This window comes from Mustela erminea, chromosome 8 (assembly GCF_009829155.1).
Source record: "Mustela erminea isolate mMusErm1 chromosome 8, mMusErm1.Pri, whole genome shotgun sequence".
In the NCBI taxonomy this organism is placed as follows: domain Eukaryota; kingdom Metazoa; phylum Chordata; class Mammalia; order Carnivora; family Mustelidae; genus Mustela; species Mustela erminea.
This window is the reverse complement of record NC_045621.1, coordinates 53,373,778-53,434,725: the sequence shown is the minus strand read 5'-3', so window position 1 is coordinate 53,434,725 and position 60,948 is coordinate 53,373,778. Positions and strand designations below refer to the sequence as shown.

At 40.6% G+C, this 60,948-nt stretch overlaps 2 protein-coding genes across 8 annotated transcripts; one reads left to right on the top strand and one right to left on the bottom strand.

Moving 5' to 3' along the window:
* Positions 1-11,751: 11,751 nt before the first annotated feature.
* Positions 11,752-16,388, bottom strand: LOC116597062 (basic proline-rich protein-like). Its single transcript, XM_032354328.1, has 3 exons — positions 16,278-16,388; positions 14,854-16,105; positions 11,752-11,805 (listed from the first exon to the last, which is right to left on the bottom strand). Exons 1-2 carry the CDS (start codon positions 16,386-16,388, stop codon positions 14,939-14,941), a joined length of 1,278 nt encoding a protein of 425 aa, XP_032210219.1. The 3' UTR covers positions 11,752-11,805; positions 14,854-14,938.
* On the top strand, positions 15,587-32,864 carry NR4A2 (nuclear receptor subfamily 4 group A member 2). Of its 7 annotated transcripts, none has more exons than XM_032355621.1 (8): positions 15,587-15,677; positions 27,120-27,242; positions 27,740-28,588; positions 29,376-29,505; positions 29,934-30,097; positions 30,989-31,191; positions 31,585-31,763; positions 31,911-32,864. In XM_032355621.1, exons 3-8 carry the CDS (start codon positions 27,854-27,856, stop codon positions 32,165-32,167), a joined length of 1,668 nt encoding a protein of 555 aa, XP_032211512.1. In that variant the 5' UTR covers positions 15,587-15,677; positions 27,120-27,242; positions 27,740-27,853; the 3' UTR covers positions 32,168-32,864. The 7 variants fall into 7 exon arrangements, 6 of the variants coding, with proteins under 6 accessions (XP_032211512.1, XP_032211513.1, XP_032211511.1 ...); XR_004288706.1 differs by lacking the exon at positions 15,587-15,677 and adding an exon at positions 25,043-25,395 and having other exon boundaries at positions 27,723-28,588; positions 31,706-31,763; positions 31,911-31,945; XM_032355622.1 differs by lacking the exon at positions 15,587-15,677 and adding an exon at positions 25,043-25,395 and having other exon boundaries at positions 27,901-28,588.
* The last annotated feature ends 28,084 nt before the right edge of the window (positions 32,865-60,948 follow it).

Here is a 60,948-nt window from a genome sequence, read left to right as displayed (position 1 = left end):
ATTTATATTGTAATCAAAGACATCTGATGGTGGATTGAATAAAATTTAGTATTTATGTGCCAATTATTTATTATATGCAGAGTCCTGGGGAAATAAAGTTGAACAAGGCCTGATGCCTTATATATTTGACATATACATATCCTTTGTATAGGATTATATGTAGAGATATCTACATATAGATACATATCCTATATTTGAGACTAAGAAAAGCCAGTAATTGGACTATTTGAATTTTACAACATCAATTACATAAAAAATAATAGCAGTTCATGATTATTGAACCCTTACTTTACTCAACGTTATAGTAATGTTTTCATGCATTAATTCATTTACTTCTCACAGCACTAGAAGGTAGGTACTGGTATCACATCTTAAAGATAAGTAAAATGGGACTAACAGCTAGTTAGTGCAGAGTTGAGTTTCAGAACTAGATCCATTTGACTCCTTTGATCTTAATCTCGATCTCATTATGCTTCGGAAACACACATTTTAAGCTGGGTAAAATCAATAAGTAAAAGCCAGTTATTATAGAATATGGATTTTTGCCATCCTTGACAGACAGAAAAATGTGACATTTCAACTTCTGGCAATAGGTCTTCAAGAGTTCTTCTTAAAATGCAAATCTGTACTCCTAGAAGGATAACACATCTAAAAAAATAAGTATTTTTCAAGCTCTTAACACATGTATCCTTGCAAAATCTTAAGTGGATGGGACAAAAGACAGGTAAGTTATGATAAGGTTAAGGAGTGATAGGTGTGGAATAAGAAAGGGGCAAAACAGAGTAAGGGGTAGGAAGCACCATTTCCAGGAAACAGGTATCGTGAAAGAATCAGCTGTGTGGTCAGGGCTCCTAAATGGGGCCAAGACAAAAGAACATCCAAGATGAGATGTTACATCTACATGACTTTACACAGAGCCATAACTGCTGCCTCTTCAAAAAAAAATTCAGTGGTACACCACTGGCAAGTATGATAAAATGATTTGCATGAACTCAAAAAAATATAGTAGCTTCTTTAAGGACGGATGGAAATACAATTCTGTTGTCAAAGTGCTTATAATCAAGGAAGCATTTCCCCCCCCTTTTCGCACCTGTTTGCTCCAGCATTCTTTACTTAATGTTGGAAGCTTTTACTCATGATCAGTTGCAACATATGGTTGTGAAATAGCCTTATCCCCAAACAGGGATGCTAAGGATGCTAAAGATGCTAATAGAATTGATTGCTAATTAGTTCTGTTGCTCCTTTCATTGCAGTCACATCCTTAAGTTAGTATAAGACTTGTCGATATATGACTCATTCACAAAACTTCCCTGCAATTTTAGTTAAATACTTAGTTACCATCATCATAATGCTAATAATTATAAGGATGATGATGATTATAATAATAATAAACTGAAGTGGTTTTAGGGGGAGAAATGTGAGTCTAAAAATGATATCTTCATGATCTGCGTTTATCCTACATCAATAATTTTGCATCAAATTTGCTCAATTTACAAATCAAAAATAGATTTTTCTGTCAGCAAAGATCAGTCCTGTATCTGAAAATCAAGCACAGCTTGTACATCATCATTAACCATAAAGGCTCTGAAATCAGAACTTAGCTGCCAATTTTGTTGATGATGCATAAGACGAAATCGAGTACAGCTGGCTCTTCTGTCCTATGCTAGCTCTGCAGTACTGACATTAGTGAAAAATCTGTTTGTTTTTTGCTTCAGGAAATTAAATAGCTATGACTAAAACGAAGCAGAGGGAACAGATATATCTGGGTAATAAACAGGTGCCATTTTTATTTTTAAGGTTTTTTTTTTCTTGCAGATTCATTTGAATTATTGCAACACTACTTTAATTTGACCAATTGCCATGACCTCAAAGAAAATATTATTAAACTTCTTCTAAAAGACCACCAAGAGGAGCCCATTTTCTTGATAAATGAGGACCAAATAACACAACTCATTTATAATTTTAAACCCACTGTAATTTAAATACAATTTTCTTAATGATTATTCCTTCTAATAGAGTGTCTATAGGCAAGTTGCACCTTAAAATAAATAGAGTTATTTGCTGATGCTTTTTCAGAATGGAAACGTCATGTGACTTAGACCCAAACTTTAATGCCTTAGTTGTGGAAAAATAAACCAATTTCTATTATCTTGAAATAAGGTAATGTGAGAATTTTCAATAAGGTAGCATTAAGTTAATGGCATAAAGTTAAATTTGTTTAGAGGGGACCTATAGGGGCAGAGGGAGAATCCCAAGCAGGCTCCACACCCAGCACGTAGCCCCAGGCAGGCTCGATCACAGGACCCTGAGTTCATGACCTGCGCTGAAACGAAGAGTCATATGCTTAACCAACTGAACCAGCCAGGCACCCCTGGCATAAAATTAAATTTTAAAACCCTAAATCATTTGGAAGTTTGGTGAATCAAGGAGATCCTTACTATCTTTTCCAGGCAAGCATTAAATATGGGGGGGCGAGTTCATGGTTAAATTAAGAACTGAACACACACATATTAACAGTTACCACTTCAGGAAATCCTGTGAAAGCAATCTGAGGCATTTTTTTAAAGACACAAAAAAGATGGGGAGGAAGAGATGAGGTAACAGCAACATACTTTTGAAAATTAGAAAATAGGTGGATGAAGTTTGACTGATTTAGCCGACCTCATAGAGTGGAAACTAAGCTGTAAAAGGGAAAGCTGAGAATTCCCATTAACACTGCAGAATCCTCAGAAGGTTCAAGAAATGGAAGCACTAGGTAATTGTGGAACTGAAAATGAAAGAGGCAAGGTCAGTGCTGAAGGACTGGGTAAAAGCTGATGGAGAAGCAATCGTCTCGTTAGATTCCCAACTCCATACCAGTGGGGGACTGACTCTCTCAACCTTGGATAAGTCCATGGTTCTATTTTGGACCGAGAGAGACCAAGTGCTGTTGAATACTTATCAAAAATACCCCCTCAACCCCTTTCCACAGTTGTTTCCCAGGCACTGGCAACCAGATATCAACACTCCAGGAAAGAGATAGATGGACTTTTCTCTGGAAACCTGTCTATCCCAACTGGAAAGACCTAAAATTAAGGCTGTCCAATACACAGCCTTCCCAGACTACCTTGCTGTAAAGTTCAAGGTCAGTAAGCCCCATATACATATATGCATTCAGAGCTCCCTATTGGCTTTTAGACTTTCATTCTTAATCAAGAGTTGAAAATCAAAGATTATAAGAAATCTGGGGGAAAAAAAGACTTTAACATGGAAAACATACCAAAATAAACAAGCAGACAAATTCAACTTGAATACCATGCAGGGAGATAAAAATTTATATATACACAATATATCTATACTTATATCTATATCTATCTACATACACATACAAACACACACACAATAACATTCATGTCTTCAGAGAATTAAGATTTCACAGCCTTAAAAAACATAATACAAGTAGAACATTCAGAAAACTCCTGAAAAATATATAATTGTATAAATAAAAAATATGATACATCAATGTTTATAGAAGAATTATTTACAATAGCAATATGGAAACACCTTAAGCATTCACTGACAGATGAATGGATAAACAATGTGATATATGCATACAATGGAAAATGATTCAGCCTTAAAAAGGAACAAAATTCTGATATACACTATAACAAGGATGAAAACTGAAGACATTATCTTAAGTGAAATAAGCCAGACACAAATGGACAAATATTGTATGATTCTACTTAAGTGAGGTACTTATAGTTATCAAAGTCATAAAGACAGAAAATAGAACTGTGGTTACCAGGAGACTTGGGGAAAGGAGGAATGGAGGATTATTTAATGGGTATAGAATTACAGCTTTGGAAGATGAAGAAGTTGTGGAGATGGATGATACTAATGATTGTACAACAATGTGAATGTAAATAACACTAAAAATTGGTTAAAATGGTAAAGTTTATGTTATAAAAGTACTGACAACATAAAAATAAACAAAAAATTTATAGTACATAAGAATGTCAGTTAGGGAGTGCCTAGCTTGCTTACTGGAGCATTCGACTCTTGATCTTGGTATCATGAATTGACACCCTACCTTGGATGCAGAGATTAATTTAAAAAAAAAAGAAAGAAATAAAGAAAGAAAAGAACTTCAGTTGTGAAATAAAGCTGAGAAATTTTCTCAAAAAATATAGCAAATTCAAATATGTATATACTTGTATACACACAGACACAGACACACACACACACACATATACAATGACTCGAAAAGGAACAAAGGAGAAAAAAGAACATTCAAGAGGCAATCATTGGTGAAATAATAATAATTAGTGAAATAATTCAGGAAAATTCTCCACAACAATAAGACCTTAATTTCCAGATTGAAAGGCCTACCTAGCCATTGCTCAATATAATAGATGAAAATAAAATCACATCAAGGCATATCATTAGAAAATTTTTAAATACTGGAGATAAAGAGATCACCACAGTTTCCAAAGAGGAAAAAATTGTGTTAGAAATCACAATGGCATTGTATTTTTTTTTAAGGTTTTATTTTTTATTTGTCAGAAAGAGCATAATCAGGGAGAGCAGCAGGCAGAGGGAGAAGCAGGCTCCCTATTGAGCAAAGAGCCTGATGTGGGACTCAATCCCAGGACCCTGGGATCATGACCTGAGCAGAAGGCAGTTAACGGAATGAGCCATCCAAGCCCCTGGCATTATATTTCTTAGCAGTAAGACTGGAGGAATGCCTACAAATTTCTGGGGGAGGGATAGAGTATTTCCCATCTAAAACTCCATTGTCAACCAATGAGAGGGAAGAATAAAGAATTTTTTTTTTTTTTTAATGCAAGATCTCAAAAAATTTACCTCCTACACACTCATGCTCTCTGGCTATTGGAAGACATATTTTGAGGGAGAGAGAGAATGTGTGGTTCTGTGTGTGTGTGTCTGTCTGTGTGTGTGCGTGTCAGAGAGAGAGAAGAAAGAGAGGGAGAACACTAAGAGAAAGAGGATTACGTGGGCTACAGGAAACAGGGGATCCAGCCTAAGAGAAAGAGGAAGAGAAGGCCTTGACAAGGAGGGTAGGATTACAGAGTGCTGCTCTTTACCAGGCATACAGAGCAAACTCAAGAATGGATCTCATCAGACAATTTTTGGCTGAGGACAGTGCAGGGTTCTTTTTAGCTTTCTTTCCCTTTACACAGAACAGATGTGCATAGAGAAAATCAGTGGAATTATCACTTTCAATGATGATGGTATAGGAGGCAATAAGAGTATGTTCCTAACTTAAATGGTTACACTGAATCCTTTCAGCCATTTTTGTAAGAGCCTTCTGTTCCTTGTAGACTACAGTACATAATAAAATACAAATCTAACTCAACAAATTAAATTCTCCTATAGATACATTCTTGCCCATAGAGATACGTATGTGCCTGTGCTTGTGTGTATAAAATCAAGGAAAGGTTTTTATACAGGAAACTGGAGACCCACCTGCTTCTGGGGAAAGGAAATGTGTGGTTAGGCAAAGGAGTATGAGGAAGACTTATTTTTCAAAATGCACTCATTTGTTCCTTTTGACTTTTTTTTTATCACAATAGAAATAGGAATAAATTACATTCCTTAAACTATTATCACATATACTTTTAACAAAGAAATTCAACTTCTAGGAGTTTATGCTAAAGTAGTACCTGTCCATAGGCAAAATGATGTAACTATAGGGATATCTTATGGAATATCTAGCAAAAGATTGGAAACCAATTAAATATCCATTCATGTGGCACTGGTAAAATAATATATATATATATATATATTCCTACAATGGAATAGTATGCAACCAGAAAAAAATATTTAAATATCTTATTTAAATACATCTCCAAAGTAAGCTGTTAAGGGAAAATAAACAATATATATACTTAAACAGATATGTGTGTTCACACTTGTTTGTATATACGTAGACTATCTCTGGAAGAAAATACAAACATTTTATAATATCAGTTTAGCCTGGAGGAACTGGATGGCAGAACAGGGACACACAGAAATTATTGTCTGTATACAATTTTGTACCTTTTGGATTTTGATCCATGTGAATATGCTACCTTTGAAAACCAAACTGAATTACAATTTTGAAAATGTGGGGCATTTTTAAATAGTCTAGATTATTTTCACCTCAGTTCTTCCTTTTTTCTCTATCGCAAAGCCAGTATGAGATCTTTCATCTAATAATAACACTCTGGTTGTAGTTCTGCAATGCTTAAGAAATAAAATCTGTTACTCCTGCTGGGATCAGAACAGTTGTCAGCGTATGTGGGCAGCAGTGGGTGAAGAGCTTTTGAATTTAAGGCATATAAACTAAATACCAAAGTTGAATGTATTATAACATCATTGTTGATATAGGAGAAATTTTATATTAATGACACGTATAAAGACGTCAGCGGTGTACTTTTCTGCAATACCGATGAAGACAAGACTATATATCAGCTTTATGCTATCCAGTCAATCACGACAGACAAGGCATAGGAAAAGAGAGGGATAATTGGAACTCCAGACTGGATTTCAAAGCTGAGTCTGGGCCCCTTTTCAATGGCATGACTTACTGGGATGCATAAAGGGGCATATTTTCTGGCTCTTCCTCCCTCTTCCATGTGTTTACAAAATCATTATGCACATTAAAAAATTCAGGCATGGAATTAACTTCACAGAAGACTTTTTAAAATGCTATAAATAACTAATTTTCAGGAAATTAAATGGGCCGTGTGTGCTATGAAGCCCCTGATGTAACATGGTAAAGATGGAGGGGAAAGTTGAAGAGCCGTGCCCCCAAATCAATCCATTTGTATACAAAATCTGTTTACTGACCCCACCACTCTCTCCATCGTACTACCATCTCTCTCCACCCAGATACCTCTATGACCAGAAATTTTGATGATGGAATTACAGAATTGTTAAAGAAGTGTATCTCACAAGCCTTTTGATCATGATGTGAACATTTACTTTCCTCAACAAAATAGACTTTCAAGGACATCACTGCTCCTACTGTGGTGCCATCTGTCTCAATACTGAAAATTTGCGTAATCTTTAAATGGGTAAAATCTTTAAATGGAATCTGTTTAGCATGATTCCATTAATATGACTCTAATGGCACCTCTTAACCAAACAAGGATCTATTAACTTTGAATACCTCGGTTGCCAAAGGAAAGGTGCAACTTTTCCAAAAAAAATCCTGAGGACAAGAAGCAGGTGGAAAGAAGGAAAGAAGGATTTTTTAAGGAGATCCTGGCAGAGCTGGTCATGGGCCAGCACCCTTTAGAAAGATGGCCATGGTGGCACTAGGGATGAGAACCAGACCAGAGCTAAGAAGCAACTGGTAACAGGAGCCAATGCAGGTGGCTGTCGCCAAAATCCAGGTTAAAAATGATGAAAGCTAAAGCAAGAGGGAAGAAAGAGCGAGATCTGAGGGGAGCACAGGAGGCCTTGGCAATGCAGTATTTGAAATTCAAATGGACAGGAAGTTCTGATTCTTTTGACAAAGAAGTTTTTGACCCCAGCCTTCAATACCCTGCCCCCCTTTCTCCACCCCCATGTCTGCTCCTGAGTCATTTGCTCTTCCATAGCCCTTTCAGAAGCCTTGTTCTCCATGCTCTTTCTCAGACCATTACTCATTTCCCCTGCTACTGCCAAAAGTTGGGACCACAACACAATGGCCTTTGGGAGGTGCAATGTACAATAGGTTATTACTTGCTGATGTTGGTCTTCTCCTTGATTGATCCACACCCCACTACCCTGGTCTGTGCAGGTGTTAATAACAGCTAAAAGTTAGAAGCAAATGAAGAAAATTACAACATAAAGATTAAAAACTGTTCACAAAATAAAACTTCCCAATAGTCCAAAAGATAAGAGCAACAACAGCCTTAAGGTAGAATATTTACATAGAGATCCTTAAGAGCATAACCTCATTCCTAGCCTGGCTCCTTGTCTCAAGGTCCACCATTGTTTACTTTCATCTTGAACAGCACCTTCCTTCATTGCTCTACAGTTATATATCTTCACTGCCTTATACACCACTCATGGTAATTAAATCTCATGGATGGTTCATCCCTCTTTCCCAACCAGGGCAACCCACAGGATATTATTTGCAGCAATACTTTTCCCAAAGGCCGAGTCAAGCAACACAGGTCTCTAACAGCACGGTTTCTGGAGCATTTGCATTTCAGTTTTCACCTGTTGGTAGCGGTGAAGATTGGCTCACCACCTCGTTCTTCTAGATCATCTGTTGGATTCTACACAAACATATCCACCAAGGGCGAGTAATAATTATCAACGACAATTCACATTTTAAAAAAAGAAACATTTCTCCAAATATAATCTATACTGAGTGTACCCCAAATGGAGATAACTGGCTACATTTTTATGCAGAGTTATGTCGATTCCCACTTTGTTCATCGTCCTGCTTCTAACCATGCCCAGATCTCTATAGGCCTATAAGAAACAGGAGGCATTACTGTAACCTTTTCAAGTGACAGCAACCCCCTCCTACACAAAGATGTTGAAATCATGGAATTATTAAAGAGTATGGAAATGAATGTGTGTGTGTGTGTGCGTGTGTATTTGTATAAAGTGGGTAGAGGGTCTTTTTCCAACGATAATTCACTTGGTTCTGTTAGGTATCTGATTTCATGTGCTATTTGAACTGATGTTTTCATTCTTGGCTATAATAAAATATTCTCTAATCACAAATATTATGTAAGCTGGAGGAGCAAACAGACAATGCATAAGAAGTAAAATACTTGAAGAGAATAGAAAAATCTTAAAAGAGAAAAGAAAGGTAGCTAAATTCAAAGAACAAGAATTCTTAAACTTTGCAAAAATACTGCTATATTCATGCAAAAATAAAATAAAAAGTGCTATCATACAATGAGTTCTAATGAAATTTAACATTCCACTCTCTTAGAATTTATAACTTTGCAATTCCTATTACTGTGACAAATATTTTGATCACAAAGATTAAGTAAACTTTGGGCGCCTGGGTGGCTCAGTAGGTTAAAGCCTCTCCCTTCGGCTCAGGTTGTGATCCCAGGGTCCTGGGATCGAGCCCCGCATTGGGCTCTCTGCTCAGCGAGGAACCTGCTTCCTCCTCTCTCTCTGCCTGCTTATCTGCCTACTTGTGATCTCAGTCTCTCAAATAAATAAATAAAATGTTTTTAAAAACTAAAAGATTAAGTAAACTTTAAGGTCCCAGCTATAAAAATGTATACCTCTTTTTATTTCTACATTCCTTTATTCAATTATTTCCACTAATCACAAAGAATTGTCGATAGCTAATGGTCAGGTCCCTAAAATTTCAAGAATTGGAGAGAATGCCTGCCTTCACGGAGCTCAGTCCAGTAGGGGAGGGAGAGAAATAAGCAACTGCATATAGTCACAATAGAAGGTACAGAGGGTGACACAGTAAGTGATCAATTTTAGAGTGTGGGGGTGGAAAGTGTGAGGAGTAGGGCATGTGGGTATCAGGTGAAATTTCACAGAGGCTAGGGCATACAAGCTAAGTCTTGAAGGGTAGGTGGTATGTGAGGTCCCTTTCAGCCTGGGAAAAGAACTTGTACAAAGTTACTAAGAAATGAAGTAGCGTGGACAATTTGGGAAACTATTTTAGTTGGCTAGGACTAGATGCTAGAGGTAGCATGTAGCAATAAAGAGATGGGAGATATACAGGGACCAAAGGCTGCTATGTTTCATGTCTTCTGCTTTGACCATTGAATTCTATGTTGTGCTGATCAAAAGGTTTACTCTATCTGGGGCAAGAAGAGTTTCATCCTTCCTGGAAATTCAGCCAACAATGGGCACTCCCACTTGATTCTGACATGCCACTTCCTATTGATAATGAAAAGTCCCCCCTTGCCCTGCCCAATAGAAGTAGTAGAATAAATTGGTATCATATGGCATGGAGCCACTATTAGTCATCGGGTAAGTTCTGTACTATGTCCCAGCACTAAGGCCTTGAAAGGATATTAGGGCAAGTGTATCAGTTACAACTCTTTCCAATGCAGTTGACAGAAAATTCAATCCTAACTGACTTTGGCTAAATGAGAACTGATTTACTCACATAACTTGAGAATCTGATGATAGGTTTAGCTCCAAGAATAGCTTGATCCAGGCTCAAATGTCTTCAGCACCCAATTTCTCCTTCTCCATCTCTTGGATCCACTTTGTCTGTGTTGGCTCTATCTTCCAGCAGAATCTTGATGTGTGGTGGCAGTTTACATCTCTCCATGTTGAAGTGCAGAGAACAGAAAAAGAGAGAGATGTTTCCTGGTGGCTCCTATACTCACTGTGGCCACCTAGGTGTTAATGATCAATGGAAAGAAGAACCAGTATAATTCCTGGGACAGATGAGTGAGGTCCAGGGGGCATTTGTGCAATGATTCATCTCCCATGATACACCTGAATGCTAGAGGCATGACCTCATAGACTCCTCTGCCAACTCCTGGCTCTCTTTTTGGGCAAATCCTGCAGTACCGGCTCCCAGCTCCGTGTTTCTTCTCAGGAAATGCTGATCACTCTCTGTTTCTCTCTCCTCTTGTATGTGCCCAGGAAAATCCTTCTTCCAGTTTCAAGGAAATCCTTTTCTTTTTGAAGCTTTTTCAAGATACTTAGGCAGAGTCCTGGATTTTTTTTTTCCCCCTTGAAATTTCAGATTTTATAAAAGAAAGCCAAAAATACTTACAGATCATTTTTGTTTGCCCTTCATTTTGCCTCATCCTGGCTATGAACAATGAACACCCAGAAGGAGATCTACTTACAGGGGTGGTGAGGGAGGGGAGAAGCAGGAGCAGAAAATAGAGGGAGGAAAAAAATATAGAGGTAATTTAGATCTTGAAATATCATCCCAAGGATCCACATGCATGATATTTCAAATCAATAATACAGAAAGTTTTTTTCTTTCTCTTTTTCTTTTCTCTCTCTCTCTCTAAGATACAAGGGGACAGAGAAACCCCTAACAAATAAGCTGGTGAATTAGTGGGTTTTATAGACGTTGTGTGATGTAAATTAAACCTTGACAGATTTTAAATGCTACTCTTCTTTTTAGCATGGAGTTTATGTATCAGGCTCAGCTAATGAAGAAGTTCTGGGTAATGAACAGTAAAAAATTTTAAAAACAAAATTATAAGAAATTTTTAAGATTTTTTCCTGAGGACTGAACGCTTTATGAGTCCTTCTATATAGCACAATAAAAAAAATAATTCCTAGGGGCGCCTGGGTGGCTCAGTCGGTTAAGTGTCCGCTTTCAGCTTAGCTCATGATCCAGGCTCCTGGAACCCAGCCCCATATCAGACCCCCTGCTCAGTAGGGAGTCTGCTTCTCCCTCTCCCTCTGCCTCTCCCCATCCCCACTCCTGTTCTCTCTTCTCAATTAAAAATAATAATAATAATAATAATAAATAAACAAACAAATAAAAACATTTTTAGCAAAAAAAAAAAAAAAATCAAGGAGCAATTGATTTTCCATGTGTATCAGCTAATAGTGCCCTTCAGTAGGATGTACGGAGTCAGGCTCCAACCTGGAAAACGGGAACTGCTTTAAGTATTCAACACAGGGAAAATTTAATTCAAGGAATTAGTAAAACAGGTGACAGAAGGGCTGAGAAACAAAAAAAGAAGACAGGATGAAGTGACTCCAACCCCAATGTTGGGGGAATAAAAGGAAAAGGCAATGTTACTGCAGTCCAGAGTTAGAGGTCCTGAGGCATTTGGCAGGAATTAGAGTTTGGGGAGCGGGGTAGGACATTCTCCTGCTCTTGCTTTCCATTGGTTACACCCAGCTGGCAGGCAGTTCCTAAAAAAGGAAGGGAAACCACAGCTGGTTATATCAGCCTCCCTGTGTGAAAGTCCAGAGAAAGGGGAAAAAACCCAGGAAGGAATCAAAGGGCAATAAGGCCAAGGACCCTGACCCCTCACAAGGAATTTGTTAAAATTCACTGTCCACAAATCCTGGTTTGTTGTTGTAATTTATACTGGCAGAAAAATGTTGTTTGCAAGGGATCCCCATCAATGAGTTACCAAAGTCTGTGCACTCTGGGCAGAACCATTAAAATCAGGACAACCTGAGCACTTAGGTGGCTCACTTGGTTAAGCATCTGACTCTCGATTTCACCTCAGGTCATTATCTCAGGGTTGTGCGACAGAGCCCTGCTCCATGCTCAGTGTGGAGCCTGCTTAAGCTTCTCTCTCTCCCTCTCTCTCTGCCCCTCCCCCCTTCCTCTGTGTAGGAAAATGAAAAATAAAATCAGGACAACCTTATCGGAAGGGCTGGTTATGTCTGTATGTGCGTATATTGAGCTATGTTGGGATTCCTGTTAATTTTGCTCAAGTTTTGGGTGGCTTTTGTTTTGTTTTTGTTTTTTAAATTTTATAAGAACACTGCCTGCCATGATTTCTTGGTCTTTTAAATGCAGAAAACTCCCAGGTCTATAACCTTGGTTGTTTCTTTCCTGATACTGAGAATCCCTCATCACTTTTCTTGCTAACCTTCTATTTATCCATTTGAAAGTTGCTGAGATTTGCTTATACTATAACTTCAATGATATTTTCTGAAATGAATTCTATCACCAAAACTATACTGCATAGGATATGGCAAATATTTGTGCTCATTCCTTTGAAGCCTCAACCTGGCTGGCACTGCTCTCTAAATAGAGAGCAGGATTAACTGAGTAATAAGGCAAGAGTGCACAGTAGTTTCTTTAATAAGTTCTTCAATACTGTTACTGTGAGGAGTCTTTTAAAAGGATTTAACCTCAGGTAGACAGAAACGTCAGAAATATTGAGAAATGTCCATATTCTAAGACATCTGCTATGTTTAAAAAATTGTAACAAGCTTTATGCTATCAAGGAGATCCAATGAAAGATTTTTCACATTTTCAGCCTCCTATTTCACAAATTTCAACATGGTTGTTTTGAGTTTTTTCCTTTTGTTTTTCCTTTTGTTTTAAGGAAACTGGTTGTTTCACTGTATTTCTCCTGGGTTCCAGGGCTAAGCTCCCATACCTCTCCACCTCATAAAATTTGGACATGTTTCAGTTGTAACCTAATTCTCATCCTGTTAAATTTTTAAGGATAAGGATAATGGAGGATGGAATTTATCACATTAAAAAAGGATAAGAAGGAAGCAAAAGAGTTTTAATTTAAAACTATGTGAGAAGCTGGAAGTTTCAGGAAAGTAGTAGTGAAAGAAAAATATCTTTTTGTAAGCTGCAGAAGAAAGAACTTTAAAATGAAATTAAAGTAGAGATTTGAAACATTTTATGGGAAAGAGAGACAGATGTGCTTTTGGAACCGGGAAAATACTGGTTAACTTTTAGTTGTGATCACACTTCGGTGGTATCTACGTGAAGCAAATGTTTTGGCTCTAAACTTGTTTCTGCCTTTTTTATGTTTCCTGTCTTCACCAACCTGGAGATAGAAGATTAAAGCAGATTCTGACAATGATGAGGGTCAATCAGAAGCAGACTCTGCCTTTCTCTTAGACACCACCCACTGATAAACAATTCCCTGTCTTTCAACTGGAAACCTCTTCCTAAAAACTATATAAGCTAGATTTGGGGGCAAAATTGGAGGAAAGTGATCCTAGTACATTTTGCTACTCATAATTCATTCACTTGTGTGAGAGAACATGGTGTTGGAAAAATCCTAAGACATCAGACTGAAATTATGTCTGTTATCATGTAAGTGAAGGATAGAGTGACAACTATTATTTCTTCCTAATATAGTTTTAATGATATAGTTGAATTCATTTTTTTTCTGAAGGGGCCCTAACATATTTTCTTTTTGAAATGTACAAAGTAAAAAATTGTCAGACCAAATTATTATATATTTGGTTATACTTTTCCCATGAGACACAGCTATTCATATTCATAACTTTAGGTATCTGAAAACAATTTTGTCCTTTATTATCCCAGAATTTAGTGTTGAAAGAAGCTTAGAAGCCATGCTTTCTCCATTTGAAGACAAGGAAACTGAGGCAGAGTGCGAGGCTGTAATTTCTGCAAGGTGGCACAAACAGGACTTAATTAAAACCCGTATTTCCTAGTCTTCCAAATTCCCGCAGAGTGCACCCTTCACTACCACATTTTGTCTTGATTGTGAATCAACAAACATTTCCTCACCCTTTTAACACTCTCTCTAGGCCTGGATCCCTTAAAAACCTTTTCCATCTGTAAATTATATATCGGCATCCCAGGAAATTTGGGAGTTCATATATCTGAGACATTTTGCTCAGGAGGAGAAATTGTCTCACTGGTCCATTAATCGATGGTTACAAGAAAACAGACTACCTCCAGTTATATATGAACATCTTAGTGGGTAGGAGGAGGGTTGGGGTATAGGAAAACCGGCCTAAGTAGGAAAGCGTGAACAGGATGTCTCCACAAAAAAGTTACCTATCGAGAAAGCCCTCTTTTAAGTGTAAGCCCTGATGAAACTCCAAAACGTTGAAGGATGGCAGAGTTTTGGAAAATTCAAATGTGCTCTGTGCAAGGCCTGGTGCTACGTTCAAGGCCAAAGGCCAAAAAGATTTGCAAAGTGCTCTGAGACTGAGAACAGGGGTCCGGAAAGCCAGGCGCACGCTGTTTCTTACCGGGCACCCTATATACAACTTCTCAAATTCAAACAGTAATATGGCCCTGGCTCCACAAAAACCTAAATAAATAATCGTGGTGGAGTCTGAAGAAAGGAAGGATATGATCTATATAGAGAGAGGGATGTAGGCGGAACTCCAGGAGATGGGAACACGCGCATATACTTTAAAATATGCTCCATCCGAACACTTAAGATGGAAGGTTTTTGTCTGGTTTTGAACTGAGGATCTGCCACCACAAACACACCCTACCTGTCCTAGAGCGGGTGTGGGAGAGCCGAGAAAGCCTCCAGAGGCAGAACTCGAGCCGGGAGTAAGTAACACAGCGAGCCCTTTACTACACTCGTGGGCTGGGCTCCCTCGGCCCTTCCCACCCGCGAGCCGCGCTCAGAACAGGGCGGGCCGGGGCGGGGAAAGCCGAGCGCGGCGGGAAGGGCCCGGGGCGGCGGGGGGAGGGCGGAGGGAGGCCGGGGAGGCGGGCGGGCGGCTTTATTGTTTCCTCTCGCCCTCCTCCTCCCGCGCCTTGCCCCGGCGTCACTGGAAAGCCGCCCGAGCCGCCCGGCGGCGGGTTATTTATAGAGCTGGCTGCGCTCGCGTCACGGAGCCCGGCCCGGCTGACGGGGCCGCTGACGCGCTTGGCCGCGGGGCCGAGTCCGCGGGGCTGCGCGCCGGGCGCCGGTGACAATGGGCTTCTGTGTGTGCAGCTGCCGCCGCCGCTGGGGGTCGGGGGAGGGGGGCGGGCGGCCGCTCCCTGACCCCCCCTCCCTCCCGCCCTCGACCCTCCGAAAGGTAACCGGCCTCTTCTTGCCCCTGGCCGGGACACCCCCCTCCACCCCCCGAAACCAGCGGCTTCTACCTTTTTTTTTTTTTTTTTTTTTTTTAATTTTACCAGTAAGTTTCCCTGGGCCCAGCCTCCCCGCTTCCACTTCCCCCGTCTCCCCCTCTCCCCCCAACATGACGGGAGAGGGGGATTTAGCCGGCCGGGGGCGGCCACTTTGTGCGTCCCGGGGAGCGGGACCCGCACAAGGCGCGCCAGCAGGGGATGCGGTGACCGAGGGGCCGGGAGCGCCGGGCAGGTAACGTATCCTGGACCTGGAGCGGGGCTTTGTTTGGGTGGGGGGAGGGGGGAGGGGAGCAGGGGTGGGTGCGAGCGCCGGGCAGCCCTGCCGGGGTTCGGGTCTCCCGGCTTCTCCGCCCCGCTGGCCCGCGCGCACGAAGCCGATCTGGGGTGTAACGCCAAGAGCGAAAGAGAAACTTCTGCGTGACTGACTAGATGAGGCTCCTCCCGAGAGACCAAGATAATAGAGGACTCCCCCCGCCCCTCCCTGCGGGTTCTAGCCCGGTACGCCCCCACCCTGCGGAAGGAGGGGCTGGTGGGGATTTTAGGGACTTCCTGGGCTGCGGAGACCGGCTCTGAACCAGCCCCTCTCAGCTGCCGGGAGCTGGAAAGCTTGCTCTGGAGCCTCTCGCACGTGGCAGGCAGGCAGAGAACTTGCTGTGCCTTCTAGGAAATTGCAATCGATTTGTAATGCAGTTTCGCTAATTGGGAGTTCAAAATTAAACTTTAATAAAGCATTTGTGTTGTCTCGTGTAATTGTGAAAGCTTCCATCCGTCCTGGTAGATAGACTCTAAGTCTCAAGTTAATGGCGCTAAGCTAGATTTCCCCCCCAAGTACAATTCCGTCAGCCGTCGTCGGCGCAGCTGGATTTCCGTAAGGTACAGATGTTGCTAATGGCAGCTTAAGCACGGATGGGCAGATAGCATACGGAATGCAACATGTTGCCATATGGTTCCTTTAGCCTTTCACCTCCAGGGATATCAATCACATATATTCTGGGAGGAACTTAATGACTCTCCGAACGGCAAAATGAATTACCTGGTACAATTTATATCCCTTGACCTGATACGTTATAACAACAGGGAGATAGCATCTCACAGTTTCTGTGGTATAAACTCAGCTGCAGAGCTACATTTCAAATTCTATAACATCTATCTGTGGTTTGAGGGGCCTTGTCAAATCATTCTGGCTGTAAAAGAGGGTTTCTGTATTGTCTTCCTCCTCCCCCCTCCCTCTTCTGAAGGATACAAAGTTTATAAAGTTTGGCAAAACTGTTGTCTTAGAAATTGCCAGCCAACCAAATACTAATTGATGAGAATATGGAGAAATGGAAAAGAGGATTTCCAATGCTAGTTACTTAATTAGTAATGTTTAGGAACACCATACTTTTGGAATCCAGAAAATTAAAGAACTACAAGAAATGTGTGTTCTGTGAGTTGTTTCTATGTAACTCCTCAACCTATTAATTAACTATTTAAAATTCTTTTTTTTAGAAAATAATCTTTATTCTTAAACATAAGAAAATATCTTACAGGAAACAGTCCTCGGAAACATGAAATATAAGAAATTTAAGAAGCCGAACAATTCTATACACAACCCCCCTCCCCATACACATATACTCTGTGTGTACTTGGATCATCCATGGGTAGTACTGGTCGTTTGTTTTTCTCCCACCAACATGCCAGTGACAGCATACTGAAGTCGCTGTTTAGATCCTAGTGGAATGTTTCTGTAATATTTCACAGGTCTTATTTTAAATATTCCAGTGACTAATAAAATGGTTGATTGTCTCTAATTTCAGGTTATAAACATGGTTGTCTCTTAGTGTAACCCTCCATTTTCTTCCACTAAAGCAGAGAGGCAATCCTAGAAAACAAGAAATAAGGGTACAAAGAAAATAAATAACTTGTGAAACATTTTTTTTAACTTTTACCTATTAAGTGATATCTGAAAGCAACAAATGTACTATCTTTTAAAAGATTTTGCTTCTGACAGTGTGTAAACCACATTAATTCATGTGAATTGATAGACTAACAAAACACAAAATAGACCTAAGCGATCTAAACAAGTACATATTTTCAGTCACGTCACGTTTCAGAAAGTTAACATTCTGGAAGTTTATCTGTACCTCATGTCCTTTCTGAATCCTTTTGAAATGACAAGATAATATTTCTCCTTTTCTTCTTACTTTTTGAAATGGATGATGATGTGTTACTTAGTATTTGAGTTAGTGCAGTATGTTGGTAATTATTATCAAACAATATAAGACGTCTCTGTATTTTTATAGCAGAAAATCTTATACAGAACACAATAAGATATATATCTGACTTATGGCAACGGTTGCTGGGGGCTGTTTTTGGTAATCTTTTAATGGCTAAGTTTTTCTCTCACCAGTACTCAGTGTGTTTTAACCCTGATCAGAAGTAAGCTTGTCAATAATGATTCCATCTCCATGACTTCTGAATAGGCAGTGAGTGTGTCCTTTAATCAGCTACACAGAACTCGCCTTATAAAGCTGTTCTTGTCGTGAGCAGCTATTGCGGCCTTTTGTTAGGCCCCATGATTATTAACGTGTTCCACCTTCAAAAGCCAGGCTGAAAGTCCTGCTGTGCTTCATTTCAGAATTCAAGTCCATTAGTAAATAAAACCCTAAGCAGCACTATTTGCTTTTTCTCAAGTTACAACATTACATGGAGTTCACGAATGATTTTAGGCCCTTTTGTAGACATGAACGATGTATATTTTGGGTATGCATACACAGTAATAAAAACAAGATGTGTATCTTGCATCATGACTTTTATTTTAAACGAAGATTTGATGGATGTCCATTGTTACTCTAAACGAGGTGGCTGGCTGCCAGGGGGATCCCTATAGCTGGAAAGTACTAGCATTGTTAATGTGTACCAGGGAATCACTTTCTATTTTTTGAACTCTCAACTTCACCTCCCTCTTTAAATAGTGCCCTTCCGTATTGCTAATCTGAGAATTAGTTTGGAAATGAAAACTTTTGAAAATGTGTTTGTATTGCCGAGATCTTCACCACTGTTTCTGGTTGCCTGCTGGTTTACAGCCTTTATCTTGGGCTGGCACGTTTATTTTAACTGAAAATGAAGAAATACTCTTAGGACAGGGTATATTCTCCATGCTCTATGTAATTTTAATTTGATATAATCCTAGCTGCTTTCTTATTTTTTTACTCATGAACGTATTTTAGAATATGTAGGATAGGGAGGATTTGTGTGTTTCTCATGGTAACATGGGACAAGTTATGGATAGACATTAGGCCTCTAATAGAACTCTGCATTCAAGTGAGTGGGGGTGGGGAGGAGAGCCATCCAGAAAGAGTATATGGGCCCAGTGCACTGGCCCTGTTTGCTTTTCAAATTTAAAATCTACATCGCTGCATTGGAAACTTGTTTCTCTCTTTTATCGCGTTTCATTTTTAAAGAATTCTTTAAAAACTGTCAATCTGTAAATATTTAACCAGCCAAGCAAGAAACAGTCTTTTATTCTCGGCTATATGCAGCTTTGTTTTTATCTGGGTTAGTGTGAGTGCCATGTAAATACCACATAAAAATTTGACTTGGTTTTCCTTACTTTGACTGAAGATTGACAGGGACTTCTTTAATTAATCTTGTTCTCTTTCATGTTCTGTATTCAGATATTGAAATACAGTATTTTTATACATTTATAAGATTGTGTTTGCATTTATTTAATTTATGTTTCTTTTTTTAAAGCATGTAGACTTGAATGTTTGTTCTACTATTTTTTTTTTTTCTTCACATCATTACTCTGGTACTGCTTGATGTAACTTGATTAGCTCCCTCCCCAGTCATGATTGGTAATTAAAATAGGCATTAAAATTAGTCACTTAGCAATTTTGCTGTTCAATTGGCAATTAAATTACTTAATTGCAATTAAAGTCCTAATTTTAATTGGCAAAATGATAGATGTAGATTTAAGATAATATGTATAAATACTTTAATAAGTGTCTATATAAGGATTACTTAATTACTCAACTTCAAGTTTATGCTGTTAACTTTAGAACTTTTAAGTGAGCAATGAAATTTATATTACATCTATTCAAAGGATATGGTAATTAGATTTATTACTTATCACTATAAGGGTCCTTGCTATAAGTTACTTTTGTAGTGTTAAAATTGTAGGCTTGATAATTGCAGAATTATGATGAGGAAAAGGGCATATATATCTTTGTCGTAATATATCCGTACAGGATCTTCATTTTTTATTAAATCGAGAGGTTCCTATCCCCCAGTTAGGCTGAGGAAAAAATCAGAAGTGGTTATTTTATCATTAAAGGTAGAACAAAAACTCACAGCTATGATATGAATACAAGAACTATTGCCAAGTGTATGTATTTTATCTACTTAAAATGCTATGTAATACTGTATTAGTTACTAATGTTATTAGCTACTTTTAGAATTTCAAGTGTCCTTGTCCTTCACATATAGCAACTTATTTTCAGAATCTTTAAAAAGTCTTCTAGGACTTCGTACAATTTAATCACCCACATGTTTACTGAAATTAGCAATGAAATCGAAAAGCAAAGTTACCCTTACCTGCTTGATCAAAAAGAATTCTTACATAGAAAATATTAGTGGTTGCTAGAGACTGGGAGAAAGGGAGAATGGACAGTTATTGTTTAATGGGTATAGGGTTTCAATTTTAGAAGATGAAGAGATGGAGATGGATAGTGGTGATAGGTACACAACAATGTGAATGTATCTACCATCACTGAACAGTACACTTAAAAATGGTTAAGATGATGAATTTTATGTTATGTGTATTTTACCACACACACAGGAAGAAAATAGTAGGTTACTTTAAAAGCTAATGTTTAGGAGATGGTTACTGAGAGTCAAGCATTAGAGCTTAAAAGATGAAGGATTTTTATTATGCAAAATACTTTTTGAGTGGCATGAGGCTTTACCATATGTTCAATTTTATAATTTTAATTTGCAAGTAGATGCTTCTAGAAAAAAAGAGTGCTGTTTTCTTCTGCACATCTTTACACATTTCTAGAACTGAGTTCTGAATTGAAGTCAGAAATAATTTTGCGTTTAGTGTTTTTTGGTTAAAAAAAAAATAATGGGCTGAATAAAACTGAGGAAAAAATCACAACTACCCAAAATGTGAATATCAGGTAAGCAATTGACTTGTTTTGTAAACATCCTATAGGAAAGGAACAAATGATTCATCAATTAATATCCTATTAATGCAAATCAAATCGCAGAAAGGAAAAAAAAAAAACCTTCAGTATTAAAAGCTGATTTTGTAGTTCCACAACTGAGTTTTTATTTCAAAGTGAAAATTTCTCTCTTCTATCACTAATGTAAAATTTCCTGCTGAATAGCAACAAATGCCACGAATGTAAATTTGTCCAAATATAACTTAAAACATATATCTCATTTTAATGTTTAAGATAGTTTCCATTAAGTAATTTTGTTATGAAATATCTTAGAGTTTCTTCAGCTCTTGCAATAAAACAGTTATGTCTGTGCACTATATCTGAACTGGAAGGGCTACTCTGAGTTCATTTTGGGAGAATCCTGAAAGAAATCCCCAAAGACCCCTTTCCCATGCATTAAGATAGAAAATCCTATGGGATTACATCCATGTTTGCTTTCTAAATTATACCAAAAGCTCAATTTTATTAAGTATAATCTGTCTAGCCATGCATAAAATAAAATACTTTGGTTTAGATGTGAGTGTATTATTTATATTGATTTTTTATAAAAATATTTTTTACATATGTGTCACATTCTGCTTAATATTGGTTAATATCATAAAAGATAATGTAGTAACACGACTTTTCTAAATGCTTTTATGAGGTCATCTAATGGTATATATTGAAAGAATTAATTTTTTGTCACTTAATTTAGTTTTCAAAAGAAGGAGCTCTTTATGTATAAGACCAATTTTTACTCCTATTTATTTTAGCTTCTTAAGAAAATAGAACTTCATTGGGGATAACTTTACACATTAATACATGGCAGTAATTAAAGTTGTATCTGGATCTGGGCCTTGAAAAAAACTAGAATTGTCATTTTAATTGAGTTATAAAGTAGTTTATATTTAGGAATCTATGTTTCTCAAAAAATCTTGAAAGGTTCTAGTCATATAAATGCATATACAAGTCAGTTTCTTGTAGCCTATAGCATCATTTTAACATTTTCTAAAAGGTTGTTCAGTTCTACATTTTGATTCCATTATATGTGTAATTAAACCTCTGTGCACAAAAGCATTCTCTTATGTACTAGCAAATACACCCACAGGAATCCTCTTCTAAACTATAATTTATTTAAACATGTAATCATAGGATTTTCAAACATGCTTTCATTTTTCCAAACTATATGCCAATTTGAGCTACTTGGTGATAAAATGAGAGATTTCATTACTATTTTGGTTTTTTCCCCCTGTGACCTAACAGTGAGTTAATCATGGGAAGGAGGAAAAAAAATCTGTTGTGAACCTAATTCCATGTGTTAAACTGTTTCCCCTTTAAAGAAAAATAGAAAAAGTATAGAAGACTTGTAGTTATTTATGAATTCCAGCACAGTATGAATATTTGGGCCTCCAGCTTGCTCTCCTAGGGTTTGGCCTAAGTAGTAAATAGCTAGCTGGTACGTGTGTGTGTGTGTGTGTGTGTGTGTGATCTTCCTGAACGTTGTGGAGTCAGGCCCCCTACTGACAGCATCAGTCAATTACAGACATTGGCGGTTCCATTGAGATTCGTTCTATCACAATCTGATGGGGACACAGGAGTCTGGAGTTCTGAGCAGGGTCCTTTCTTCCACTTTCTGGTGCCTATGTTGCGTCCTTTCCACCCCGAGCACATCTGAGCCCTACCAAAAATGCTAACACAAGAAGCAGCTTATCCAGTAATCGATTTAAATGAGTTTATCAGTCTTTCATCCAGTGTGTCTTCGTAAGAAGTAACACTCCCCAGGAGCTAGAATAGGAATTTGAAGAAAAGAGAGAACTCATACAGGTTATAGGATGCAAGGGGGAAAAGTTCACCTTTTCTCTGTTGTTAATGTTATACCTAATGTCTCCATTTCCACTTACTAATAATTATAATAGCTGCTGTGAAAACTGCCTCTCAGTCTTGGGTGCAGTAAGACTCGGGTAAGGGCTCTGTTAAGCCCGACTCCACAGGTTGCTGTTGTAGAATAACGCACCGCACTACAGTGTTTGTCTCCTTCAGAGCTCACTTTAAGAGCTCCAGAACACTCTCCACTCTCGAAGAGAGAATTCTCCAGTTGTCCGCAGACTCAACCCAGGCTAAAGCCAAGTGTTTTTAAGGGCCCTACGGGAGGAGGAACTTGTGCAGGGAATGTATCCACTCACTTGTGCGTATTTGTGTAGGGAGGGTGATAGTTACAACCTTAAAGTTCTCCTGGCCCCCGCTTCCCTAGGAGTATATTAAAAAATAATAACCGCCACCCCAGCGTGGCTGCGCCTGAGTTTCCGACTGCCTGAAAATAGCTGCCGGGAGCCTGGCCCACCGCTGGGATCAAGGAAAGCTCCTCCTGGCAGAGCCCTGCTCCCTCGCGGAAGGGGAAGGGAACCCGGGAGGGCGCCACCGAGCTAGAGCCGCTGCTATTTTGGGCCCAGCCCCGCGGGTGCGTCAATGCCTGCGCCCCTGCGTCACCGCCACCCCCACCCCTTTCCTTCTCCCCTGCTCTCCAAACTCTCACTTTTTCCCTTTCGTTCGCGTGGAATCGTTCCTGCCCACGGGGCGCTGACGCTACTGAGCTCATGCTAATAGGCTACTCTTCGCCCTCCTCCCCTCTTCCCCCTACTCACACACCCTCACTCGCCACAACAGCCCCCCCTACACACAACACACACACACACACACACACACACACACACACACACACACACACTCACACACACTTCCTGGTTTTATTTGTACTCCGGGCCGCTGGGGCACCGCTGAGCCGCAGAGGCGGCGGCGGCGGCAGCGGCAGCCGCAACATCTGGGGGAAACTTAAGGTGGTCACGCAGGTTTTCCAGAGGCTGCGGCGCAGAGGAGCCCGAGACTTCCCGGGACACCTGATGGCTACGCCTCTCCAGCCGCTGGGGAGCGAGCAAAGGCAGGGGGTGCAGATTGAGCTGAGCGGCTTCAGAACGCGGATAGTTCCGCGGCGCGTTTGGCCCATCCAGAGAACACCAGGATTGGGGGCGGGGAGTGGGGAGTCGCCAAGGGGCTCCTGCAGTCTGGAAGCGAGCCACGCCGAGGGAGGTGGGGCGGTTGGAACTCTTCGCGGCCAGAGAGGGGGAACCCTCCCTCCCCTCGTCCCAGCCTCTTCCAGCCCCCTGGGAGAGGCCCTGAGAGGCCGGAGGAAAGCGAAGGGAGCCCGCTTTCTGTAGAAGCGGCGTCTCCTTTGCTAGAAAGCTCCTCACGCCCTCAGCCGGGCGGGTGGACAGGCGTGCAAAGTGGAGTCAGCGGCGACTGTGGCGGCCGCGGGGGGTGCGGCGAGCTACCACAGTGCTCCGGGTCCCTCTCCTGGAAGGGCTGGGCACACAACTTACGCTTGCGGAGATACCCCACCCCGCCCTCTCCCCTTGTTTTGTCTTTCCCTCTTGGCTCTGAGACTGAGGTTTGAGAGCCCTTGTGCTTCAGAGGAAGGTTGAGTTATTTCTCTACAGCTCGTGTTAGGGTATGAGTTGGTGGGCACTGAGGAGTGTCGAAAGTATAAGAGTTGGCCCAAGGTGAGGTTAGAGCACCTTTCTGTTGAAGGCGCACCTGTTGCCCACTGCTTGGCTGTATTGTCTGCGATAGGAAAGTGGGCGATGCCTCACTCTGACTTTCGGGATCCCTAAAGGGTTGGGTCACTGTCTACCTGTCCCCCCTCTCTTCCCCTTTCCACGCACCACGTATTCCCTTGCACGTGGGCACTGCAAGGGAAGAAGGGAACATGGAGAATAGGCCCTTCCCAGTCCCTTCCACCTTGGACTGTGTGTGTGTGTGTGTGTGTGTGTGTGCGCGCGCGCGCGCGCGCGTGTGTGTGTGTGAAGAGGGAAGGGGAGACAGAGAGAGAGAGAATGCTAGCGCCAAAGGAGGCGGCCCTGGACAGGAAAAGGGAGAAAGGGGTATGCATCGGGCTAGGGAAATCCCACCCTAACTGCCTGAGGCCTTTGAGCTTCTCGGGTCTTGGGACATCTGTCCGCGCTTCCGCTAATGGGGGAGACATTTGTGAGTGGATGAGGTTAGAACACTGCCAGGCACACCCCATCCCTCACTAGTCCAGGTGCCGGCTACCTGGCCCATACCAGCGTTCCCTTCCGCCGGGGCTTTTGTTGCACCCTCCCCCACATGTGAGCAGCCGGGCGGCAGCGGTGGCTCTTGGTTTAGGGGAAGGCGAGGTGAGATGTCGCGGTGCTGCGGGCTGCGCGGACCTGTGTGGAGAGGTCACACCTCTTTCGGAAAAAAAAGAGAGAGAGAGAGAGAGAGAGAGAGAGAAGAAAGAAAGAAAAAAAAAAAAACCCAAGCTGGCGACCAAGGTGAACCCAGAACGGTTCCCACCTTAAAATCGGCCCTGCTCGTGACGTCAGGTCGGAAATATACCAAAGCGAGAGCCGGCCAGGAGTCCGGGGAGCGCGGCGGCGCGGCGATTGGGCGGCGGGCCGCTGACGCGCGCTGACGCGCGGAGACTTTAGGTGCATGTTGGCAGCGGCAGCGCGAGCCACATAAACAAAGGCACATTGGCGGCCAGGGCCAGTCCGCCCGGCGGCTCGCGCTCGACTCCGCGGTCCTGCTCCCCTGCCCAGCCGGCCGCCTTCTCCTGCTCCCTCCCCGCTCCTGGCGACTTGGTTACCCTCGCCCCTCTCGCCCACCCCTGTCAGACCCTGCTACCAGGACTCCCAGAGGAAACTACACTTCGGCTGAGTTGAATGAATGAAGAGAGACGCGGAGAACTCCTAAGTGAGTAGGTAGAGCCCGTGCAGCTCGAGTTCCTTTATCCTTCTTTCGTCTTTTGCACGTCTCTTCCTTCCACATGTGTTAGTACAGGTTTTCTCGAAGTGGGCGCCAGAGGGTCGGAGTGTGATGGGGCTGGAGGACCGGGAATAGGTGCGCGCGGCTTCGGCGGTCATTTGTCCGAACTCCAGCTTTGGCACTAGGGGGGAGTTGGCTCCCAGAAGGCTTCCAGGCTCCTCATTGGTGGACGTGGATGGGAGACTTGCATAGTCTGGGGAGCTGCGGACTTGCCCGGGGGATATGTGGCCAAAGTTTGCTCTTAGAGTGGAACTGATTGTGACCATTGGACAAGGAGACTCCAAAGTCCTGTATATACGAGAGGCCTGGACGCTACCCACAAACTGACAGGGAGAAAGTTCTTCAGTTTATGTGTTGCTTGGGAACTGTGTCACCGCGGCTGGCCGGTGTGCCAGTGTTTCCTGGGTATTATTGAATAAGGGGTGGTGTTGGTGTTGGTGTTGGTAGAGTGTCCTATTACTAAGTTGCCTGAAATTTCTGGTTTTGACACATGCCGTGCTTGTGTATGTGAATACGTCAGAGAGAGAGAGAAACAGAGAAGGGAGTAAAGAGTACAGTTATGAAGCTGTTAAGTTACCAGGAGGTTAATATCCAGCACAGGCATATAGCTCTCAAAGGCTGTGGGTGTCGTGGGTCTCCTTTCTTTCTATTTTTTCTGATTAACCTTCCTCCCCAGGAAGCAAGATAATGGGGGAGTGGGGAGGAGAACAGAAGGAGTGGATGTTTGGCTTTCTTTTTCATTAGTAATAAGATTCTCGATGCTCTAGAATGCCTTCCAAGTGGCAACATCTGAAAATCACTCGTTTCCCTGGCAAATAGGCAGATTGTGGATGGCTGTATAGGCGAGGTGTCCTGCTTCCAGTGTTGGGAAGTGCTTCTAACCTTGGTGCCAGTACCAGATAAGCTGTTTCCCTCCCTCTGCAACTGACCTAAGATGGTCCTGGAAAAGTAGGGTCTTCTTTTCCCACCCCTTGACCGTTAAAGATGTTGAAAGACAAGTTTCCTGGAGAAATGAATGGCAATTCACCTGTATCTTCAATCCCAGTGTTCTGTCTTTTGACACTTAGGAAATCCAGATGCTTCCATTCAGATTGTCTTCAGGTCTGCCCAGGCCTTGCTAGCATTCTGTAACACGTAGGGGTGGAGGGAGAGACTATTTTTCTCATATTATATTTTTGACTTCTACTTTCTTTACCCCCTCCTGGAAGAAAAACTACTTCCGCCACAGAAAAATTCAGGCGAAGTTTCCAGTGCTATATTTTATTAAACTCTAGTTTCTTCTTATTTGGGTCTGAATGAAACTAAAATGGAAATGACACTACATTCCCACCCCCACCTCTACTTCCATCCCCACCCCCACCCCTACATCTTAGGGTCCAATTTATTACATCATAAGTATTAAGTAAGTACCTTCTCTCCTTCAGAACTCTCTGTCTGCAAGGATTTACACAGTGCAACGGGTGGCATTTTGTGTTGTTTACAGTCATCTCTTTTACTCATTCATTTTAACTGCTGAGTTTGGTAAGGGCTACACAAGAATTGCCAATGAAACAATCAAGGAGGGCGCAGAAGGGCTTGCCTGGTGACCCTACAGATGCCCAGCTGAATCTGTCGGGAAAGTCACCCTGAAGCTTCCTGTGTCTGTATTTCAGGGAGGAGATCCGACAGGCTGGACTCCCCATTGCTTTTCTAAAAATCTTGGAACTTTGTCCTTCGTTGAATTACGACACTGTCCACCTTTAATTTCCTCGAAAACGCCTGTAATTCGGCTGAAGGTTAGTGCAACTTCATTTCTTTTTTCCCTCCTCCGAGTTCCCCGAACGTCGAGAAACAGGGCAATCCCATCTTCCTCAGCAAACTCTGTAAGTTAAGGTTTTCCTGGCCCATTATCTTCGGGAACAACATTCACAATGTGCAATTCAACCTTATTTCTAGAATGAGCTTGCTGAACCCGAGCTTCAGAGGAACGGCTCATATGAGCAGAACCGTCGGTGTGATGGGGTGAAGGGGGAGGCATTTGAAATATCCGGGAATAAAGACCCTTAAAAGCTTTCCAGCTCTGGGTCTTCCTTGGACCAGTCTTTCCATGCCCTGCACGGTTTTGCCCCGCAGCATTCGCTCTCCGCTCTTCCTCTCGCGTCCCTACATGCTCTCTGACCGCTGCGGGCTGCCGGTGTAGCTCCAGGTGTACCCGAGCCCGGGAGAAAGTGTTCAGTTGACCAGGCTGAGTGTATATTACCCTGTTTCATTTCCAGCCATGCCTTGTGTTCAGGCGCAGTATGGGTCCTCGCCTCAAGGAGCCAGCCCCGCTTCTCAGAGCTACAGTTACCACTCTTCGGGAGAATACAGCTCCGATTTCTTAACTCCAGAGTTTGTCAAGTTTAGCATGGACCTCACCAACACTGAAATCACTGCCACCACTTCTCTCCCCAGCTTCAGTACCTTTATGGACAACTACAGCACAGGCTACGACGTCAAGCCACCTTGCTTGTACCAAATGCCCCTGTCCGGACAGCAGTCCTCCATTAAGGTAGAAGACATTCAGATGCACAACTACCAGCAGCACAGCCACCTGCCCCCCCAGTCCGAGGAGATGATGCCGCATTCCGGGTCGGTTTACTACAAGCCCTCCTCGCCCCCGACGCCCACCACCCCGGGCTTCCAAGTGCAGCACAGCCCCATGTGGGACGACCCAGGCTCTCTCCACAACTTCCATCAGAACTACGTGGCCACCACGCACATGATCGAGCAGAGGAAAACGCCCGTCTCCCGCCTCTCCCTCTTCTCATTTAAGCAATCGCCTCCCGGCACCCCCGTGTCTAGCTGCCAGATGCGTTTCGACGGGCCCCTGCACGTCCCCATGAACCCGGAGCAGGCAGGCAGCCACCACGTGGTGGACGGGCAGACCTTCGCTGTGCCCAACCCCATCCGAAAGCCTGCGTCCATGGGCTTCCCAGGCCTGCAGATCGGCCACGCATCGCAGCTGCTGGACACGCAGGTGCCCTCGCCGCCGTCGCGGGGCTCGCCCTCCAACGAGGGATTGTGCGCCGTGTGTGGCGACAACGCGGCCTGCCAACACTATGGCGTGCGCACCTGTGAGGGCTGCAAAGGTTTCTTTAAGGTGAGCGAGGACGGGGCCGGAGGAGGCAGGTAGGGGCCCCCTAGTGCCGGGAGCCTCGGAGTGCGCGCTCCTCCTGGACGCAGGCAGCCCAGTCCTAGGTCGTCCAACTCCCGAGGTCTGCGGAGGCTTTCCTGCAGCCGTTCATGGCCTGTGGCGGAGGCCTCTGGGTGCTTGGGAAAGGGAACTAGCTAGACCCGGAGAGCAGGGGTCGCATCCCCCTCGCAGGCAGCCGACACCCCGGCAGGCCCCAGCCCGAAGTTGCAGAAGCCTGAGTTGGAAGAGGGTCATTTGCATGTGCTAGGAGCTGTCTTCTCTGTTCAGATTGAAATTGGTTAGGACAGAGAACCGTGTCTGAGCTAACCAAGTGGAACAGAATTCCCTATGGTCAAATTAAGTGATCTCTTTATTTCGCCATCCTGATTGAATAATCTTATCATTTTAAATAGAGAAGGTCTCCAAGGAATGTAAATAATATGAATGCCCACGGATTTGTATTTACTGAGCGTCTCCTTCTCCTTCTCTTGGCATATAAAACACAGCAAGGAGCGGCAAGGTTAGCTCAAATGTTAACGCTATCAATTTTCTCCTGTTAAATGCCCTGGGGGAGGAAAACGAAAAGAAAGAGAAAGAAAAGGAAAAGGAAAAAAATAAAAGAGGAGTTGTGTGTATGTGTTTGTTTATGGGGAGGAGTGTAGATCCCAGCTGTTCAGAAATTGTTCCTGGATTCCCTGGGTTGCTGGATTTTCAAAAGAAAAAAAAAATCGGTCTATATTGTCTCCTTTTGCAGCGCACGGTACAAAAAAACGCAAAATACGTGTGTTTAGCAAATAAAAACTGCCCAGTGGACAAGCGGCGCCGGAATCGCTGTCAGTATTGCCGATTTCAAAAGTGCCTGGCTGTTGGGATGGTCAAAGAAGGTAGGTCGGAACAAGTAGCCCATTACCTCGTCTGCGCCCGCGGGAAACTGCGGCTTCTATCCCAGTCGCATTTTCCACTTCCCAGCGCCCGGAAGATGTGTGTGTGTCGGGGGGTGTCTCCCGGTTCCCCCTCATCTGCCTCCTGCCTTGCTGACCGCGCGGCTGCCTGCTTGCCCATCCTGCCCTGGAGAAAACAGCGGGGCCCTTCTTGCCTTCAACTCTACGACCCATTTGGAAGATGACATAAAACAACCCACTTTTTTTTTTTTTTTTTTTTAAATGCTTCTTGTCAGTGAAGGCTTTACAAGCAATGGGACCCTGTGCAGCCTGCCCTGGCGCCTGGTGGCTGCGGCCTTCCCCGGGAGGGGCCCAGGCGACAGCTGGGTCCCGCTAGGGGGAGCGACGCTAACCCATTTATTCCTTCGCAGTGGTTCGCACGGACAGTTTAAAAGGCCGGAGAGGTCGTTTGCCCTCGAAACCGAAGAGCCCACAGGAGCCCTCTCCCCCCTCGCCCCCGGTGAGTCTGATCAGTGCCCTCGTCAGGGCCCATGTCGACTCCAACCCGGCTATGACCAGCCTGGACTATTCCAGGGTAAGAAGCTGGCGGGTAGCATGTGGACAAACCAACAGATGGGCAGGACCCCTTCTCACACCCATCACTAAGCCCCAGACTCAAGCAAGGCTGTGGCTTTACAGCTCTGAGCAGAGCCACAGGAGACAGACAGAGCGACAAATATTCCACATTACTGGGAGTGTAGACATGAGGACAGACAGAGAAAAGAAGAGAAGACAGGTCACAGCGGTCCCATCTCTGGGAGACCTCTCTCTCACTGCCATGGTGCACGCATATACTCACACACTAATGCCTCTAATGCCTAAAGCAGAGGCTGTGCAAAAATGCCCCCCACTTGGATTTTATCCCCAATCTTCCATAGAGATGCTTTAATCCTCATCCTCTGTGGCACTGTCGGGGTGGGGAATGCCTGCTTGTGGGTCAGGAAAGGAAAGAGAAAAGTATAAGGAATGGCAATGGTGTTGGGAATCAGGTGGTCAGATTCCTTTTTTACCCCAGCTGTGAGAAATGTGTGGGCTTTAATTGGAAGAAGTATGTCGGGCAAACCTAGAAGCCACTGCCATTTTATTAAGATTTGCAAAGGGCGTCTCTGCTCGAGACCCACTCTGGGACTGGCATGAATACTAACGTGTCAATTGTTTTGTGGAGATAAGAGTGAACGTTTCCCAGGGCTGGATGGCACTGTATTTAGTCTGTATGGAAATGGTAATTTACATATTTAAAGCAGCGACCTCATAGCACCATCCCTAATTGAATTAATTGCCCCGGAACATCTAATTTCCTTACTGGTCAGAGAGAGGTTTAATTGTTATAAAAACCCGGCTCCCCTACTAGAAAGCGGGGTTAGCAATTTCACGGGTTATATATTTTAGAGAACCTCATTAAGTGCTTTTTAAAATGAAATTCCAGTTCCAGGCGAACCCTGACTATCAGATGAGTGGAGATGACACCCAGCATATCCAGCAGTTCTATGATCTCCTGACTGGCTCCATGGAGATCATCAGGGGCTGGGCTGAGAAGATCCCAGGCTTCGCTGACCTGCCCAAAGCCGACCAAGACCTGCTTTTTGAATCAGCTTTCTTAGAACTGTTTGTGCTTCGATTAGCGTACAGGTAATGGAGGAGGCAATCCAGGGAGGCTGGGAAAGGAGGAAGAGAGGAATCAAGAAGGGAAAGAAAGAGGAAAAGAGAAATAAAAGGGGAGAAGAGAGAGGGGCAGAAGAGGAAAATGAAAGAGGGAAAGAAGAAGGAAAAGAGAATAGACAAAAGGAAGAGAAGGGAAGGAGTGAGCCCAGAAGCCTTGGATGAATGGAATGGAAGTGGGATAGGGGGCGTTCTTGATGGTTATGAAATTAAACCCGTTCAAGGTCTACTGGTCTACATTTTATTAACTCTTCCGTAATTAGTTACCTCTTAAATCCCTCATTTATTGCTCTTCAAGTAATTAGTTGTTTAGCTTTTCTCTCTCTCTTTTTCTCCCCTCTCTCTCTTTGGTATTAATTGCAGGTCCAACCCAGTGGAGGGTAAACTCATCTTTTGCAATGGGGTGGTCTTGCACAGGTTGCAATGCGTTCGTGGCTTTGGGGAATGGATTGATTCCATTGTTGAATTCTCCTCCAACTTGCAGAATATGAACATCGACATTTCTGCCTTCTCCTGCATTGCTGCCCTGGCTATGGTCACAGGTCAGTACCTCACTTGCAGGGCAGGTCTCCAAAACTGCCCAGCAGGATTTGTCCCGGTTTTCCCTTGCCACTGATCCTCCCTGCTCCTGCCAGCTAGCTAACTGCTTTCCTGTGTTCCTCTTTTGTTTCTGATTGTGTTTTCTGCAGAGAGACACGGGCTCAAGGAACCCAAGAGAGTGGAAGAACTGCAAAACAAGATTGTAAATTGTCTCAAAGACCATGTGACTTTCAATAATGGGGGGTTGAACCGCCCCAACTATTTGTCCAAACTATTGGGGAAGCTCCCAGAACTCCGTACTCTTTGCACACAGGGGCTACAGCGCATTTTCTACCTGAAACTAGAAGACTTGGTACCACCGCCAGCAATAATTGACAAACTTTTCCTGGACACTTTACCTTTCTAAGACCTTCTCCCATGCACTTCAAAGGAACTGGAAAGAAACCTAAAACTATCCAGAGGGGGGAAGTCACAAGGCAGAGATATCCCCATGAGCTGCCTCAGCTCTAGCCGGCCCCCACTCCCTCCAAAAAATCCCAGTCCCTTAATCCCTAAAGAAACAAAACAAAACAAAACAAAACAAAACAACAAAAACTGTTGCTATTTCCTAACCTGCAGGCAGAACCTAAAAGGGCATTTTGGCTCCGGGGCATCCTGGATTTAGAACATGGACTGCACACAATACAGTGGTATAAACTTTTTATTATCAGTTTAAAAATCAGTTTATTGTTCAGAAGAAAGATTCCTAATGTATGATGGGGGAAATGTTTGGCCATGTTTGGTTGTTGCAGTTAAGACAAATGTAATACATACACACACACACACACACACACACACACACACACGCACACATTCACTCACACATTGTAAGGGGACCCACAAGTATTGCCCTTTAAAAGACTTCAAAGTTTTCTGCTGTAAAGAAAGCTGTAATATATAGTAAAACTAAATGTTGCGTGGGTGGCATGAGTTGAAGAAGGGAAAGGCTTGTAAATTTATCCAATGCAGTTTGGCTTTTTAAATTATTTTGTGCCTATTTATGAATACATATTACAAATTCTAAAAGATAAGTGTGTTTGCAAAAAAAAAAAAAAAGAAAAAAGAAAAAAAGAACTACACAAAAAAGGGACAAGCATGTTGAGTCTAGGTTGAAAATGTTATAGGCACTTGCTATTTCAGTAATGTCTATATTATATAAATAGTATTTCAGACACTATGTAGTCTGTTAGATTTTATAAAGATTGGTAGTTATCTGAGCTTAAACATTTTCTCAATTGTAAAATAGGTGGGCACAAGTATTACACATCAGAAAATCCTGACAAAAGGGACACATAGTGTTTGTAACACAGTCCAACATTCCTTGTTTGTAAGTGTTGTATGTACCGTTGATGTTGATAAAAGAAAGTTTATATCTTGATTATTTTGTTGTCTAAAGCTAAACAAAACTTGCATGCAGCAGCTTTTGACTGTTTCCAGAGTGCTTATAATATACATAACTCCCTGGAAATTACTGAGCACTTTGAATTTTTTTTGTTTTTTTTTTTTAATGTCTAAAATTGTCAGTTAATATATTATTTTATGTTTGAGTAAGAATTTTAATATTGCCATATTCTGTAGTATTTTTCTTTGTATATTTCCAGTATGGCACATGATATGAGTCACTGCCTTTTTTTCTATGGTGTATGACAGTTAGAGACGCTGATTTTTTTTTCTGATAAATTCTTTCTTTGAGAAAGACAATTTTAATGTTTACAACAATAAACTATGTAAATGAACAGAATTTTGTCTTCTTTCTGGGTCAGGAAAAAATGGTGACAAAAAGCAATATGAAATAGAATTGGAGATCGATTTAGGGTAGGTCACTTATTCAACATTTGAGTTTCAAACGGACAGCCTACATCTATTCTAGCAAAAGAAACTGGGAAATTGAACTAATTGTCCAGAAAATTCAGTACAGTATTTTTCCTCAACTAGAATTGTTGAGTGTGGCAACCTGCATTTATCAGAATCAATTGAGAATATCTTAACACTTTTTAAAATTTTGCTAGGAAGTGCAGGTTTCAGAAGAGAAGTTTAGGAAACCAGATAACTTGAACTTTTGCAAGGTCTGAAGTCCTGTCAGGTTTTTGTCTTGCAGAATGTTTAGGGAGTATCTTTCTAAGATTCAGGAAGTTAACATGGATTTGAAGTGTGTTGTACATTATCTCTGGTTTTTCCAATTCCTCTAGTTATTACTGTTGTAATAAAGAAGAGGGGCCAAGCATTTTGGGCCCTTTGGACCTTGGGTCAGTGGTCTTGGCATACAGCACAACTCAGTAGAGCTGTTTCTTACAACTTTTTGTTGTCATCCTTCAGTAGATGGTGATGAGGTACACTTTGAACTTTTAGCATAATACCTCCTTCTTTAAAGTTTTTCAGATAAATTATAAAATAGCTCTTTGTCAGCTCCTGGGTCTGGTACAAGTAAGTCATACCACAGCTTCCACGATTCCACCCATCACCAACTTTTAACAAAGAAAGCAATAACGCTATAGACAGCGGCTGAAGGTCTGAGCTTCCTTCTACTCAAGGTGCTGGTCTTTGGGCAGTCAAGGTCCTGCCTAATTGGCTTCAGGTCTGCGGCAAATTCCTAATAGAAGATGGAGACCATCTTCTTCGCTGACCCCAGTGAATTACAGATGGTTTCTGGGGGCACTGAAATTTAGAGAGTACAATTGTTTATAAAATGCAAAGTTAGAAATTGCCAGTAAATTGCCACGAGAGAGTTCTTAGGTGGTAGTTTTTACTTTGCTTCCCTTCCCCCTCCTTTTTTTTTTTTTTAAAGACAGGCTTTGTGCATGGGAGAAAAAGAAGGCATGTTCAGTTATAATTTAAGGTTATTTTAACCAGATATGTTTCTCTGCAGGTAACTCTGGGGCGACAAAAGTAGTGGTCACAAAAGGGATTAAATAATAAGCGAAATATCCAATTTCCTGGCTTTTTTGAAAAGATGGGGCTTGCCATTTCCTTTTATTTTCACAACTTCTGTCCAACCAAAGCATCACACTAATAAGCAGAGAAAAAGAAAGCTCTTTAGAAATGCTGGGAGTCTGCAGAGCCGTCAGGGCTCGTCTCTCAGGTGCCTCTAGCCCCGAGACAATTACATTCCGAGTCAGAATCCCCGAGAGTTGAACCCAGAAACGAACCCTTTCGAAGGTTCTCCCTGAAGGAAGTGGCTGCGCATCACCCGAGGCCAATGAGGTGGTAGGTAGGGCGCCTCCAGAGAATTTGGGGTGAAAGGAGGGAGGAAGAACTCTCCCAAGCCCGCGTGCAGATTGAACTGGTGGCTCGTACATTCAGAAATAATTTCTAAATTGCAAAGTGGCCAGTGCTTTTTCTGCTTCACAGTTATCGAGTCAATTTCCAACCACCGGCTGCGCACGGGGTTGTAGGAGGAAAGAACCTCGCAAGCATCTCTCCTGCATCTTCCGAGATCCGCGCAGTTGAGGACTTACACTGCCCTAGTCTTTCTATGAGTAAAGCCCAGGAAAAGCAACAGACACGCTGCATTGCAAAATCCAGACGTTGCATGGGACTTCTTTAGAAAGAGATCAAAACTTTATAATGAAGGCTTCATCTCACTCTCATCTTCTCACATCCTCTTAAGTTATGTATCGTTTCAGCTATGGAAAATGCATAATCATTGTTCTGAGGATATAACCATACACTTCTCTGCGCTGAAAGGTCTCATTTTAAGTCTTCACGGTGTCTACTTCGAGTGGTTGCTTAGAACGCCTTGGCTTTATGGAGAGATGCCTTTAATTCAAAGCACGGGTGAGCAGAGCTACTGCCTGCTACTTGGGTTATGCTTCTCCGCCCGTCCAGGCGACCTCCGCAGCCTCTGTAGGCGCTCAGGCGACCCTTGCTGGGATCTTTCGCTGGGAGGTGGGGTGGGGATGGGAGACAGAGAGACGGAGTTAGACAGAATAGTGAGAGGAAAAGGAAGTTTGCATTTCTGGTTCTAACAAGAGACGCGCCTGACCCAGGAAGGTGATAGCACCTGCAGTGACAGCAGCACCCCATGACCTTACCATGTGTGTTTCTTTTTGGTGCACGACTCCGTTTCTAGAGAGTTTGGGTGCCCCTTCCACTAAAAATATCAATCACGAGTCTTACGGGACACTATTTCTCAGCGTGCAAGGGACCCGACGGGGAGAAACACATATTCTTGCCAACTTAAGAATGTCACTTGAAGGTTCAATTTCACTTTGCCTTGAGACTCTCTTGGCTTTGTTGGTGTCCGTGCGTCTACACGAATATCCAATTATCTAATTATATTTTAAACCTAGGCGTCGGTAGTGAACACTTCAAGATATGAACAGGTCTGTGATGGAGAAGTTGTATTTTATGGTAATATTTTGATCACAGAGCTTTCCAGGACAGGATACATTTCTATCTCGACAGGCCCCACATAGGGTACCAACACCAGAGCACTTCCAGGCACGTCGCGGGTTGCGCATCTTCGCGCGGCAAGCCCGGCGCCAGCTCCGCACACACGTCCGTTTCCCTTTTTATCCGCGGCGCGGCAGCGCGGAGGTGGCCTCGGAGAGTGAGGGCTGAGGGTCTTCCGGGCCGGCCTCGCCTCTGTCGGTGAGACAGGCCCGGGTCTGGAGGCCGTGTGTGCCTACAACCACCTTAAAAATGGAGAAAGGTTCTATTAACGCGCGAGGGGGGAAAGAGGCTGTTTGGTACCGCGGATTCAGCAACTTTCTTCAGTATTATTTTGCTGTTTGAATAGAAGTCTGGGACGGAGTATGTATCTCTAAGACATCTTCCTAAGGCTCCCCCCCCCCCCCCCACCTGTCACCGCTATTCGGGAACAGGAACTGTCGCTCCGTGGGCGCGCCCGGGAGTTTCTCACAATCCAATTCCTGTGCACCCGGTAAGCCAGGACCTGACTCAATTTTAGAGTCCCACAGAGGAGAGGTGGGGTTGAGGGGGGTCCCAGCCAACTCCAACCAATCATTCCTTCCCAGAGATCTCAGCAACTCCTAAAAAGGGCGCGGCTGGTGCAATAATCTTTGGCAGAGGTTCTGCTTAGATCCGTGCATGTGACAGCACTGGAACCAGAGCGATCACGATTCGTATAGCCAAATTGGGGTGGGGGGCATTCAGTCGGTATTGGCTGACTTTACTGAGAAAGAAAGATATGAATTCCAAACAAGGTCATCATTTTCTAACAATTCGATTTTAATAATCAAATAAACGCAGAAATCCAATTTTTCATTTTTACTTTTAAATTTTACTAGAAATCCCTACTTGGACATCACACGTAACCATTTAGGACAGTAAGGCTGTTATTTAAAGCCATTTTCCCTCAGTGTATCTCCTGAGCACGACTGGAAACGACCGCTGGGTCCCGCAAGGACTTTTCTCCCACTTTAATCTTGGCGTTTCCTTAGGGAAAGTACAGCTTCGGCAGGGTCGGAGGGCGCCTCCTTGAGCGGCGGGTGAGCATCAGCGCAGGAGCGCAGGGCCCACCCCACTCCGGGGGCGTAAGGAGGAGAGCCGCACCCCTAGTTCCCAGCCGAGAAGTGCGCTCCCGGCCCAACTGACAGCGGCGGGAGGACTCGGGAGAGCGAGGCTCTAGCCGCTTACTCCTCCCCCCCACCCTCCCCCGCCCGCTTTCCCACTTGGCCCTCTTGTAGCGTGGTCTGATTTCGAGGCCCCAGGATTACTGAAGAGAACATGCCTTCTTGTGGTTCGGCCGAGGGTGAATGTGGAGATGCAAGCGCTCCCACTGCCCATTGCGTTTTGGAGACTGAGAGTTTGACTCCGCACGTTGCGCCAAAGACTTTACCAGGGGAGCCTCGGAACCATTAGGACAAATTCACCAGGGTTAACTCTCTGTTTTCCTCCTTTTCCTGCCCTGCCCTTCCCAGCTGCTCCTTGCTTCCCTCCCACCCCCAGCTGTTCCTTGCCCCGTTCCCCACCGCGGGAGGCGGCAACAGGTTTCCGACGCCGCTGGGCCAGGTTCCGTGCGTCGGGGCTTGAGCACGTGCGGCCCAGCGCGCCTCCGGCTTCCCCTACGCCTACCCGTTAGTGGTCAACCTTGGGTCTACGGGGCATCCATCCACACCACGCGGGGGGAACCATTTTTTCCAGTTGTGGGGGAGAACAAAAGAGTGGGGCAGAGGCGACAGGGCGCATCCGCACCGCGGGAAGAGCCGAGAGAGGGACCCACACGTCTGTGCCACACGCGTGCCACTTGTGCTCTCAACTCCCACGCTCGGGGGAGAGATGGCGCGCATCCTGGCCCCGCTTTCCGATCTCCTGGAGACCGAGTTCTGAGCCCAAGGCCCGGGAGCCGCAGGAAGCGACTCGTCAGGTGGCCACATCAGTACTGCGCTCTCGGAGGGGCGGTGGGGCAGCCACTCTGCCTCTCCGCCTGCCGCGGGGAGCGCTCCTGGCTTCCTTGAAGACACCGACTGCCGGTGGCTGGCTGCCCTCTTCTTAGCTTAGCCGAGTTCTGTTTGGCTTGCTCAGCGGGTCTGGACAGAGCGCCGAACAGGGACCGGGATCTTTGGAGAGATTGGCTTCTATGCTTTCCTCCGCGTTTCTTCTTCCCCTAGTTAATCTCTCTCACTCCTTTTTCTTTGTATTTCTACAGAAACTTGTGTGTAGAGAAACTAGGATTTCCAGGACACGTGCCACGTGTCTTAACAGATACAGTGCCCAAATACATGTCAGAGATTTCTCCGGGGCAGTAGAGGGTGATGGAAGGACTGCTGCACGAGTGAGGACTCCGTCGGGTACCGGAGGGACTTCAGAGAACCCGAACTTGCTAAGATTTTCTGCCTCCGGAAGCTTGCAGGAAAGGATTGTGCTGACTATCTCAAAACAATTGGACTTTTACAAAGGGTGTGGAGGTAGAAAGAGACTCTTGATCAGTAGGCTGCAAGTAGGTCACTGTTTTTCAAACCGAGGGTCCCCACCCACTCATGGTTTGTAAAGTCAATATAGTGAGTTGTGATCAGAATTTTCTTTCCAAGAAATAAAGGAATAACAGCATAGAAATCATGAGTGCTTTGCACAGAGTAGCCAAACTATGAAAAGTTTAAGTATTTCTTGCTGGAACTTTCCTTGGGCTATAACATAAAATATATTTGTGAGTTTGGGTCTGACTCAAAAAATTTGAGAGCCCCCCCCTAAAAAAAATTTTGAGAGCCCACTGTTGATGGACCTGACTGGGCTGGAAGCAAAGGGGAGAGGATGTCTATACTGAGAGATACTGAGAAGGGAATTTCAGCAATGCAGTGATGTTTTGTGATCAGTTCTCTCTCTCTCTCTCTCTCTCTCTCTCTCTCTTTTTTTTTTTGGTCCCCCATCTCCTCACTGCCTCTCTCCTACTCCAGTGGGGTTCCACATATCTTTATCCCCTCGCCTGTTATGTGCTTGGAGCCCTGCTGGGGATCATGAGTGAGGGCCCAGGAAGGAGCACATAAAGCCACCCGTTTTTCCTTTCTCTCAGCAACCTAGTGCCTGAGAAGAGAGTCAACAGTTATTGGGGAAGCTCCATGGAAGGGAGGGGAGTCCAAGTCACATTGTCTACTGACTACATGCTGGGCTGTCCTATTTGTATGCCCAACACAAGGAAGGGAGCAGAAGCTTTTGAGAGAGAGAGAGAGAGAGAGAGAGTTAAGGGAGAATAAAGATAATGAAACATGTGAATGCTCGTCTGAGTGGGGACTGAGGAGATGGAAGAGGAGGGAGAAACTTGAGGAGGTGTTTAATCAGAGTGCCAGGGTTGAAGGCAAGCAGAGGTGGGAAGGAGAGGACTAAAGTGCCAGAGAAATCTAGGATTCTGGGCACGGAGAGTAATGTGATAAGCTTAAAGAAAACTGAAGAGATAAAGGAGGGCAATTATAGAGGGTGCATAAAGGATGTGGGGGTGCGGGTGGGGGTGGGATGGGCAGGTCTGAGATGAAAGTTGGATGTAAAGAGCACAGCACAAGGGTTATGAAAAGAGAGGGTGGCTTTAGGTGTGGGAAGCCTTGGCCTGTTGAGGACCACAGAGAAGTTTCACGTTTTGTCATCAAGGAATTAAAAGGAGCAAAACCATTGGCATGGAAAGGTTCCTCTCCTGTCATTCCATTCTCGCTGAAAGGTTTGAAAGCTGGCTTGTTTCTTAAGGAGTGCTACAATCTTTAAGCAGGGGGACATGGACTACCTTCCAAGATTCAGGCCAATAGGAAAGGTAGAACCAGCTGTCAGAGGAGGCCACCTTCCTTGGTTTCCGAGGTTCTCCATCACAAATTTTCTACCTACCATATGTGGCAAGGCTGGATCTCATCTCATGTAATCCTCTTAGCTCTAACCTGTGATGTTCCCATTATTCCTTCCATTTTTACAAATGAGAAGATGAGGCTCAAAAATATTGTTAAATATCCTGGCCTGTTAGTACGTGGCATAGCTGCAATTTAAACTCAGGACAAGGAGACTCAATTCCAAGGGACTTGGTTTTGTGACAGCTGGCCCAGAAGGACTGGACCCTTCTCCACAATGGCTACTAAAGAGGACTATGGGTTTCTGCTGAGAGTTGAACAGATTATTTCAGGTGTGTTCAGACTTCCAGAAGGGAGCACTGACATGAAATCATAACGCTTTCTTTTTAGTGGAGTTATTTTGATTGCTTTTCATCATTAGTACCTGAAGGAGTTCTGAGTTGCTTGCTTTGCTACCCAAGGAAAGAAAAGATTGAGATGACTGCTGCATGTGTTTGTCACCTAGAACTCATATTAAAGTTAGTAAAGAGAAAAAAAAAAAGTTTTTCCTCCCCAGGCTCTTAGAATTTCCTTGCATTAACCATTTGATCTTCAGCCAGCTTCCATATATCCTAACAGGAAAACCGAATTGCACATCAGTGAGTTCACCTTAGTCACAGTTCTGAGCAGACCACTTTGTGAAGACTGGCTGTGCACGAGCCATTTACTCCTTCTTCTCCTTCTCTATTTGTGGTCTACAGGGTGTTTAAGTGTTATTAACATTTTCTTAAAGCTACTCTCATAGTCTACCAAATGATATAAGTAGATTTTACTTAGAGTGTCAAGCAGAGAGTAATATTTTTTCAGAAGACTATCTGCATCTAGCTTGGTCTGGTCAAAGGATGGCAAAGATCGCCTCATTATATTACAAAATTTATTGGAATATACACAGTTGACAAACAAAATATGGTGGATTTAGGTCAGCTGTTTGCTTATATGATAGATTTTGTTAGTCTTTGACATTTAATTTAAGCCTCGCTTATCTGAGGGCCGGGGATAGGATAAGTATGTTCTGCATGTGTTATGCTTCTTGTTTTATAAAACGGACTTGTCTGCAGCTATCTGGAAATAATTCACAATCAGTGACTTGGGGACAAGGGGGCCTTGTGAGATGTTCTGAAAGCGCCTTTCTGAAATGAAGTTCTGAAAAGTTGAATTATGGAGACCCTAACAGGGGTTTTTATTTTGGAGGAATAAAGATAGCTACATTTGTTTTCTTGATCTTTTGCTTAATTATCCTCCCTGCATACTGAATTGATACAGCTAAAACCAAGCTTCCAGAAATCCATAATGAATCCATTTGATGCTGAGAATCTGTGTTGTGTATAATTGCCCTCCTCTCGGCTGTGCTGGGCCGAAGGTGCCCGGGCCACATGGATGGAAACAACATCAAAAACATTTGACACATTAGTGACTTATTTTTAATATATCTGAGAAAAAAGTCTGCCATTGTAAAATCTGCACTTGCAGATGTGTTAGCCCTAAATAACCTTTAAAATTGGTCGTGGTGTGGTGGGAGATGTTGGTATTCATGAGTGTTTTGACATGTTTGACATTTTATGTACGGTGTACTGCTCTGTCTGTCTTGCATTTTTTCCCCAATAGTGCATGTTTCGTTACTAAAATGCAGCTTTTGGTGTTTCCATTTGGGGTCCATAAATATGCTTACTGGATAAATGATTTGTTGTTATTTATGTAAATTATGTTTTAACGAATGAGGCTGTTACTGCTTTCCATGCTATGGCCATAAAAAGAAGGTTGTGTATAGAAGAAATAATTTGATTTTTACTTTCTAGAGAAAACATTTGCTCAGTACACATGAGACATCCTACATTTGCTATAGTCCTGGATTAACAAATAAGGAAAAGCAATTCTGTGGAATGATTATGCCTGCAGAAGCCAAGGAATTTGTGTACCAGAATCTGGTGTAATGAGTAGAGGTTTTGAAATCCTTCTGAGTAGTATTTGGAATTGTCCTCTAATTCGTTTATTTTTGGAAGGGTCCCTAGTAGGAAATTGCCAATAGAATGGAGAAATCTAGGTGGCCTTGAGAGAACACATTCTTAAATATACAGAGAATCAGAGATTCAGTAGCTTTCTCTGACTGAAATACGGATTTGCTAGTGTGGTCGTCTTTTCTCTGTACCTCCTCTATGTCAGTTCTCCAGGTAGATCTCAGTAAGTGAGTTCAAAAGATTCAGCTAATCTTGGTGAGACATTTTTCAAATTTGTGAGCACCATGTGCCTAAAAGAGCTACTGCCTGTCATTTGAGTATCAGAAAAGACAACAACCTTCGCCGCCCCTTTCCTTCGTGTGATAAACCTGAGTGCCACACAAAGCCCGTCCCAAGGTCTGTTCAGATTTATAAGGATAGATTTGGCTGAAAGTTTTGTAATTCGGAACGAATATGTTGCTCATTACCTTTTCCCCCTTTGAAACTGATGTTGCTTATCACGTGGATTCTCTTTAAATGTTATTTTCTTTAAGACTGCAACCGACTCCAAGGCTTTGACATTTTTTTGTCCCAGATATTTCTCCTGTTTTTAATCTCCACCTGTTGTCACATGCCAGGACAGCACTGTACCTCCAGGTGGAAGGACAAAGGGGTGACTTCCTCTGTCAGGGGTGTCAGAGCTGCTTTTCCTCTGGAGTGGAAGTTTTATGTGCACTTTCCTTTGTACCCTTTCCCTGGGGACTGACACATCACCTCCATGACACACACAGCAGTTGTGGCCTGAGGTTTGTAAGAATAGCCTAAGTTGACTTTCAGCTAGCAGAAGTATTTAATGTTGCATCTTGCAATTCAAACGGTGTCACAAGACCAACTTGCACGCGCTCTTGACTTGTAGCTTCCCAGTCTCTCTTCTCGATTAACAAAGCCTGAGGACTTCCACATCCCTTTGAGGATCTTCCAGAGGAAAATTTCATTCATAAAACACAAAACAACAGAAAAGTTAACATCAAAGGTGCAGTGCTGTTATTTTTTTTTTAAATATATGATTTTAATTTGTAGAGCAATGTGAATGATGATAGTCTGACACTAACAAGATTGTGAATCTCATTTCCTAGGTTATGAGTTAGGAAAAAATGCAAGGCTTTTCTTGAATGTGCAGTGTTTTGTATGCTGAACATTGCTTTCATCAAAATATGTACTGTTGATTCATTCATTACATTTCTTGTATGTACTTAACTGAAAAGCAGGAAAAAGAAAATCAAGTGCTTGTCTTTTCTTGAGTTAATTTCCCTTAACATGTATTCAAAATAAGCATTCCTATGTAGAATAATATAAAATAGTTATGGAATTTGATGATTGTAGGAAAGTTGGTGTGGGGGAGAAATGCATCATTCATTAGGTTGCAAGTAGCAGTGTATGATAGAGAAAAGGCAAGGTACTATAAACAAGAAGCTGTAAATAAGCATTTTTCCTTTCTGTAACTAGAATACAAATACTTGCATTATGTAGACATATTCATAAATTTTGATGATAACTTAGTGAAACAGGACCATAAATATGAAAACTAGGCATATTATTAAATGTATATGATTTTGCAATGAACGCTTATTATTTTTAAAAGTCTATGTTCCTATGGCTTTCACTTTGAGAAATCAATCTCCCAGTACTGTGAATAGCCTAATCATTCTTTTTTTCCTCCAGCTAATAACAGTAACTTCCCCAATTGAAGACTGAACCACAGCAGTCAAACTTAACAACCCTTTGATCAAATCGCAAAACTGGTGACTAAAAGGAACATGAAACCTGTGATCCAGTTTCACAAAATCTTATTTGAAATCTTATTCAGATTAACCCAAGCACTGTCACATGTGCTAAAAATGGAAAGACCGTAAATACAAGGAACTGTTATCTGACAATAAGCTGACTCGTGCGGCGTGATTCGAAGGGGGTGCTGTTACAAGGTTTTCACTTAACCTTGTTACTAACAATCCTTATAATGGACAAACATTGTATTAATCACTCTCACCGAGGGTAGTGAACGGAGAACTTGGTGAGACCGGAGACGTGCAGTGGCACAAAGAGAGGTCAGGCACACACGGAGAAAATAAAGCACTTCTAAGCTGAAAAAGATGAAAGCAGATATATCCAATACATGTCTCAGCATTGCAGATTTGGAATACAGAATATGAATGCAAGAGAAATATTTGTAAAATGCTAATGTTTGGAGTGAAAGCAAGATAAAAAATTAGGTCGCAGTATTCCCTGCAAAATGAGAGCAGAAAAGCTGATATGCTTTTTAAGCTGCATGCCCAGGGACTTCTCACCATCAGAACGAGAGAGATGCTGCTAATCCTTTTCTGCAGAAAGCATTGACAAGGCAGTGCCGGGATCCTGCAAGCAGTCCTGAACTTCTCAGCACCAGAGGGATGTTGACAAATTGGACAGATTTCAGAGAACCACAACAAAAATGATTAAGGGGCTGGAGCAATTGACTTATGAGAAAAGATTAAAAGAACAAATTATATATTGCTTACCCATACAAGACAAGCAGTAGAGGGAGGAGAGACAAGAAAACCATGTATGATTATTTGAAGAGTGTAAATACCAAGGTAGAAGATGAATTGTTTAGACTGGTCCAAGATGGCAATAACTTTGAGGTAAGGGGAGGAAAAAAAGTAAAGAGGAATTTGGTAGATTATCAGGAAAATAATTTGCAGTGGTGTTATTAGTAAAATAATGGAGACAATTTTGAGGAATTAGCAAACTATATTGCTCTTATTAATGCAAAAGAAAAAAAGGTTGCTTTTTTACTACAGGAAGACTTCTAGAAGAGGAGGAGGAAAAGGAAGAAAGATCACTAGTTTACTTCAATTTAGAACGTGAAGAACTTTATATGGAAGTTCAATTAAATATGACAACTTCAAATAAAGGTCAGGGCAAACCTTAAATGAAGCTATCCTAAAAGTAGGACCACTCCTACTTTCATAGGTCCTTCTTAACATTAGAGCTACCCTTGACTGCATGTGCTTTAGTAGGGTCCTCTTACCTTGGTCAGTATAATGAGAGGATCTTACTGTTTTCTTTTAATAAAACATTTCTCTCATGGAATTGTTCTCACAATGGAAGTGATGTTGATGGAACTCAGCCCAGTATCAAACTGATAAAAGAACTAAGAAGTGTTCTCATTTGTATTTTATTAGTGTTTTTCTGGCATGCCCCTCTGAAATTTGGCTCCGCTCGGAAGGGAAGAGAATGAATGAAATGAAGTGGCCACTTGAAATTATAATAAGCATGGAAGTGAGGGAAAGGATTTTACAAAGCATGCTCCTCTAGAAGCCAAGCAAAGGAAAAACAATTTCTTCCAGTGTCAATGAGACATACAAATGGATCTAAAAACATTAATGGCAAAGAGGAAAAAAAAAAAGTGAGTGAACTCAAGGCTCCTAAGGATCTCCTGCTTTCTCTGTCTTAGTGAGAGAGTGCTTTTCCTGTGCTAGAGGATGCAGCGTGTGAGGTGGAGAGATGCAGAAGGAGAATCTCATTAACGTGAGCTCTCCACTCCCCATGCACTCTGAAACTGCCTGCTGTCAGGTTGCAGAGAAGCCAACATATGCAGGCGTCCAGGGCGTTCCTGCTGCAGAAGGCTGTGTGTAATTATTTCTGGATAGGATCCTATGCATGATTCCATGATAACTCTGACTTATAGGCTGTCTTTATTTGAACTGGTATTTACTATATGTATAATTTAAGCTTCTAACAGTGAGGTCTCATATGGGGGGGGGGCACACAGGTATTTTCCCTTAAGCCGTGTGTTAGTTGATACCTGAACTCAAGAAGATTTGCTGTGCTAATTGGAAGAGAGAGAAAGGGGGAGAAAAGAAAAAAAAAAAACCACAAAAACAAAAAACAAACCCAACATTTGTTTTACTTTTTAGGGGGATGCTGTTGTTTATAGCTATTACATGATGGCTTGTGTCAGTTATAGCCAATTCGTTCTATTGGAAATATCCTTTAATTTGTAATAGGTGTGTCTTAGACCCAAACTTGCAATGTAATTTTAGTTTCAAGAGGACATATAAAATATCTGTATGGTAACTTCTTACTTCGCTGCAGGAGCTTCCAAGCGTTTTTTCCTTATTATTATTTTTTATTGAAAATAATGTTGTAAATAATATTTTAATGAAACTATTATAACATTGCATGTCAACTCTATTTCAGTGAAAAAAAAGGAGAAAATGTTTTAAAAAATGCATTGTCCTAATAAAAGTCAATGAGCTATATTTACTAGGCAGTTTTATTAAGTGAAGAGGGTGCCCTAAGATTTAAGTTGATTCTTTTTCATTTTGTAAATGATTATAATTTCTGTTTTTATGTTCGCAAATTCTTTAGTCCAGAGATTTAATTAAATCATTTTACCTTATAAAACAAGGAGACATGATTACACAGGTAGACAGACTATGCTGTGAGCAAATATTTCTAATCACTAAACTGCTTTATTTTTGCTACTGTGTTAATGATTTAGTGGGAAAATGACCTTATTTTTGCACAAAAGAAATAATTAGAGTAAACAAAGATGCTATCATTGACTTTTTCTTTTAAACCTAATGATAAACTTTTCTAATAAGAGCATCTCTGATGTGACTATTTGTGCATTTAAAAATACCAATGTAGATAAAACAATGGAGTTGGTTTTTGTTTCCAGTTTTATGATTAACTTATTTTAAACATTTTAATTCTGATCACTTAAAGAACTGCTGAATTTTAGATTATTTTGTTTACAGTACTTATACCTTGGTTCTAAAACTGTTTAATGACAAGGCATTTTTATGATTTCATTTTATTCAATAGCCAGAAATTTGTTATGATACTAAGCTTTTTTTTTTTTTTTTAATTAATCGTTTCTTTTTGGTTTTTGTTTTTAATCTCATCATGGCTTCAGTGTAGAAACTTAGTTCTAACCCTTCAATTTGTATGTTAAACATTTTGTTTAGTTTTTTTTTTTTTTTAATTTTATTCACTTTAATCCTTACCTTATTTTGAGCTCTGGTTTTTGACCACAAAACTTCTGAAGTGATTATGCAATTTTGTTTTTCTTTCTGTCCTGTTTGTGATTCCTCTCTATCTTTTGAGCGCATAGGACAAATCCGGTGAGGGTGGAGGGGCTGTGTCAATGAAGCTCAGAATTATGCAATAAGACCATGTAAATGAGTTGTTTAGATCCTTTCAATTTCACTACCTCATTGCACACCATGTGAATTTTCTTGGGTACAAGAACATTGTTATTAGCCATGACATAACTTGTGTGGTGTTTATAATATCTACTTTGTGAATTAGATTGATTTTTGAGGCAGTTAACATTTGTTACCTTCTTAGGAAGAGAAACTGTTGTCTGTTTATAGAATTGTAAAATGACAAAGCTTAAAGTGGTCTCACAAGCTTGACTAACGCCATCTTTCTTTCTCTTGGCCAGTCTTGTCTTGCCTCTCTTGCGTGTCAAAGACAATATCGTAGTTTATTTCTAACTGCACAAAGGGTAACATGTCATGGAATATAGATTTGAAAAAAAAATTTATGAGCACCGTAATATTTAGATGCTAACTGCTTTGACTATGTCATTAAAAGGAATGAAAGATTTATTTTAGATAAATTTCTGGGACCTAGTGAAAATCCTTAGACAGTCAAGTGTTTTACCCCATAGTGCATTAACACATTTATATTCCGGATAAACGTCTCAGAAATGAGTGTTTTTAGGCCCACTTTAGGAAGGGCATATTTTGCATATAAAATATTATGATACAGCGACAGAATATTATAGCATTTAGTGAATGATTTCGTGAATACTCTCCCAAGTGTATTTAGGATGCCAAGTGTATCTAAATTACATTATGTACATTTGGCTTACTTATACAAAATGTATTTATTTATAGAAAAAGTATTTTTTTGAGATGATTCTTTAACATATGTGAATAACTTCCATTGATTTTTTTCCAAGGGAATAAGATGTCTTTGAGTTGGTATGAACATGAGAGTTTTTGACAATGGTTAGCTTTGTTGCTTAACACTTTCTTTGTGGGTTTATAAATAATGACTTATGTTCTTAAGATATACAATGTAGAGGAAACATTTGAGGCAGTAGACATATTATTACATATACAGACATAAAATTGCTCTGACACTAATTAGGGCATAAATAATGGCATGTCTAACTAAAGGCAAGTAATATATTTGTTTAGTAATTAAAATGAAACTTATTTATTTGCAGGTTCAAAGTTTGTTCAAAATAGACTAGGTCAGATAGGTAAAAAATAAGCAAGTAGATAGATATGCAGTCCCCAGTTTTGCATCATCCTGAGAACCTTGAATATCCGATGAGTTTTTAGGATCTCTAGGCATGTGGAGTAGAAATTTTGACATGCTCTATAGGATGAACCCTTGACTTAGAGCTTTTTATTTTCTGTAGGTGTATGTAAGACTCTGTGCACATATCCTGCTCCCTGTTCTTTTTTTATTTGGAGTTTTTAGAGAAGAATTAACCTAGTTTGTGTTGGTATTAGGAACCCTTCAGGAATTAGATTAGTTGCCTGGTTTAAAGATGTATGTTTTCAAAAAAGAAAGGGAAGAAGCAGGTTCCAGTGGAATGGTAACTTTAAACTCTTTCAGGAGTGTGCTGGGGAATGGTTCTGATTATTTGGATATAAATGCAAAAGTTGACTAAATGCAAGATAATACTTTTTCCATAGTTCAAGAATCCAGTGCATTTTTTCATGTACATGATCAAGCAAGATTCCTGGCACCTCCTATGAGCATTGAAATAAAATTAGCAATTGTTGGTAACCAATCAAACACATTTATTGAGCATTGCTAACTACAAGCTGTGTTACCTTGAACAATTTACCTATCCTATCTATGCCTCAGTTTCCTCATCTGACAATGAGAGAAAAACAGTCTAGGACATGATTAATTCCCAGTAAGTTTATTTTAAAGATTTTATTTGATTATTTGACACAGAGAGAGAGAGAGAGATCACAAGTAGGCAGAGCAAAGAGAGGTGGAAGCGGGCTCCCTGCTGAGCAGAGACCACCCCCCCACCCCCACCGCTGCCCCGATGTGGGGATTGATCCCAGAACCCTGAAATCATGACTTGAGTCAAAGACAGAGGCTTAACCCACTAAGCCACCCAGGTGAAACAAGGTAGTGCTATTTTTATTATTTCTCTTAACACTATCACATTAGGCTCTGAGAATACAAGTTCTTTTATTTCAATTTCATTTTCCATCCATTACTTTGTAGTTGTATTAGGTGGTTTATAATGCTCTTCATTATGAAGGACCTTGTTTGGGTTCTTTTATTTGACCAATTGTGACTGCAAATTCTTTATGTGCTGGTGTAGAAATATGGGACATACAAAGAAGAAACTCCATAGTCATTGCTCTCAAGTCTCTTAGGATCTAGTAAGGTAAACATATGTGAAAACAAACACTTCCAGCACAGTATATAACTAACTCTAAACAGGGACCTGTAAGCCATTTGTTGGGATTGATTGCCCAAGAATGCCTGGAGCATCCTCTCTTTTGCAGAGAAATGAGTTTACTTCTAAGACAAAAAGAGGGAATGTATATATAGAAAAATATAAAAGGCTTAGGGTTTTGGGGGAAATGATGGCATATAAAATCCAAGGAAGGGACATTGACAAGGGTTAGATTGGTAGTCAGAATCTGGATTCTGCAAGGGCTTACAAAGGAATTTATATTTTATACTTTCACCTATAAGCAGTAGGGAGCAATTAATAAAAACTTGAACTGGGGAATAAAACCATCTGATTAAATTTTTATAAAGATCACTCTGGCTATGTCATTCTGATTAACTGGTTTTGTTGTTGGTGGTGGTTGTGGTTGGTTGGTTGGTTTTGTATCTTCTTTTTAGGATCTTAGGATCTTCTTTTTATCTTTAGTATTATAAAATTTTAGGATCTTCTTTTTATCTTTAGTATTATAAAATTTTCCTAGGCTATGTTATGGGTCTTTCTCAATTTATTATGTTGTGTTGTGTGTTCAGTGGGCCATCTCAATTGAGAATGCCATTCAGTTTTGGGAAAATATCCTCATTTACTTCTTTCAAATGTTTCCTTTTTTGGGGGGGGCGGAGGTAATTTTCTTTATTTCTTTTGGGAATTCCTGAGGAAAAATTAAGGGTTTTAGACTTTCTGAATTAATCTTTTAATATGACAGTTTCCTTTTTCCCTTTTTTGCTGTTATTTCTAACAAGCAATAATCAGAGACCATTTTTTAAAACTGTAAACTAGTAAAATAATAAATGTAGAGACAATATCTTTTGCTGGTGAAGATGAGGGGAAGTGAGTCATTTCCTAAGATTTTTTGATGTGTTTATAAATTGGGATAGTATTTTTGGAAGGCAATTGGCAATGTCTATGTAAAGAGGTTCCAAAATTAAGTATCCTTCCTAGAGAAATTCTCTATAAGGGAAAGGATATAGGCTTATAGATACTTAGTATAGCATTGCTTGTAGGAGTGAAGCTTGAAAACAACCAAAAAGTTTTTTTAGAACTATTAAATAAATATTGATCTATTTAAACTATAAAATATACCATAATTGGTAAAAAAAAATACATATATAGGCAAGGTATATAAATTTGGCTATGGTAAATCTCTAAGAAATATTGTTAAGAATAATATTTATAGTTATATAGTATGTTCTTATGGTCTGGTGCCAATTCCAGTGTGTGTGGAGGTTCCCCACACCAACAACCAATTCTTGTACACCAGTTGGGTGTCGTATAATTCAACTCAGTTCTAACATTATCTACATGGAGATAGCATTGGATCCCATAAGGTAAGGGTTTAGCTGCATGAGACTACACCTCCAGCTTCCTTGAGACACCAACCGTAAGCCCAAGTTATTATCTGTGCTTCGGACCAACTGGTCAGAATAGAGGTTCCAACAACCCCCTCAAACTGAACATGACAATCAATTGCAAGCCTGGGTTGTTATGTATACTTCTGCCTGACTAGCTGTAAATCAGAGGTTCCCACGACCTCCTCCTCAGGTTCTATTCATTTGGTAGAGGGCCTCACAGAACTCAGAAACATTTTACTTACTATATCACCAGTTTATTATAAGAGGATATAACTCGGGACTAGCCAAAGGAAAGAGATGCATAGGGCATGGTGTGAAGAAAGGGTGCAGAGCTTCTATACCTGCTTCAAGAGCATCATTCTCCATGTGTTCACCAATCTGGAAACTCTCTGAACCCTGCCCTTTTGGTGTTTTTCTTGAAGTTCTATTATATAAGCCTGATTGATTTAATCACTGGCCATTGGTATTGGCCATTGGCCATCTACATAGCTTCTTTGGAAGCTCTCTGCTCAGTCTCAAGCCCCTTTCCTCTGGCAGAAGTGGGGGAGGATGGGACTGAAAGTTCCGACCCTCTAACTACATGGTTGGTTCTCTTGACAACCAGGCAAGATCTCTAGGTGCTCCAAAAGTCACCTCACTCATATAACAAAATACCTTAATCACTCTCATCACTTAAGAAATTCTAAGGGTTTTAGTTCTGGGCCAGAAATGGGGACAAAGACCAAATACATATTTCTTACTATAAATTACAATGTCATATATATATAATACAATGTATATGTAAATACAATATATGTGTTTATAAATAAGATCATTATATAGAAGATACATGTAATACTTTACACAAAAAATCTAGATGCACAGACAACCTTCTGGAATGTTGCATATCACTTATTCTTTTATTAGTTTTTTCCCCCAGCTTAACTGAGAAATAATTAACATGCTCACTGTGTAAATTTAAGGCATACAGCATAATGGTTTGCTTTATATATATTGTGAAATGATTAGCATTATAGGTTCAGCTAACACCATCTTCTCATATAGATATAATAAAAATAAAAGAAAGAAGAAAAGATAAAAGGAAAAAACCCGCTTCACCTATGAGAACTTTTGAGACTTATTCTCTTAACAACTTGCCTATGTATCATACATCAGTGTTAGTCATAGTCATCAGGTTGTGCATTACATCCCTAGTGCTTATTTATCTTATAACTGGAAGTTTATATCTTTTGATCACCTTCCCCCATGCCCTGCTTTTGGTAATCACCAATCTGATCTCTTTTCCTATGAGTTTGGGTTGCTTTTTTCTTTTTCTTTTTTTTTTAGATTCCACATGTGAGATCATACTGCATTTGTCTTTTTCTGTCTGACTTATTTCACTTTGCGTAATGCCTTTCAGATCCACCCATGTTGTCACAAATGGTAGGATTTCCTTGTTTTTTTTTTTTTAATAGGTGAATAATATTCATATTTCTTTATCTATGTATTCATCAAAGGACACAGGTTTTCTCCATGTCTTGTTTACTGTAAATAATGCTCTTATGTACACGGGGGCACAGAGTTTGTATGTTCATTACCTTTGAATATAGTCCCAGAAGTAGAGTTGCTTGGTCATAAGATAGTTCTATTTTTAATTTTTTTGAGGATCCTTCAAAATAGTGAAAATCCTTCACTCTTTTCTATTGTGGTTATACCAATTTACAATCCCACCAACAGTGCACAAGGCTTCTCTTTTCTTCATGTCCATAACAACATTTGTTACCTCTTGTCTTTTTGATGATAGCCATCTAATAGGCATAAGACATTAAAACCACATTCCAGGGCACCTGGGTTGCTCAGTGGGTTAAGCCTCTGTCTTCAGCTCAGGTCATGATTTCACAGTTCTGGGATTGAGTCCTGCATTGGGCTCTCTGCTCAGCAGGGAGCCTGCTTCCCCTCTCTCTCTGCCTGTCTCTCTGCCTACTTGTGATCTCTTTCTCTTTCTGTCAAATAAATAAATAAAATTAAAAAAAAAATAAGACCACATTCCATTGTGGTTTTAACTTGCATTTCCCTAATGACAAGTTATGATCGGCTTTTATTCCTGTACCAGTTGGCCATCTACATAGCTTCTTTGGAGAAATGTCTATTCAGTTATTTTGCCCATTTTTAATTGGGTTATTTGCCCTTTTTGGTATTGAGTTGTATGGGTTCTTTATATGTTTTGGATATTAACCCATTATCTGATATATGGTTTGCAATTTTCTCCGCATTCCATAGATTGTCTTTTTTACTTTGTTGATGATTTCTTTTGCTGTGTAGAAGTTTTTCAGTTTCATGTAGACCTACTTGTTTATTTGTGCTTTACATATTGTGTCCAAAGAACCATTATCAAGACCCATATCAAAAAGGTTTCTTTTTTTAAAGAGATTTCTTTCTTTCTTTCTTTGAGAGAGAGTGCAGGCAGAGGGAGGGGCAGAGGGATAAGGAAAGAGAGAGGGAGAAGCAGACTCCCTGCTTAGTGCAGAATCTAATGAGGGGCTTAATGCTATGACCCTGAGATTCTGACATGAGCTGAAATCAAGACTCGGCTGCTGAGCTGACTGAGCCACCTACGCACCCTATCAAGGAGTTTTGTTGCTATGTTTTCTTCTAGGAGTTTCATGGTTTCAGGTCTCATGTTTAAGTCTTTAATCCATTTTGAGTTAATTTTTGCAAGTAGTATAAGACGGGCTCCAGTTTCATTCTTTAATATTTGAATAAAACTATTGAAGGATTTCACAACAGAAACTTTTCAGACCAGGAGATAAGGGATAATGTATTCAAAATATTAAAAGAAAATAAGTGTCAACTAAGAATTCTGTACCTAATGAAGCTGTCTTTCAGAAACAAAGACAGGATAAAGACTTTCCTGAAAAAACAAAATTTGAGAGAGTTCATTACCACCAGATTTGCCTTATAAAAAATACTAAAGGGAGTTCTTTCAGTGGAAGTAAAAGAAAATTAATTAAAATAAAAAAGCACAAAAAAGTACCATAAATCTCACTGGTAATGATAAACATATTGTCATAGTTAGATTCTGCAATATGGCAACACTTGCAAATAACTCACAACTCTAACTTAAAAGTTTTAAAAAGGTAGCAAAACCAAAAATAACCATAAATACAAAAATCCATTATTAGTTACACTACATAAAAATCATGTAAATTGTAAGAGCAATAACCTATATGTGAGGGGGAGAAGAGTAAATGGGTAAAGAGCATGAATTCCATTGACGTTATCAGTTTAAAATAGAGTTTTTTAAGTTTAGGATATTTTATATTGGTAACTCTTGGTAACTACATGGAAAAATGTAATAATTAGACAAAAAATAATAAAAATTAAAGCATACTTCGATATCAAGACACATGAAATCATAGGAAAAAAAGACAGGAGAATAAGAAACAAGAAATAATGGATTCCGAAAACAATCAGGAAATAATTAATAAAATGGCAATAAAAATTCTTAGCTAGCAATAATTACTTTAAACATAAATATGGGCAGCTGGGTGGCTCAGTTGGTTGAGTGTCTGACACTTGATCTCAGCTCAGGTCTTGATCTCAGTGAGTTCATGCCCCACATGGGCTCCACAAAGTGAATGTGGAGCCTACTTAAAAAACAAACAACAACAACAATAACAATAACTTTAAACATAAATGGATAAAATACTCCAAGCAAAAGATATAGAGTGGCTGAATGGATTAGAAAAACAGATCCAACAATATGCTACCTACAGGAGACTCATTCTAACTTTAAAGACACACATAGACCAAGAATGAAGGGATTGAAAAAGACATTTCAAAAAATGATGATCAAAAACCATCAGAGGTATATACCTATATCTACATCAGACAAAATAGACTTTAAGAGTAATAAAAAGAGACATACTGGGTCACTGTAAAATAACAAAGGAGTAATACATCAAGAAGATATAACAATCATAAATATTTATGCCTCCAACACCAGAACACCTAAGTATATAGAGCAAAAACTACCAGAGCTAAAAGGAGAAATAAACAGCAATACAAAAATAGAGGGGGCCTTTAATACCCCACTCTCAGCAATAGAGAGATCATCTGCACAGAGAATCAATAAGGATATAGAGAATTTGAGCAATATTATAGACCAAATAGACCTAACACACATATATAAACATTTTATCCAACAACAACAGGCTACACATTTTTCTCAAGGGCACATGAACATTTTCTAGAATAGGCCATATAATAGACCACATAAAAAGTCAGCAAACTCAAGAAGACTGAAATCATATCAAGAATCTTCCCTTACTGCAATGGCACGAAACTAGAAACCGGCAAGAGGAAAACTAGAACATTCACAAACACATGGAAATTTAACAAAACTCTCCTGAAAAACCGATGGATCAAAGAAGATCTTAAATGGCAAATAGCAAATTTTCCTTAGACAAATGAAAATGTAAACACAATATACCAGAACTCTTGGCATGCAAAAAGCTGCTTTAAGAGGCAGTTCATAACAATAAATGCCTACATTAACAAGTGAAAGAGATCCCAAATAAACATCCTAACACTGAGCCTTGAGTGCAAAGTTAATAGTGGAAAGGATATAATGAAGATAAGAGCAGAATTAAATGAAATAGCAACAGGAAAACAATAGGAAAGATGAATGAAACTGGTTTTGTTCTTTGATTCTTTGAAAAGATGAACAAAGCTGACAAACCCTTGGACTAACCAAGCAAAAAAAAGAATCAGCCCAAATTAACAAAAGTATGTGTGGAAAAAGGAGACATGACAACTGATACCAAAAAAGTTCAAAAATTCAAAATCCCAAGAGGTCACTAAGAACAACTCTATGCCAAAAAACTGGGCAACCTGGAAGAAATGAAAATTTTTAGAAACATAAAATATACCAAGACTAAATTACGAAGAAATAGGAAATCTGAGTAGACCAACTACTAGTAAGGGATTAAATCAGAAATCAAAAATTTCCCGATGAAGAAAAGCTCATGACTAGATGTCTTCACTGATAAATTTTATCAAACAAACATTTATGATTAACACCAATCCTTTTCAAACTTTTTCAGAAAATGAAAGAGGAAGAAACACTTCCAGACTTATTTTATAAGACCAGTATTATCCTGATATCAAACCCAGAAGAAGCAGCTACTAAGAAACAAAACAAAGCAATGGGTCAATAACCCTGAGGAATGTAAAGGCAAAATTTTCTTTCTTTCTTTCTTTTTTTTAAAAGATTTTATTTTTAAGTAATTTCTATACCTACTGTGGGCCTTGAACTTACAACCCCAAGATTAAGAGTCACATGTTCAACCAACTGAGCCAACCTGGTGCCCCATGAATGCAAAAAATGTCAAAACAATATTAGCAAAATGCATTCAGCAGCATTTAAAAATAATCATTCACCATGGGATTTAATTGGGATTTATCCCTGGGACTGGAGAATGGAAATGAACTAAGGAATGACTTATGTTGTCAAGGTGTTGGTGTCATTCTCCTCACTCTTTTGACAGTGGTTACTTATGGAGAGGGGTATAGGAATGGGAGAGGGTGGGGAAATCTTTTCCATTTTATTATTTAGACTTTTGCATTGGTAATTTTTTCTAGGGACCACGTACTTATGTATAAATTTAGTAAATTTAAAAAAAAAAAGACTTTTTTCTCACCATCAAGTAAAGTTAGCCAAGTCATTCACTCCTCATTTTAATTCTGTTTCTTTAGAATATTTTCTACCACTGTAATCCATACCTTGAAAGCTGTGAATATCCTGGCTTAAGAAGCAGTTTTACAATAAAACAACAGCTATACATTATTTCTGGTTTTTTTACACTTTATTATTAAAAATATATTTCCCACTATTTCCTAACATTTTTTGCCTTTCTTGAAGGATGCATGGAGTACAATGTACAAAGAAAATCATCTATCAAGATTGGTTCAACAGCCTTTGGCTGTGAGAGTCTCAAGGAATGAGTGATAATTAGTTTTCATTAGTGAGAAGAAAGAAGCAAAGAAGAATAAATCAGCTATCACACATATGAGTCAACCTAGGATCAAAATTTCATTTTTTCTCCCACATGCATGATTTAGTTTTCTTTGATTTTTATGCTTCTGTAAAAAAAATAAATAGTATATGGATACTTCAAATTTGTAACGTCCCTGAAAACTTTATAAAAAGGAGAAAACTGTCTCATTTAAACAGGAGCCATATTTAAACTAAAATATAAAAACTGTTGCACTGAAGGCACGTTTATTGCATAGTGGATCATGGAAATAGTACCTGTTTGTCGTAACTTAACATATATCCAGAAGACAAGGATTTTAATGGATCTTTGTTCTTGTTGCTTTTCTAAACATTATGTTTATTTCAGGTACGCAGCATAACGATTTGATATATGTATATATTGCAAAGTGAATACATATTGATTTTCTTTCCTCTTATCACTAATTGCTTGCTGATAACAGTTGGTTCTTTGAAAATGTTGCCTGGTTTCTTTAAGAAGATGCTCATTCTCGGGGGTGTTGGTATTACCTCCCAGCTTCAGACTCAAAGTTCAGATTCATGTTTGTCACGTATCTTGCTGCTGACAAATCTTATGCAAAGGGTAACCCCAGAAACACAAAGTGATGATGTGTTCTGTTTTTAAAGGCAGCTTCTGGGTGTCCAGGTCACATTTCAAAGCATCAAATTGCATGGTCCACTTGAAGGCTATGAATTTTTCTATAGACAGATGTGTGTGGAATATGACCTCTTTTTTTATATTTTGCATGTCGTGATTGTCCCTTTGAAGTTTCTATAGTTAAGTAAGGTAAGCAAAATACCAGGGGTGATGGCTATTGGGAGAGAGAAATCTTTTTTATTCCAAAGCTATTTAATTTATCTATCAAGAAATGTCCACTTTATACTTTCTTTTTCAAGTGGGGTAATGTAAATGCTCAATTTCTTTGAAAGGAAAGAAAAACATACATACTCCAAGAGAAAAATTCACATATCTAAATTATAATCTTTTATGTAAGGGGAAGAGTATGTAAATGTTGATACATATGAAACTAAAGCTCATATAAAAATTAGCAGTTGTTCTTCAAAGATTCAACACAATGGATTAGGCAAAAATAAGGATGTCATCCTTTAAAACAATAGGCTGGCATAAATCACCATTTCATGGCGGTATATGACGTATCCACATATGGTTAGAAAGATGCAAATATGTCTATGGAAATCATAGATTTTTGTATTTTATTTATATCTTATTGAAAATTTATGGCAAAACCAAATGTAATACCTATTGTTAAAAAATCATGTGTTTGCAGCTGCCTATGTATCTATTTCAAAGTTATAAATATTTACTAAAGTAAGAATCAATCTCTAATCAAAGTAAATTATAATCCAGGGACAAGAAAATATCATGTTTAGAGCTCAACAATCAAAAATCAGAGAAAAGAGCCATCAACTGAAGCCCTGCAGAGTGACCTGTATTCTTTCTTACTGATCTCAAACAAAGAATTTCTCCCTAAAATTATTATTTTTTTTGAATAACTAGAGTCTTGAGGTTTTTCTTTTTAATACCCATGGAGAATTCCTGGTTAGGCAATTCATACAATGCCATGCACGTGCAGCTCAAAGGATGTTGTGAAGTAGGGAATGACAGGAGAAGAGTCTAGAGACAGAAGCAGGAGCTAGATCTATAGGACCTTATAGGCATTGTTACTGACATTAGCTGAGGGCAATGGGTAGCCACAGACACAAAATAAAAAAAGATACTACCATTCTTAGTGGAAGATAATGGCTTAGAGAAAGGTGACTCTTCTCTGGGGACAACTATTCCTAAAGAAAAAAATCGCAGAGAAAATATGGTATTTTTTAAAAAGGTATTTATTTATTTATTTAATTGTTTGAATGAGAGAGGAAAAGAACAGGAGCCCATGAGCAGGGAGAGCAGCAGAGGGAGAATGAGAAGCAGACTCCCCACTGTGCAGGGAACATGACTCAGGGCTAGATCCCAAGATCCCAGGATCCCAGGACCCCGAGATCATGACCTGAGCCCAAGGCAGACACTTAACGGCGTGAGTCACCCAGGTACCCCCCCCACAGGGTATTGATTAATTAATTAAGCAAATAGTTATTAGGTTTCTATTATGGACCAGATAACATGGGGGATATAAAATGGGGGACATAAAAGTGAAATACACATGCTGAGCCTAATGGAACACACCAAAAATCAGCAGATACACTATATAAGGAGCTGTGCTAAAAATACGCATATTGTGTTATAGGAACACAGGAAGAAGCGTGTTCATTCCATATTAGAAAATTAAAAAAAAATACAAGTGTTTGTTTGTTTTTTTTCCTAGACAAGTGAAGTTTATGGAAGTTATTTCAAAATACTTCAAGTGTTTGTGTGTATATGAAACCTGCAAAGGTGTACAAGACTTTTCTTACTTGGAAATAATATTGCACACATAAGCTTGACATGGGTTTGGCATTTCCCCAGGTGGAAGGTCTGGGTTGGCCTAAAACATCTCAGATTTTAATATAATTTAATGTATAGAATAATTATATGACAAATCTTTCACTAGAAGATTTACTTCTAGATTACTTAGATTTACTTCTAGAAGATTACTGAGACAAATAAAAATTTAATGTTTTGCACAATCTACTCTTGGTACTCAAGACTCTCAGTGTTAATTCATTTAATAATGTATTAGTATGTGCCAAGCAGTATGCTAGAGCTGGAAATTAAAAAGAAAAAGAAAGACATAGTCCTGGCTCCTACAGAAAATACAATCTAGTTGGAAATTTAGAAAACTAAACAGGCAATTCCACCTTGCTGTGTTTTTTCTAGTTGGTGAATTTTTTTCCTTCTTCCTCACTGGTAGCTGTCACTTCTCAGTATTGAGTCATTTCAAAATCTAATTTGAGATGATAGTAATTAGTAGTTATGGATGAGTAACACTGTATTTCTTGTTCAGGAGTGACTTGCTTTGTTTATTATTTCTAAAAAGATAGCATCATAAAAATGGAATTGGTTTACATATATAATGTCTTATTTATTCAGTTGGCTTGTTTAAACCTTTTGGGAACAAACCAGTTACAGATGAATGAATATTTACAACTGTCATTGATGGAGTGCTTACTATGTATTTTTTACATACATTAGCTCACTTAATCATCAAGACAACCCTTAGAAGAGGGTGTTATTATTCTATAGATGTAGACCTCTTAGAAGAGGGTCTACATTCTATAGATGAGGACATTGAAGCACTGAGAGGTTAAGTAACTTGTCCAAAATCACACAGCCAAAACAGAATGGAGCCAGGTTTTAAACTCTGGTAGCCAGGCTCAGAACAATTGTTCTTGATCAGTAAATTATACTGACTTCAGAATGAATTAATACATAAATATTCATTTATATATGTAAAAGCATTTTAATGCTGCATTCCTAAATTATAAAATTAGATTGTCATTGATCATGATAAAATCTGACTGTCACAAATACACCACTGCTTCAACAGACCTGCTGTAGACTGCTGACAATTCTATCAGAAGAATTACTCCTTTGATATGAGATGGATATTCTATAGGGTCCCTCTAAAGCATATAGTTATTTGAAACAGTAAACGTATGAAATGCATTCTTGCATTAGCATGGACTACATCGCTAAATGATCTAGCTTAACCTTAAACAAGTTTGAACCTTAAACAAGTTTGCGAACCTAAGGGGATAGCACAGCCGCTTAAATTTTTGAAAGAAGGATGAAAGACTTGGAAAGTTATGTACTTCCTATGGAGGATAACGCCAGTGCGGAACCACACTGCACAGCCCGTTAGGGCTCAGCATAAGAGTGACTGAGTCCTTTGAGGGGGAGATTAGCACCACGGACATCCTCAGCCCTCTGGGAAATTTGCCGTAGTCTACTCCAGGAAAAGATAGTTTTTCCTATACTCTTACTTATAGACTTGACTCAACTCAGCATTTTATCTTGGAAATGAAATAAATTTTGCTCCAACTCATCCCATTTGGATTATGTTTAAGGACTTGAAGA

What these genes read in the sequence shown, in the direction of transcription:
- NR4A2 (XM_032355618.1), top strand. Translation starts at nt 27,725, where the DNA reads ATGCCTTGTGTTCAGGCGCAGTATGGGTCCTCGCCTCAAGGAGCCAGC. An exon ending in TGTTGGGATGGTCAAAGAAG is followed by an intron (nt 29,506 to 29,933) that starts GTAGGTCGGAAC and finishes ATTCCTTCGCAG; the next exon opens with TGGTTCGCACGGACAGTTTA. An exon ending in TGCCCTGGCTATGGTCACAG is followed by an intron (nt 31,764 to 31,910) that starts GTCAGTACCTCA and finishes TGTTTTCTGCAG; the next exon opens with AGAGACACGGGCTCAAGGAA.
- LOC116597062 (XM_032354328.1), bottom strand. Translation starts at nt 16,388, where the DNA reads ATGGCAACATGTTGCATTCCGTATGCTATCTGCCCATCCGTGCTTAAG. An exon ending in CGACGACGGCTGACGGAATT is followed by an intron (nt 16,106 to 16,277) that starts GTACTTGGGGGG and finishes GCAATTTCCTAG; the next exon opens with AAGGCACAGCAAGTTCTCTG.